The sequence below is a fragment of the Ranitomeya imitator genome, chromosome 1, assembly GCF_032444005.1.
Source record: "Ranitomeya imitator isolate aRanImi1 chromosome 1, aRanImi1.pri, whole genome shotgun sequence".
In the NCBI taxonomy this organism is placed as follows: domain Eukaryota; kingdom Metazoa; phylum Chordata; class Amphibia; order Anura; family Dendrobatidae; genus Ranitomeya; species Ranitomeya imitator.
In genome coordinates, this window is record NC_091282.1 from 219611274 (window position 1) to 219683362 (window position 72089).

The following is a 72089-nucleotide window of genomic DNA, read 5'->3' on the forward strand; positions in this document are numbered from 1 at the left end:
CTTTATTTCGTCGCTGGACTCCTGCTGACATCGCTGGATCGGCGTGTGTGACACCGATCCAGCGATGTCTTCACTGGTAACCAGGGTAAACATCGGGTAACTAAGTGCAGGGCCGCGCTTAGTAACCCGATGTTTACCCTGGTTACCATCCTAAAAGTAAAAAAAAACAAACACTACATACTTACCTACAGCCGTCTGTCCTCCAGCGCTGTGCTCTGCACTCCTCCTGTACTGGCTGTGAGCGTCGGTCAGCCGGAAAGCAGAGCGGTGACGTCACCGCTCTGCTTTCCGGCCGCTGTGCTCACAGCCAGTACAGGAGGAGTGCAGAGCACAGCGCTGGAGGACAGACGGCTGTAGGTAAGTATGTAGTGTTTGTTTTTTTTTACTTTTAGGATGGTAACCAGGGTAAACATCGGGTTACTAAGCGCGGCCCTGCGCTTAGTTACCCGATGTTTACCCTGGTTACCGGCATCGTTGGTCGCTGGAGAGCGGTCTGTGTGACAGCTCTCCAGCGACCAAACAGCGACGCTGCAGCGATCCGGATCGTTGTCGGTATCGCTGCAGCGTCGCTTAATGTGAAGGGGCCTTTACCTTTTGTGTCCTCCCTATTTCTTTACAGATTGTAAGCTTGTGAGCGGAGGCCTCACTCCTGCTGTATCTGTTGAACTATGTGTTACTTTGTAATGTCTTTATTGTTTGTACATGTCCCCGCTTAATTGTAAAGTGGATAATGTTCTAGTCTCATTGCCAGCTGTATACAATTGTGTTCTGTTATTCAGAAAAGCCAGTGCACTTCTGCTGTTCTCTGAGCTGAATACTGCCTGATGGATCAACTTGAATCTGAATCTCTAGTTCCTCGCATTCAGCTTCGCCTCTTAATCTCCACGTCCACCTGATTGCGAGCATGTTTCAACTTTACTTCAAGTGCGCTGAGCTCAATCTCTGTCTTCATCAGCAGCTCTCAGCTTTTTACCAGCTCTTGCTCATTTTTTTTGCCATTTTCTTCAAAAATATTCAAAATTCCTAGCCAGCAGAATGAATTGTGGCACTATCCCCTCGTTCAGACCGTCCACCTGGCGAATTAACTGCTCAAAATGATGGTGCTCCTCTCCACACTAAACTTGAGCGGGATCGTTAGTGTGTAGAGGAGAGCAGTGACCGGGAGCGGCGGACAGGTCATTGGCTAAACGTGTTGCTGCACATGCGCGGTTATTGGGTATAGCCAAGGAGCAGTCAGCCTTGCAATGGCGACTTCAATGTTCAATATTGACCTTGCGCCATCATTTTGTGCACTTGATTCGCCAGGTGAACGGTCTGAACGAGGGGATAGAGCCACAATGCATTCTGCTGGCTAGGAATTTTGAAGATTTCCGAAGTTAATTATAAAGTGTTCCACAATATGTTGGTGCTATCTATCCCCTTCATGACCTTGGGATTTTCCGTTTTTCCGTGTTCGTTTTTCGCTCCCCTCCTTCCCAGAGCCATAACTTTTTTATTTTTCTGTCAATATGGCCATGTGAGGGCTTATTTTTTGCGAAACAATTTGTACTTTTGAACAACATCATTGTTAAGAGCATGTCGTGTACTAGAAAAAGAGAAAAAAAATTCCAAATGCGGTGAAATTGCAAAAAAAGTGCAATCCCACCCTTGTTTTTTGTTTGGCTTTTTTGCTAGGTTCACTAAATGCTAAAACTGACCTGACATTATGATTCTCCAGGTCAGTACGAGTTCATAGACACCTAACATGACTAGGTTATTTTTTATCTAAGTGGTGAAAAAAAATTCCAAACTTTGCTAAAAAAAGAATTGCGCCATTTTCCAATACCAGTAGCGTCTCCATTTTTCATGATCTGGGGTCGGTTGAGGGCATATTTTTTTTGTGCCGAGCTGGCGTTTTTAATAATACAATTTTGGTGCAGATACGTTCTTTTGATCGCCCGTTATTGCATTTTAATGCAATGTTGCGGTGAGAAAAAAAACGTAATTCTGGCGTTTCTAATTTTTGTCTCTCTACGCCATTTAGCGATCATGTTAATCCTTTTTTTATTGATAGATCGGGTGATTCTGAACGCAGCGATACCAAATATGTGTGGGTTTGATTTTTTTTTATTGATTTATTTTGAATTGGGCGAAAGGGAGGTGATTTAAACTTTTATATATTTTTCATTTTTTTCACATTTTTTTTAACTTTTTTTAAACTTTTGCCATGCTTCAATAGCCTCCGTAGGAGGCTAGAAGCTGGCAAAACTCGATCGCCTCTGCTACATAGCAGCGATCATCAGATCGCTGCTATGCAGCAGAAATGCAGGTGTGCTATGAGCGCCGACCACAGGGTGGCGCTCACAGCAACCTGGGATCAGTAACCATAGAGGTCTCAAGGACCTCTATTGTTACCATTCTGATGCATCGCTGACCCCCGATCATGTGACGGGGGCCGGCGATGCGATCATTTCCGGCTGGTTAAATACCGCTGTCAGCGTTTGACAGCGGCATTTAATTAGTTAATAGCGGCGGGTGAATCGCGATTTCATCCGCCGCTATTGCGGGCACATGTCAGCTGTTCAAAACAGCTGACATGTCCCGGCTTTGATGTGGGCTCATCACCGGAGCCCTGCATCAAAGCGCGGTATCTGACCTCGGACGTACTATCCCGTCCGAGGTCAGAAAGGGGATAGAAATATAATTATTATTATTATTTACAAATAAAGCAATTACAATTACTTGGACGGTGTATGATTTTATTACATTCATTTCTTTAAATTACATTTTATACGTTGAATAATTATCAGATTAATGATATTTCCACATATTTGCTGTTAATGTATGAGTGACACTTTGAGATAGATAACATAGACAGTAACACTCTATAACTACAAATTCTAAGTAAAGTAATAGGGCATTGGCGAGTATAGGAAGGGAATTACACTTTCATCTCTTCCGGTGCTATCATCCTTCATTCTAAGCAGCTTTTGCAGAGGATCAGTTATTTACTCCATGGACATGAAAGATCTGTCTCTTTTTATGTCCTAAGAATTAACTACAAAGGCCATAGCTTCTTTCACTAAATCAAGCCAGTAACCTGCATTTTAGGTGATGCTCCAAACTCTGAATTCATAGCGGTAATCCTCTCTGTTTAGTGTTCTCTGCAATGCACAAATATTATTATTTCAATGTACGAACCAAGTTCTTAAAGTGCTTGTTTCTAAATTCCCTGTCAACATAAATCAGCACTGTTAAGCTTCATCCCTATTGTCTGATAATTATTCTTTTGTTATTCTGCAAGAGATAGATTGCATTCACATTCGGTCCTATTGTCTGCATTCTTTTCTATAAATGTAATTATATCAAATTGTTTAATTAAAGGAGTATACACATCTGAAATATTTATCGTAGGCTTGTTCTGATATTTTCAGAACTCTCATATAAGTGAATGGAGCCACTTCTCAACTACTTCTCAGCACCAACATGGAGAATTGAGACCCCATGTTCTTGAGATAGATGTAGGTACCAAAAATGAGACTTCCGTCTATCAGATATTGTATATATGCCAAGTTTGAAATGGGAATAACTTTTTAGGTGGTAAGGCAGCAATTTCCTAGCTGTATCCAGTGTGGACTCCACTTTAGAAATCAACTTAAAGGGAACCTGTCACCCCCGTTTTTTGAGATTGAGCTATAAATACTGTTAAATAGGGCCTGCGCTGTGTGTTCCTATAGTGTATGTAGTGTACCCCGATTCCCCATGTATGCTGAGAAATAACTTACCAAAGTCGCCGTTTTCGCCTGTCAATCAGGCTGGTCAGGTCGGGAGGGCGTGGTGACATCGCTGGTTCTTCCTCAGCTTTACGTTGGTGGCGTAGTGGTGAAGACACAGCGCGCGATCTGCGCTGTCATCCCTTTCGTCGGTGGGGGCGGCCATCTTCCTGGGGCCGCGCGTGCGCAGATCGAGTGCTCTGCTGCACGGGGCTTCAGGAAAATGGCCGCGGGATGCCGCGCGTGCGCATTAGAGATCGCGGCGGCCATTTTCCCAAAGCCGAGATGCAAACTCGGCTTTGGGAAAATGGCCGCCGCGATCTCTAATGCGCACGCGCGGCATCCCGCGGCCATTTTCCTGAAGCCCCGTGCAGCAGAGCACTCGATCTGCGCACGCGCGGCCCCAGGAAGATGGCCGCCCCCACCGACGAAAGGGATGACAGCGCAGATCGCGCGCTGTGTCTTCACCACTACGCCACTACGCCACCAACGTAAAGCTGAGGAAGAACCAGCGATGTCACCACGCCCTCCCGACCTGACCAGCCTGATTGACAGGCGAAAACGGCGACTTTGGTAAGTTATTTCTCAGCATACATGGGGAATCGGGGTACACTACATACACTATAGGAACACACAGCGCAGGCCCTATTTAACAGTATTTATAGCTCAATCTCAAAAAACGGGGGTGACAGGTTCCCTTTAAGGTACCGTCACATTAAGCAACGCTGCAGCGATATAGACAACGATGCCGATCGCTGCAGCTTCGCTGTTTAGGTCGCTAGGAGACGTCAAACACACTTACAGCTGAACGATGCAGGAGCGATCCAGTGACGTACTTATCGTTCTCGCTGGTTGTTCGCTCCATGAAGAAATATTGCTGGCATCGTTGCTTTTGCTGTCAAACATGACGAATCACGCCGACCTGGCGACCAAATAAAGTTCTGGACTTCCAGCTCCGACCAGCGATGGCACAGCGGGATCCTGATCGCTGCTGCGTGTCAAACACAACGAGATCGCTATCCAGGACGCTGCAATGTCACGGATCATTGTCGTTCTCGTTCTAAAGTTGCTCAGTGTGAAGGTACCTTTAAGGTACCGTCACACTGCGCAACTTTTGAATGATAACGATAGCGATCCGTGACGTTGCAGCGTTCTGGATAGCGATCTCGTTATGTTTGACACGCAGCAGCGATCAGGATCCTGCTGTGACATCACTGGTCGGAGCTAGAAGGCCAGAACTTTATTTGGTCGTCAGGTCACCCGGTCATCGCTGGATCGGCGTGTGTGACACCGATCCAGCGATGAGTCCCCGGGTAACCAGGGTAAACATCAGGTTACTAAGCGCAGGGCCGCGCTTAGTAACCTGATGTTTACCCTGGTTACCATTGTAAAAGTAAAAAAAAGAAACACTACATACTTACATTCCGGTGTCTGTCACGTCCCTCGCCCTCAGCTTCCCGCACTGACTGTGAGCGCCGGCCGTAAAGCACAGCGGTGACGTTACAATGGTAACCAGGGTAAACATTGGGTTACTAAGAGCGGCCCTGCGCTTAGTAACCCGATGTTTACCCTGGTTACCTGGGGACTTCGGCATCGTTGGTCGCTGGAGAGCTGTCTGTGTGACAGCTACACAGCGACCACACAAGGAATTTCCAACAATCACGGCCAGGTCGTATCGCTGGTCGTGATCGTTGGAAAGTTGATCAGTGTGAAGGTACCTTTAGTCTCCACTGGTGTTACTACGTCTCACTCTTCTAAGACATCTAACTACTCGCCTGGTGGCTGTACTGTTCACACTCAGATCAAATGTACATCTGTACCCCCTCTGGGTATACTTGCCTATATAATAGATGCATTCTTCACATTAAGTAAAAAAACTGTGTTCAACTTTTGTCAATACTTGCTCTCTTTTAAAGGACCCTTTTTGAACCCTAATCTAATGTAATCCACGTAAAGCATCTGAAATGAGGATTATACAATCATGACCGAAAGTATTGGCACTCTTTAACCCCTTTGAGATGAAGCCCTTTTTCGTTTTTGCATTTCTGTATTTCGCTCCCTTTCTTCCCAGAGCAATACCTTTTTTATTTTTCCATAAAAATGGCCATGTGAGGGCTTGTTTTGGTGGGACGAGTTGTACTTTTGAACAACGCCCCTGGTTTTACCATATCTTGTACTCAAAAAGGAGAAAAAAATTCCAAGTATGGTGAAATTGGAAAAAAAGTGTAATTCCACAATGGTTTTGGGGATTTTTTTTTACCATGTTCACCAAACACTAAAACTGACCTGCCATTATGATTCTCCAGGTCATTACGAGTTCATAAACTATAAACATAAGGATGAATGACCTCGGGGAGATCAAAACATCCAACACCGCGGAGACACCATCACGTGTTTCTCAACGCAGTGATCCAGAACACTGCTCCCATCCCTTATGGGAATATGCAAATGCATGTAGAAAAGCCACGGAGACACCATCACGTGTTTCTCAACGCAAGCAATAAATAGCCAGGTCTTTCACCGGGAAGGAACAACCACGGGAAGAGTAGCATCCAAAAAGGAAAACCACCTATGCCAAAACATGGTATCCATCCACAGACAGCTGTTTCGGAGTATTTGCCCCTCATCAGTGTGGAGTAGGAAACTGGCTATTAGGTTTATAGTCCTTTTACTAGGCACTGCTCCTAATAGCCAGTTTCCTACTCCACACTGATGAGGGGCAAATACCCCGAAACAGCTGTCTGTGGATGGATACCATGTTTTGAGAAACACGTGATGGTGTCTCCGCGGCTTTTCTACATGAATTACGAGTTCATAGACACCAAACATGTCTAGGTTCTTCTTTATTTAAATGGTGAAAAAAATCCAAAGTTTGTTAACCCCTTTGAGACGAAGCCTGTTTTCACTCTAATGACCTTCCAATTTTTACAATTCTGACCACTGTCACTTTATGAGGTAATAACCGTGGAACACTTCAACGAATCCCACTGATTCTGAGACTGTTTTCTTGTGACATATTGTACTTTATGATAGCGTTAAAATTTATTTGATATGACATGTTTATTAGTGAAAAAATTCAGAATTGAGAGTCCTCAGTGGTTGATACCTTTTAATGGCTAACTGAAAAGATGGTAACAAATTGCAAGACTAAAACAAATTCTGAAGAATCACATATTTATGCACAACATAGTTTAGAATTTTTTTTTCTATACTTTTTTTTTCCATACTATGTTGTGCATAAATATGTGATTCTTCAGAATTTGTTTTAGTCTTTGCCTGATGAAGAGACGTATGTAGTTTTCGAAAGCTTGCAATTTGTTACCATCTTTTCAGTTAGCCATTAAAAGGTATCAACCACTGAGGACTCTCAATTCTAAATATTTTTCTATCTACTGGATAACACGGTATCAAGATATATTTCTTACCTGTATGAAAAAATTCAGAAATTTGATGAAAATTTAGAGAATTTCGCAACTTTCAAACTTTTAATTTTTATGCCCTTAAATCAAAGTCATATTGCACAAAATTGCACACAATCAAGGCACCCAGTGCCAGAGGAAGCAAAACAACCCCAAAACATCTTTTCCATACATTAATTGACAGATTTGTGCTTTTAAGGGTATGTGGATCGCCCCCAGACACAGGGCCACAGGTCACTCGGTATCGGTCCTTTCTGTCTCAGTTCTGGGGTTGTCACGGTGGCTGGACCCGGTCTTTGACCCTGCTAAGGGGCGTCCAATAAAAGGTGATAGGAGTCTGTCAAGGTTTTGTGACGCCACCTGTGGTGTTCGGTCAGGATGACCGACGCTGCTTGGGGTCCGCTGAGGTGATGGAATGGCAGCTAGATGGTATACCTTCCCACAGGTCAAGTATGTTTCCAGGGCTTCCCAGTGATGTAGATGGCGATGGTGTGAGGTGCAGACAATAACGAGGACACAAGGTTGCAGTCTCTTTACCTCTTTACTGAAGACTTCAGGATCCGCAATCCAGAGCACGGTTAACAGGGCTTTCTGAGACCGGCCGGTCCGATGGGCACATCCAGAGTTCCCTTTGCAGGTGGAAATCGTTGCCTACCACTAGCGCCTGTGTGTTGTAGTGCTACCCTGCTGAGCATTCGGAATAGTCCTCACAACTTCTGTTCTCGTTCGTTCGTTCTTTCTAGTTCTTTCTAATTCTCTCTCTCTTGTTCCAGATGTTACTAGTTTTTCGTCTCCCAGATATGTTATGGCTAGGACGCACCAGTATGACGGGAAGGCTCAGAGCTCTTCCGGGACTCTAGAGACGCCCCTCTCCACGCGTTGCCCCCTATGTCTTCGTAGGAAATTTAAGTTAGACAGCCAACCTATAATTAACTGTCCTGCGGAGTTCGAAGTAAGGCATAGAGTCAGTTACTTCCGCAGTGTTCCTGCCACCGGCTACGCGCCTCAGTAGGATGTTGCCTCGGTCTCACGGCACGACTCCTACTGGCTCTCCTTTGTGCTTGATCTCGTTTCTCACTGTTCCACAATACCCTTCGCTTCGTATCTCTTCCTTAGGATACCGCCACAGGCGCGGTTCCATAACGTTCTGCTGTGTTTGCTAGGTACCTGCCAGGTTCCCACGCCCGAAAGGGACCCCCTGTGTCTTCTCCCTGCAACACCCCCTGCCACGGGATGTTGCCTGAATCCAACCCAGTCAGCTTCTGACTAACTTCCTACCCAATCCCTTGTTTTACCAGTGTGAGGAGTGGCCCAATAAATAAAGCCTTTTCCTCCCCCTAGTGGCCGGAGTGTGAAGTGTAATGTGTGCTGGTGATACCTTGTCAGTAGAACTCCTTTAGTGCCATCAGACGTACCATCACTCCCCTTAGTGGCAGAGTGTCATACTGCAACGACCAGATCTCTGGGGCGCTGCATATGTTTCCATGGTCCAGATTGGCAGCGCTTTGGACGCAGCTCCGTCCAAAGCGCTGCCGGCTTTTGTACGTGCCGTGATTCAGCATGTGTTCATTGACCCATGTGGAATCACATCCTATACATAGGACAGTGACATTTAGCTTGCGGAGACTGAGCGTCTCCACAAGATAAATAGACATGCTGTGGTCTAGAAAGGTGCACCGCATGTCCGGTTAAGCGGGGAAGCCAGAGGCGTCCCTGCACACATATGTGAAGCCCCAGGGTCCTGGTTATCACAGTGGCATTTCTTTCCTCATGGGGAGAGTGATGTCACGCTTGGAAGCGATGGAATATTCCTTTTAACGGGTAATTAGCACATACAACACCTTTCTGACTCCAGGCCAGAATGGGGAGCTCTACACCCGACTTCTGGGGAGCTGCTCTCTCTGGTCGGGAGGAGTTAGTTGCTAGGCAGCTGCTAGGCAGTTGGTAAGAGTTAGACAGTTGGTACCAGACAGCAGACTGAAGCAGTATGAGGCAGAACGATGGGTGAGAGGCCGTACAACCTGAGGTGCTGTAGCTCCTAGATAGCGAGATACAGAAGGAAGAACAGCATTTAGCTAACGTGCTGGAGAGCAAAGCACAGGAGAGTGACAACAAGGGAGAATAGCAGCGACTGGGCTACCTCCCTGATAGAGTGCAGATACTAGTAACCGGAAGACCAAGGTTGTGTCATACTCTAGCAGGCACAGCAGAAGCCGGGACAGCTAGACTACACGTAACTTGTCTGCCCTAATACCCAGGAGACACAGTGACATCTAGAGCCCGGGCCATGATAGAGACCCTGTAAAAAGGCTCAAGTCACCTGTCATACGGGTTTGTGTCCCACTTCAGTAAAGGACAGAGATAACTGAGAGGACCTTGCTAAAAGCCATAGGCAGTAAGGGACTGTAATACCACCGCGCTAAGAGGAAGGCTTTTAACTCCACCTGGTAAAGCTGGATTCTGAACTCGCTTCCAATCCGACCGAACCCTGCCTGTACCTGTGATTTGGTGCCCTGGACTGTGGCTGCCTGCTACCATCAGTAAGCCAGGAAAAAAGATTGCACAACGGCATCCTTCATTCTTTACTGCACCACTCACCATCTATTCACCGGGAGCCCTGGGGACCTACTTCACCTGTGGGAAGTTATACCATCTGGCTGCCATATCATCACCCGAGGACCCCTTTAAGCAGCATTGGTCATTTCTGACCAAATACCACAGGTGGCGTCACAAACATTTATTATTTTACAAATCCCTTTAAATACTATCCTTTTAACATGGGCACCCAGGGCCACAGATCGGGTCGCCGCTGCCGTGACACATCCCTTTAACCCCTTCATGACCCAGCCTATTTTGACCTTAAAGACCTTGCCGCTTTTTGCAATTCTGACCAGTGTCCCTTTATGAGGTAATAACTCAGGAACGCTTCAACGGATCCTAGCGGTTCTGAGATTGTTTTTTCGTGACATATTGGGCTTGCAAGAAATCTGTAATAAAGAAAAGATAATTTACAAAAATGTAAAGAATACATGTCATACCAACAATAATTAGGACTGGCATTTGTTTAGAATTATTGCGTACCTTAAGGTAACAAGTAGACGTTCCTCGGGTGGAATTGGTCTACGGAGCTGGGTGTCCTGTCTCAGGATGGCTCCTTGGACACGAGCAAGCAAATCCCGGAAAGAGTCTTGCGACATCCTGGTATATTCCGGGAATTTGTCCGGGTTGTCATTGAGCTCGACAAACAGTGTGTGATATGCACCACGGCTCTCCCGCAGTTCTATAATGTGGTGTTGGCAAAAATGCCTACGCAGGGTCCTTCTCCGTCTTTCACGGTTTCGGTGTTGCTCCCAAGCAAACGCACACGCAATAAAAAGCTTGATGCTTTGATCCAGGTTGAAGTAAAAGCTCTCCATGTGAAGATCCATCATGACACGGGATACAGGAGCAAAATCTGAAGATTTCAGCAGTCCTAGGGTCTATATATAGAGATCCCATAATACACGCCCTCTGTAGTCCCATTGGCGGTGTCTGGTTATCTAGATTTTTCTCCTGTAAAATTTGTCACCATGCGCACCAAAAACGCAAACGCATGAAAAACGCATAACAAAGCATGTAAATGCAGCGTTTTAAAGCCGCATGTGTTAAACGCATGCGCTAAAAAAACGCTGCATTTGTACGCGCTTTTATGCGTTTTTCTGGTACTTGCGTTTGCGGATTAAACGCTGCAGATTAAACGCAAGTGTGAAAGTAGCCTAAGATGTAAGATGAAAATATATATATTTTATTTTGCCTAAAATACAAAGGAAATGTGTCTTCATGATTCTCCTGTGAACACCGGCTCTCTATTTTTGCTATCCATAGAAGTGCTATGCTCTGTGAAGCACAGGCGATTAGACTATCGCATCTTCAAGTCTCATAACGTGACTATAGAATTAAGTAAAAAGTGAAAACAAAAAGTTTTAGAAAATATAAAAAAATGAAAAAAACCCACAAAAGTTCAAATCATCCCCATTTCAAAGTAAAACAATAATAATAATTAAAAAAAATACTTATATTTGGTATCACTGATTTTAGAAATGTCCAATCTATCAATATATAAATTAATCCGATAGGCGTAATGAGAAAAAAAAAATCAAAACACCATAATAAAATTTTTTGGTTGTCACAACATTGCAATAAAACGCAGTAACAGGTGCTCAAAACATCAGATCTACCCCAAAATGGTGGCAGTAGAAAACATCTGCTCACCGCGCAAAAAATAAGCCCTGACATAGCTCCAGATCCCGAAAAGTGGAGACGCTGAGGGTCTCGGAAAATGGCAACAAGCACAAAAAGTTTTTTCTTTTCCGAATTTTTCCTCACCACTTAAATGAATAAACGACATGTTTGGTATCTGCGCACTTGTACCGACCTGGAGAAGCACAACGGACGGTCAGTTTTACCATATAATGAACATGGTACATGAAAAACCCAAAACACATCTGTGGGATTGCACTTTTTTACAATTTCACCACACTTGGATTTTTTTTCCCCGGTTTCCAGTACACTATGTGATAAAATTAATGTTGTACATCTCGTCCCGCAAAAAACAAGCCCTCACACGGCCATAATGACGGAAAAATAATAAAAAGTTATGGCTCTGGGAACAATGGGAAGAGAAAACCAAAACATGAACAATCGCCTGGACATGAAAGGGTTGAAAGCCTAGATCCAGATAGCTACATGTGTATCCTGGAGGCACGCAGCCACCTGCGCTGACGTAGCTGCTTGTCTGACGTCACCACGTTGTGTCGTATTAGCCTCCGACAACACCACAGAGTTTGTACAAATGGCGGTGGGCTGCGCAGCAGTCGTAAAGTGGCGCTGGAGCACTACACGTCCCAGTGAGCAGGGCGGTGTGTCCTGGGAGCTGTAGCGCCACAGCGCTGAGGTACCGCCGGGGGAGGCGCTGTTACCGGGCTGGGCCTCTCCTCCTCCGGCGGGGGTGACACTGGGAGGGACAGTGACACTTTCTCCAGGGGAGGCGAGAGCTGTACAGATAACTCCCCCCCCATTCTCGTGGTCCTGTCCACATCCCTGAACATGGCAGAGCAGCCGGCGGCGGTGTGTGCGGCACAAGGGAGCAGTGGCGGCGGGGCCGGGGTGCCGGTGCTCTTCTGCTTCTCCGTGTTTGCCCGGCCCTCCTCTGTGCCGCACGGCTCCGGCTATGAGCTCCTGATCCAGAAGTTCCTCGGGCTGTACGGGGACCAGATAGACATGCACCGCAAGTTCGTAGTGCAGCTGTTCGCGGAGGAGTGGGGCCAGTACATCGACCTGCCCAAGGGCTTCGTGGTCAGCGACCGGTGCAAGGTCCGCCTGGTGCCCCTGCAAATCCAGGTGAGGGCCGGCATGGCGGTGTGTCTGCTACTACTCTCTGGTGTCATCTATAGGGCCGGCAGTGTGTCTGCTATTACTCTCTGGTGTCATCTATGGGGCCGGCAGTGTGTCTGCTACTACTCTCTGGTGTCATCTATGGGGCCGGCAGTGTGTCTGCTACTACTCTCTGGTGTCATCTATGGGGCCGGCAGTGTGTCTGCTACTACTCTCTGGTGTCATCTATGGGGCCGGCAGTGTGTCTGCTACTACTCTCTGGTGTCATCTATAGGGCCGGCAGTGTGTCTGCTACTACTCTCTGGTGTCATCTATAGGGCCGGCAGTGTGTCTGCTATTACTCTCTGGTGTCATCTATGGGGCCGGCAGTGTGTCTGCTACTACTCTCTGGTGTCATCTATGGGGCCGGCAGTGTGTCTGCTATTACTCTCTGGTGTCATCTATGGGGCCGGCAGTGTGTCTGCTACTACTCTCTGGTGTCATCTATGGGGCCGGCAGTGTGTCTGCTACTACTCTCTGGTGTCATCTATGGGGCCGGCAGTGTGTCTGCTACTACTCTCTGGTGTCATCTATGGGGCCGGCAGTGTGTCTGCTACTACTCTCTGGTGTCATCTATAGGGCCGGCAGTGTGTCTGCTATTACTCTCTGGTGTCATCTATGGGGCCGGCAGTGTGTCTGCTACTACTCTCTGGTGTCATCTATGGGGCCGGCAGTGTGTCTGCTACTACTCTCTGGTGTCATCTATGGGGCCGGCAGTGTGTCTGCTACTACTCTCTGGTGTCATCTATGGGGCCGGCAGTGTGTCTGCTACTACTCTCTGGTGTCATCTATAGGGCCGGCAGTGTGTCTGCTATTACTCTCTGGTGTCATCTATGGGGCCGGCAGTGTGTCTGCTACTACTCTCTGGTGTCATCTATGGGGCCGGCAGTGTGTCTGCTACTACTCTCTGGTGTCATCTATGGGGCCGGCAGTGTGTCTGCTACTACTCTCTGGTGTCATCTATGGGGCCGGCAGTGTGTCTGCTATTACTCTCTGGTGTCATCTATGGGGCCGGCAGTGTGTCTGCTACTACTCTCTGGTGTCATCTATGGGGCCGGCAGTGTGTCTGCTACTACTCTCTGGTGTCATCTATGGGGCCGGCAGTGTGTCTGCTACTACTCTCTGGTGTCATCTATGGGGCCGGCAGTGTGTCTGCTACTACTCTCTGGTGTCATCTATAGGGCCGGCAGTGTGTCTGCTATTACTCTCTGGTGTCATCTATGGGGCCGGCAGTGTGTCTGCTACTACTCTCTGGTGTCATCTATGGGGCCGGCAGTGTGTCTGCTACTACTCTCTGGTGTCATCTATGGGGCCGGCAGTGTGTCTGCTACTACTCTCTGGTGTCATCTATGGGGCCGGCAGTGTGTCTGCTACTACTCTCTGGTGTCATCTATAGGGCCGGCAGTGTGTCTGCTATTACTCTCTGGTGTCATCTATGGGGCCGGCAGTGTGTCTGCTACTACTCTCTGGTGTCATCTATGGGGCCGGCAGTGTGTCTGCTACTACTCTCTGGTGTCATCTATGGGGCCGGCAGTGTGTCTGCTACTACTCTCTGGTGTCATCTATGGGGCCGGCAGTGTGTCTGCTACTACTCTCTGGTGTCATCTATAGGGCCGGCAGTGTGTCTGCTATTACTCTCTGGTGTCATCTATGGGGCCGGCAGTGTGTCTGCTACTACTCTCTGGTGTCATCTATGGGGCCGGCAGTGTGTCTGCTACTACTCTCTGGTGTCATCTATGGGGCCGGCAGTGTGTCTGCTACTACTCTCTGGTGTCATCTATGGGGCCGGCAGTGTGTCTGCTACTACTCTCTGGTGTCATCTATAGGGCCGGCAGTGTGTCTGCTATTACTCTCTGGTGTCATCTATGGGGCCGGCAGTGTGTCTGCTACTACTCTCTGGTGTCATCTATGGGGCCGGCAGTGTGTCTGCTACTACTCTCTGGTGTCATCTATGGGGCCGGCAGTGTGTCTGCTACTACTCTCTGGTGTCATCTATGGGGCCGGCAGTGTGTCTGCTACTACTCTCTGGTGTCATCTATAGGGCCGGCAGTGTGTCTGCTATTACTCTCTGGTGTCATCTATGGGGCCGGCAGTGTGTCTGCTACTACTCTCTGGTGTCATCTATAGGGCCGGCAGTGTGTCTGCTACTACTCTCTGGTGTCATCTATGGGGCCGGCAGTGTGTCTGCTACTACTCTCTGGTGTCATCTATGGGGCCGGCAGTGTGTCTGCTACTACTCTCTGGTGTCATCTATGGGGCCGGCAGTGTGTCTGCTACTACTCTCTGGTGTCATCTATGGGGCCGGCAGTGTGTCTGCTATTACTCTCTGGTGTCATCTATGGGGCCGGCATGGCGGTGTGTCTGCTACTACTCTCTGGTGTCATCTATGGGGCCGGCAGTGTGTCTGCTACTACTCTCTGGTGTCATCTATGGGGCCGGCAGTGTGTCTGCTACTACTCTCTGGTGTCATCTATGGGGCCGGCATGGCGGTGTGTCTGCTACTACTCTCTGGTGTCATCTATAGGGCCGGCAGTGTGTCTGCTACTACTCTCTGGTGTCATCTATGGGGCCGGCAGTGTGTCTGCTACTACTCTCTGGTGTCATCTATGGGGCCGGCAGTGTGTCTGCTACTACTCTCTGGTGTCATCTATGGGGCCGGCAGTGTGTCTGCTACTACTCTCTGGTGTCATCTATGGGGCCGGCAGTGTGTCTGCTACTACTCTCTGGTGTCATCTATGGGGCTGGCGGTGTGTCTGCTATTACTCTCTGGTGTCATCTATGGGGCCGGCATGGCGGTGTGTCTGCTACTACTCTCTGGTGTCATCTATGGGGCCGGCAGTGTGTCTGCTACTACTCTCTGGTGTCATCTATGGGGCCGGCAGTGTGTCTGCTACTACTCTCTGGTGTCATCTATGGGGCCGGCATGGCGGTGTGTCTGCTACTACTCTCTGGTGTCATCTATAGGGCCGGCAGTGTGTCTGCTACTACTCTCTGGTGTCATCTATGGGGCCGGCAGTGTGTCTGCTACTACTCTCTGGTGTCATCTATGGGGCCGGCAGTGTGTCTGCTACTACTCTCTGGTGTCATCTATGGGGCCGGCAGTGTGTCTGCTACTACTCTCTGGTGTCATCTATGGGGCCGGCAGTGTGTCTGCTACTACTCTCTGGTGTCATCTATGGGGCCGGCAGTGTGTCTGCTATTACTCTCTGGTGTCCTCTATGGGGCCGGCAGTGTGTCTGCTATTACTCTCTGGTGTCATCTATAGGGCTGGCAGTGTGTCTGCTATTACTCTCTGGTGTCCTCTATGGGGCCGGCAGTGTGTCTGCTACTACTCTCTGGTGTCATCTATGGGGCTGGCAGTGTGTCTGCTATTACTCTCTGGTGTCATCTATGGGGCTGGCAATGTGTCTGCTATTACTCTCTGGTGTCAGCTGTCATCTATGGGGCCGGCAGTGTGTCTGCTATTACTCTCTGGTGTCATCTATGGGGCCGGCAGTGTGTCTGCTATTACTCTCTGGTGTCATCTATGGGGCTGGCAATGTGTCTGCTATTACTCTCTGGTGTCATCTATGGGGCCGGCAGTGTGTCTGCTACTACTCTCTGGTGTCATCTATAGGGCTGGCAGTGTGTCTGCTACTACTCTCTGGTGTCATCTATGGGGCTGGCGGTGTGTCTGCTACTACTCTCTGGTGTCATCTATGGGGCCGGCGGTGTGTCTGCTATTACTCTCTGGTGTCATCTATGGGGCTGGCAATGTGTCTGCTATTACTCTCTGGTGTCATCTATGGGGCCGGCAGTGTGTCTGCTATTACTCTCTGGTGTCATCTATGGGGCTGGCAATGTGTCTGCTATTACTCTCTGGTGTCATCTATGGGGCCGGCAGTGTGTCTGCTACTACTCTCTGGTGTCATCTATAGGGCCGGCAGTGTGTCTGCTATTACTCTCTGGTGTCATCTATGGGGCCGGCAGTGTGTCTGCTACTACTCTCTGGTGTCATCTATAGGGCCGGCAGTGTGTCTGCTACTACTCTCTGGTGTCATCTATGGGGCCGGCAGTGTGTCTGCTACTACTCTCTGGTGTCATCTATGGGGCCGGCAGTGTGTCTGCTACTACTCTCTGGTGTCATCTATGGGGCCGGCAGTGTGTCTGCTACTACTCTCTGGTGTCATCTATGGGGCCGGCAGTGTGTCTGCTACTACTCTCTGGTGTCATCTATGGGGCCGGCAGTGTGTCTGCTATTACTCTCTGGTGTCATCTATGGGGCCGGCATGGCGGTGTGTCTGCTACTACTCTCTGGTGTCATCTATGGGGCCGGCAGTGTGTCTGCTACTACTCTCTGGTGTCATCTATGGGGCCGGCAGTGTGTCTGCTACTACTCTCTGGTGTCATCTATGGGGCCGGCATGGCGGTGTGTCTGCTACTACTCTCTGGTGTCATCTATAGGGCCGGCAGTGTGTCTGCTACTACTCTCTGGTGTCATCTATGGGGCCGGCAGTGTGTCTGCTACTACTCTCTGGTGTCATCTATGGGGCCGGCAGTGTGTCTGCTACTACTCTCTGGTGTCATCTATGGGGCCGGCAGTGTGTCTGCTACTACTCTCTGGTGTCATCTATGGGGCCGGCAGTGTGTCTGCTACTACTCTCTGGTGTCATCTATGGGGCTGGCGGTGTGTCTGCTATTACTCTCTGGTGTCATCTATGGGGCCGGCATGGCGGTGTGTCTGCTACTACTCTCTGGTGTCATCTATGGGGCCGGCAGTGTGTCTGCTACTACTCTCTGGTGTCATCTATGGGGCCGGCAGTGTGTCTGCTACTACTCTCTGGTGTCATCTATGGGGCCGGCATGGCGGTGTGTCTGCTACTACTCTCTGGTGTCATCTATAGGGCCGGCAGTGTGTCTGCTACTACTCTCTGGTGTCATCTATGGGGCCGGCAGTGTGTCTGCTACTACTCTCTGGTGTCATCTATGGGGCCGGCAGTGTGTCTGCTACTACTCTCTGGTGTCATCTATGGGGCCGGCAGTGTGTCTGCTACTACTCTCTGGTGTCATCTATGGGGCCGGCAGTGTGTCTGCTACTACTCTCTGGTGTCATCTATGGGGCCGGCAGTGTGTCTGCTATTACTCTCTGGTGTCCTCTATGGGGCCGGCAGTGTGTCTGCTATTACTCTCTGGTGTCATCTATAGGGCTGGCAGTGTGTCTGCTATTACTCTCTGGTGTCCTCTATGGGGCCGGCAGTGTGTCTGCTACTACTCTCTGGTGTCATCTATGGGGCTGGCAGTGTGTCTGCTATTACTCTCTGGTGTCATCTATGGGGCTGGCAATGTGTCTGCTATTACTCTCTGGTGTCAGCTGTCATCTATGGGGCCGGCAGTGTGTCTGCTATTACTCTCTGGTGTCATCTATGGGGCCGGCAGTGTGTCTGCTATTACTCTCTGGTGTCATCTATGGGGCTGGCAATGTGTCTGCTATTACTCTCTGGTGTCATCTATGGGGCCGGCAGTGTGTCTGCTACTACTCTCTGGTGTCATCTATAGGGCTGGCAGTGTGTCTGCTACTACTCTCTGGTGTCATCTATGGGGCTGGCGGTGTGTCTGCTACTACTCTCTGGTGTCATCTATGGGGCCGGCGGTGTGTCTGCTATTACTCTCTGGTGTCATCTATGGGGCTGGCAATGTGTCTGCTATTACTCTCTGGTGTCATCTATGGGGCCGGCAGTGTGTCTGCTATTACTCTCTGGTGTCATCTATGGGGCCGGCAGTGTGTCTGCTATTACTCTCTGGTGTCATCTATGGGGCTGGCAATGTGTCTGCTATTACTCTCTGGTGTCATCTATGGGGCCGGCAGTGTGTCTGCTACTACTCTCTGGTGTCATCTATAGGGCTGGCAGTGTGTCTGCTACTACTCTCTGGTGTCATCTATGGGGCTGGCGGTGTGTCTGCTACTACTCTCTGGTGTCATCTATGGGGCCGGCAGTGTGTCTGCTATTACTCTCTGGTGTCATCTATGGGGCTGGCAATGTGTCTGCTATTACTCTCTGGTGTCATCTATGGGGCCGGCAGTGTTTCTGCTACTACTCTCTGGTGTCATCTATAGGGCTGGCAGTGTGTCTGCTACTACTCTCTGGTGTCATCTATGGGGCTGGCAGTGTGTCTGCTACTACTCTCTGGTGTCATCTATGGGGCTGGCGGTGTGTCTGCTACTACTCTCTGGTGTCATCTATGGGGCTGGCGGTGTGTCTGCTACTACTCTCTGGTGTCATCTATGGGGCTGGCGGTGTGTCTGCTACTACTCTCTGGTGTCATCTATGGGGCTGGCGGTGTGTCTGCTACTACTCTCTGGTGTCATCTATGGGGCTGGCGGTGTGTCTGCTACTACTCTCTGGTGTCATCTATGGGGCTGGCGGTGTGTCTGCTACTACTCTCTGGTGTCATCTATGGGGCCGGCGGTGTGTCTGCTACTACTCTCTGGTGTCATCTATGGGGCCGGCGGTGTGTCTGCTACTACTCTCTGGTGTCATCTATGGGGCTGGCAGTGTGTCTGCTATTACTCTCTGGTGTCATCTATGGGGCTGGCAATGTGTCTGCTATTACTCTCTGGTGTCAGCTGTCATCTATGGGGCCGGCAGTGTGTCTGCTATTACTCTCTGGTGTCATCTATGGGGCCGGCAGTGTGTCTGCTATTACTCTCTGGTGTCATCTATGGGGCTGGCAATGTGTCTGCTATTACTCTCTGGTGTCATCTATGGGGCCGGCAGTGTGTCTGCTACTACTCTCTGGTGTCATCTATAGGGCTGGCAGTGTGTCTGCTACTACTCTCTGGTGTCATCTATGGGGCCGGCGGTGTGTCTGCTACTACTCTCTGGTGTCATCTATGGGGCCGGCAGTGTGTCTGCTACTACTCTCTGGTGTCATCTATGGGGCTGGCAGTGTGTCTGCTATTACTCTCTGGTGTCATCTATGGGGCTGGCAATGTGTCTGCTATTACTCTCTGGTGTCAGCTGTCATCTATGGGGCCGGCAGTGTGTCTGCTATTACTCTCTGGTGTCATCTATGGGGCCGGCAGTGTGTCTGCTATTACTCTCTGGTGTCATCTATGGGGCTGGCAATGTGTCTGCTATTACTCTCTGGTGTCATCTATGGGGCCGGCAGTGTGTCTGCTACTACTCTCTGGTGTCATCTATAGGGCTGGCAGTGTGTCTGCTACTACTCTCTGGTGTCATCTATGGGGCTGGCGGTGTGTCTGCTACTACTCTCTGGTGTCATCTATGGGGCCGGCAGTGTGTCTGCTATTACTCTCTGGTGTCATCTATGGGGCTGGCAATGTGTCTGCTATTACTCTCTGGTGTCATCTATGGGGCCGGCAGTGTGTCTGCTATTACTCTCTGGTGTCATCTATGGGGCCGGCAGTGTGTCTGCTACTACTCTCTGGTGTCATCTATGGGGCCGGCGGTGTGTCTGCTACTACTCTCTGGTGTCATCTATGGGGCCGGCGGTGTGTCTGCTACTACTCTCTGGTGTCATCTATGGGGCCGGCGGTGTGTCTGCTACTACTCTCTGGTGTCATCTATGGGGCCGGCAGTGTGTCTGCTATTACTCTCTGGTGTCATCTATAGGGCCGGCAGTGTGTCTGCTACTACTCTCTGGTGTCATCTATAGGGCCGGCAGTGTGTCTGCTATTACTCTCTGGTGTCATCTATAGGGCCGGCAGTGTGTCTGCTATTACTCTCTGGTGTCATCTATAGGGCCGGCAGTGTGTCTGCTACTACTCTCTGGTGTCATCTATAGGGCCGGCAGTGTGTCTGCTACTACTCTCTGGTGTCATCTATGGGGCCGGCAGTGTGTCTGCTACTACTCTCTGGTGTCATCTATGGGGCCGGCAGTGTGTCTGCTACTACTCTCTGGTGTCATCTATGGGGCCGGCAGTGTGTCTGCTACTACTCTCTGGTGTCATCTATGGGGCCGGCAGTGTGTCTGCTATTACTCTCTGGTGTCATCTATGGGGCCGGCAGTGTGTCTGCTATTACTCTCTGGTGTCATCTATGGGGCCGGCAGTGTGTCTGCTATTACTCTCTGGTGTCATCTATAGGGCCGGCAGTGTGTCTGCTACTACTCTCTGGTGTCATCTATAGGGCTGGCAGTGTGTCTGCTATTACTCTCTGGTGTCATCTATGGGGCCGGCAGTGTGTCTGCTATTACTCTCTGGTGTCATCTATGGGGCCGGCAGTGTCTGCTACTACTCTCTGGTGTCATCTATGGGGCCGGCAGTGTGTCTGCTATTACTCTCTGGTGTCATCTATGGGGCCGGCAGTGTGTCTGCTATTACTCTCTGGTGTCATCTATGGGGCCGGCAGTGTGTCTGCTATTACTCTCTGGTGTCATCTATAGGGCTGGCAGTGTGTCTGCTATTACTCTCTGGTGTCATCTATGGGGCCGGCAGTGTGTCTGCTATTACTCTCTGGTGTCATCTATGGGGCCGGCAGTGTGTCTGCTACTACTCTCTGGTGTCATCTATAGGGCTGGCAGTGTGTCTGCTATTACTCTCTGGTGTCATCTATGGGGCCGGCAGTGTGTCTGCTATTACTCTCTGGTGTCATCTATGGGGCTGGCAGTGTCTGCTACTACTCTCTGGTGTCATCTATGGGGCCGGCAGTGTGTCTGCTATTACTCTCTGGTGTCATCTATGGGGCCGGCAGTGTGTCTGCTATTACTCTCTGGTGTCATCTATGGGGCTGGCAGTGTGTCTGTTATTACTCTCTGGTGTCATCTATGGGGCCGGCAGTGTGTCTGCTACTACTCTCTGGTGTCATCTATGGGGCCGGCAGTGTGTCTGCTATTACTCTCTGGTGTCATCTATAGGGCCGGCAGTGTGTCTGCTACTACTCTCTGGTGTCATCTATAGGGCTGGCAGTGTGTCTGCTATTACTCTCTGGTGTCATCTATGGGGCCGGCAGTGTGTCTGCTATTACTCTCTGGTGTCATCTATGGGGCTGGCAGTGTCTGCTACTACTCTCTGGTGTCAGCTGTCATCTATGGGGCATGGCAGTGTGTCTGCTATTACTCTCTGGTGTCATCTATGGGGCTGGCGGTGTGTCTGCTATTACTCTCTGGTGTCATCTATGGGGCCGGCAGTGTGTCTGCTATTACTCTCTGGTGTCATCTATGGGGCCGGCAGTGTGTCTGCTATTACTCTCTGGTGTCATCTATGGGGCTGGCAGTGTGTCTGCTATTACTCTCTGGTGTCATCTATGGGGCTGGCAGTGTGTCTGCTATTACTCTCTGGTGTCATCTATGGGGCTGGCAGTGTGTCTGCTATTACTCTCTGGTGTCATCTATGGGGCTGGCAGTGTGTCTGCTATTACTCTCTGGTGTCATCTATAGGGCCGGCAGTGTGTCTGCTATTACTCTCTGGTGTCATCTATGGGGCTGGCAGTGTGTCTGCTACTACTCTCTGGTGTCATCTATGGGGCTGGCAGTGTGTCTGCTATTACTCTCTGGTGTCATCTATGGGGCCGGCAGTGTGTCTGCTATTACTCTCTGGTGTCATCTATGGGGCCGGCAGTGTGTCTGCTATTACTCTCTGGTGTCATCTATGGGGCCGGCAGTGTGTCTGCTATTACTCTCTGGTGTCATCTATGGGGCCGGCAGTGTCTGCTATTACTCTCTGGTGTCATCTATAGGGCTGGCAGTGTGCCTGCTATTACTCTCTGGTGTCATCTATAGGGCTGGCAGTGTGTCTGCTATTACTCTCTGGTGTCATCTATGGGGCTGGCAGTGTGTCTGCTATTACTCTCTGGTGTCATCTATGGGGCCGGCAGTGTGTCTGCTATTACTCTCTGGTGTCATCTATAGGGCTGGCAGTGTGCCTGCTATTACTCTCTGGTGTCATCTATAGGGCTGGCAGTGTGTCTGCTATTACTCTCTGGTGTCATCTATGGGGCTGGCAGTGTGTCTGCTATTACTCTCTGGTGTCATCTATGGGGCTGGCAGTGTGTCTGCTACTACTCTCTGGTGTCATCTATGGGGCTGGCAGTGTGTCTGCTATTACTCTCTGGTGTCATCTATGGGGCTGGCAGTGTGTCTGCTATTACACTCTGGTGTCATCTATGGGGCTGGCAGTGTGTCTGCTACTACTCTCTGGTGTCATCTATAGGGCTGGCAGTGTGTCTGCTATTACACTCTGGTGTCATCTATGGGGCTGGCAGTGTGTCTGCTATTACTCTCTGGTGTCATCTATGGGGCCGGCAGTGTGTCTGCTATTACTCTCTGGTGTCATCTATGGGGCCGGCAGTGTGTCTGCTATTACACTCTGGTGTCATCTATGGGGCTGGCAGTGTGTCTGCTATTACTCTCTGGTGTCATCTATAGGGCTGGCAGTGTGTCTGCTATTACACTCTGGTGTCATCTATGGGGCTGGCAGTGTGTCTGCTATTACTCTCTGGTGTCATCTATGGGGCCGGCAGTGTGTCTGCTATTACTCTCTGGTGTCATCTATGGGGCCGGCAGTGTGTCTGCTATTACTCTCTGGTGTCATCTATGGGGCCGGCAGTGTGTCTGCTACTACTCTCTGGTGTCATCTATGGGGCCGGCAGTGTGTCTGCTATTACTCTCTGGTGTCATCTATGGGGCCGGCAGTGTGTCTGCTACTATCTGGTGTCATCTATGGGGCCGGCAGTGTGTCTGCTATTACTCTCTGGTGTCATCTATGGGGCTGGCAGTGTGTCTGCTATTACTCTCTGGTGTCATCTATGGGGCCGGCAGTGTGTCTATTACTCTCTGGTGTCATCTATGGGGCTGGCAGTGTGTCTATTACTCTCTGGTGTCATCTATGGGGCTGGCAGTGTGTCTGCTATTACTCTCTGGTGTCATCTATGGGGCCGGCAGTGTGTCTGCTATTACTCTCTGGTGTCATCTCATGGGCCGCATTCTTGGGCAGGGAGCTGTATTTTGATTACCGCCAGCTCAGTAATTTCTTCTTGTTCTCTTAGCGCACACGCAGTGTTCACTACTGAAGGGCATGCAATGAAAGATTACGTCCTGACACCAGTGCCAGAGTGAGGATGTACTTTGTGGGCGGAGTTTGTACGGCCCCGGAAGGATGGTAGAAATATCCAAATGGCCCTTGGCAGAAAATAGATTCCCCACCCCTGGTTTACTGGCAGGGCTTTTGTTAGCTCGAAGTTTAATGCTAAGAGCTGATGCAGACGTCCATTGATCTCGGTCCCACCATGCACGGATTGGAGGAGTGCGACGGCTTCAGGTCTATGAGGCTGTCACACTCGGGTTGGGAGATCATGGAATCTGCATAACCCCCTAAGTCATGATTTGCAGTTTTTACAGATGTTGCAAACATTTTTTGCTCAACTGTACTATACCCTGGTGGAGAACAGAACAAAATTTCAGTATTTTTTTTTTCCAGGAGGGGAGATCATTCGAAGAATAATGTGTAACTCTTTACTGTAAAAAGGCATACAAATTCAAAAGGGACAAAGAAAATAGCGCTTGCTCCTAGAATCTTCATCAAACATTGTTCAATCATTTTGAAGATTTAATCCTACCGGCCCAGAAAAAAAACAAGGACTTGCTGTAAATGCTGAATCGATCCTATTGATATATATCACCGGCCGACGTAGCGATCATTTCTGTATTTGGCACCATGTCTGCTAAATGTATGGATATTCAGATGGTCCACACTGCGTGATACACTTGTGTCTTTATGTAAATTTGCCAAATATTTCACATTTCCAGACATCGTTTGTACACACATGATACATTTCTAGATAGATCTGAGGACAGGTGACGGGCACTGGGGGCTTCATCCCTAGAGCCCAACCATAGCTGTGCTCGGGGGTCCGATGATATTCATGGAGAAGCCTCCCGACTCTGGTTTATTACTGACCTGACAATGAGACTTGTATCACAGAAGGCTGAGAACATGCACAATACCCTGTGAATGAACCAGCCTGTGGTGCCAATGATAATGCCCTCCCCGCTGCCCATTGCTGATAACTCTATCATTGTAGCTTTAGACCGAGCCGGAGCGAACTACAGGTAGCACAGCGTCAGGGGATGAAAAGCCCCCAGTAATGATTGCCACGTGTGCAGTCTATTAGCCATGATGTAATAATGGCAACCTGCGCTTGGCATAAAGCCACAAAAAGCAATAATACCACGCCATTATGTGTTTGTGTGCCAGAAATCCGATTGCATTCTAGTCTCAGTGTAGCTTGGCAGGGTCATTAGATACGCTACTAAGTAATCCCACCATGAAGACTAGACGCACGGCATCTATGTGACCCCCAGCGTGGCACACGACCAGTCACCACCTGCTGTCAGGGCAGATATCTTATATTGTGTGCGCTGTTAAATATTTCATGATTTTATCAAGCCTCGATGATCTCAAACGAGACAACATAGAGGAGCAATTGTCCTACACTGCTGCCATACTTCTATTGTAGGTAGTGAGTGGATAAAAAAAAAAACCAATGGACATGTACTATGTGGGGTTAAATGTTCAGGCCAGATTTCTGCAAACCATGTGCTTAACTAGCTGACATTTTGGGTAGTCTATGGGCAGGACTGCTTACTCTGCAGGGAAAAAAAAAAACGCATGCATATGCATCCTATCATTTAGAATGCATTCCGCAATTTTTGTGCACATGTTGCATTTTTTTCCGCAAAAAAAAAAAAACCGCATTCCGGAAAAAGAAGCAACGTGTTCATTACTTTTGCGGATTTCCCATTATATAATGGCATTTGGAGTGTCAGGGAAAAAAACGCAAAAAAAAAAAAGCGCAAAATCCACAAAAAAAAGGTGCAAAAAACGCATGCAGAATTCTTGCGGAAAACCTCAGGTTTATCTCAGGAAAATTCTGCATGCATTCCGGACGTGTGCACATACCCTGAATTGACAAATCAAACCCGCATAATGAGAAATAATATGGCATAACCTAGCCATATCCAATAACATAACACGTGAGTACCCCCCATCTCCCCTTTTTAAAGGGAATATGTCAGCATGATTTTACTATGTAAGTTTGAGAGCAGCATCATTTATGGGCAGAGACCCTGATTCCAGTGATGTTTCACTTACTAGCCTGGGCGTTGATCTTTCAATAAAATCATTGCATTTATCAGTGAGCTGATCATCACTAGAGGACTACTTGTCTCATGCCTCTTAGTCTAACTCCACCCCACCCCTGATTAGCAGCTTTCTGTCTATATGCAGCGTACACAAAAGCTGCCAATCTGTATTGTGGGCAGGGTTATACAGAGCTCTCTCTGCAGCAGAAGAAAGAGTTATAAATCACAACTGCTGCACCAAGTAAACTAAACTGTCACTGGAATCAGGGTCTCTGTCCCTAGAGTATGCTTCACTTACAATAGATTACATAGCAAAAACCTTGTGACAGGTTGTCTTTGAAAGCCAATATACCGGCTGCTATATGCAGTGACCACGTGGCATGAAATCCCATTAAATCTCCTACAGTATATAGATGGTGCTGCACACAATGAATAGGAGTAAAACCTCATTCAGATGTCCATTTTTTTAAAAAATTGTATTCGTATAGGATAATGACCGATTTGTCATTTATGTGTACATAAAAAAATGTTTATAGAACGTGTGTAAAGAATGGTCATCTGAATGAGGCCTTAGCAGCTAACAAAAGTTTAATGCTAAGTTCACACTAGGTGTTTTTTGCAGAGTTTTTAATGCTAATTTTCAGCAGTCTTACAGTACCAGCAAAGTCTGAGATTTCAGCAATCTCATTCACACACATTGTTTTTTTATTTTGTTTTTTCACTAAACTTTAACATGCACAAGATACAAATCTAGCATGCCAAAAACGCAAGGAAAAGCAAGGAAAACCTGCCTTATTTCTGCAGCTTCTTTCCTGCAAAGACATCAGGAATTGCTGCATAACGCCTCAAGTGAACTTACCCCAAGGGGAAATGTTGGCCTATAGTCGTCCGACCCCTCCGATATGGGCCCTCAGTCTACTGTGTATTGGGGTCTCCTGACTCCCTCTGATAAACCATGTCTGACGTGAGAAGGATCCGGTAAATGGTTTTCCAATGGCTTTTGTTTTCCAGGGCACAAGCCAATGCCATACTGCATCTCTCACATAGAGGGCACAGGCAAAGTGCTTGGCTGAGTACTGCAGTGTATAGGGTTACCTGGGCACATAGCTGTACAGGAGCCATCATTCAGCCAACAGCTTCCTAATATGTATGGGGACCAGGCCAGACAGTGCAGCAGTGACCGGGTTAAAAAAAATGACAAGAATGCTTTGACTGCTGGACCCAGAAAAATTGTGGCTGTTGGCCACTATACATGCAGGGATTGAACTCTGACATGTTACTTGAGCACCCGCTCTACTCGGTGCCCACCTGAGCACCCTCGGCAAACTCCAGTAATGAACAAGTGCTCATCACTACTGGGCGCCCTAATCTTCCTGGCTGTATATGGCACTTATGGGAACTGTCAGGCTAATTGTACAGTTTTACGCTGGAGGTTCTGAAAGACCTTGAGAGGAGATATATCTATATCCATCAGAAGGAGAGTTCTTGATGGCCATAATACTGGATGACTCTGGGGATGCATTATATTCCAGTGGGGGCTGCATTATACTCCTGTGGGGGCTGCATTAGGGTATGTGCACACGTTGTGGATTTTGCTGCGAATCCGCAGCGGATTAGCCGCTGCAGATTCACAGCAGTTTTCCCTGAGTTTACAGCACCATGTAAATGTATGGAAAACAAAATCTGCAGTGCACGTGCTGCGGAAAAAAACGCGCGGAAACGCAGCATTGTTTATTCTGTAGCATGTCAATTCTTTGTGCGGATTCCACAGCGGTTTACACCTGCTCCATAATAGGAATCCGCAGGTGAAATCCGCAAAAAAAATCGCTGTAATTCCACAGGAAATCCACAGTGTAGAAAAATCCGCAGAGTAATCCGCAGCATGGGCACATACCCTTATACTCCTATGGGGATACATTATTCTCCTATGGGGATACATTATTCTCCTATGGGGATACATTATACTCCTGTGGGGGCTGCATTATACTCCTGTGGGGGCTGCATTGTACTATATGGGGGACTGTGGAGTGTATTATACTGTTTGGAGAACTATGAGATGTGTATTATACTCCTGTAGGGGCTGCATCATATTCTTATTAGGTCTGCATTATACTCCTATGGGGGCTGCATTATTCTCCTATGGGGATACATTATACTCCTGTGGGGGCTGCATTGTACTATATGGGGGACTGTGGAGTGTATTATACTGTTTGGAGAACTATGAGATGTGTATTATACTCCTGTAGGGGCTGCATCATATTCTTATTAGGTCTGCATTATACTCCTATGGGGGCTGCATTATTCTCCTATGGGGATACATTATACTCCTGTGGGGGCTGCATTGTACTATATGGGGGACTGTGGAGTGTATTATACTGTTTGGAGAACTATGAGATGTGTATTATACTCCTGTAGGGGCTGCATCATATTCTTATTAGGTCTGCGTTATACTCCTATGGAGCTGCATTATTCTCCTATGGGGATACATTATTCTCCTATGGGGATACATTATACTCCTGTGGGGGCTGCATTATACTCCTGTGGGGGCTGCATTGTACTATATGGGGGACTGTGGAGTGTATTATACTGTTTGGAGAACTATGAGATGTGTATTATACTCCTGTAGGGGCTGCATCATATTCTTATTAGGTCTGCATTATACTCCTATGGGGGCTGCATTATTCTCCTATGGGGATACATTATACTCCTGTGGGGGCTGCATTGTACTATATGGGGGACTGTGGAGTGTATTATACTGTTTGGAGAACTATGAGATGTGTATTATACTCCTGTAGGGGCTGCATCATATTCTTATTAGGTCTGCATTATACTCCTATGGGGGCTGCATTATTCTCCTATGGGGATACATTATACTCCTGTGGGGGCTGCATTGTACTATATGGGGGACTGTGGAGTGTATTATACTGTTTGGAGAACTATGAGATGTGTATTATACTCCTGTAGGGGCTGCATCATATTCTTATTAGGTCTGCGTTATACTCCTATGGGGGATGCATTGTACTACAGCTCTGGCAAAAATTAAAAGCACCAAATCAAAACCCTGTCATGGGCAGCCCAATCTCCAGACCAGAACCCCATTGAAAACCTCTGGAATGTAATCAAGAGGATATTGGATAGTCACAAACCATCAATCAAAGAAGAACTGCTTACATTTTTGCACTAGAAGCAGTGGAAATGGTGGAAAGCATGCCAAGCCGCATGAAAGCTGTGATTAAAACTCATGGTTATACCACAAAATATTGATTTCTGAACTCTTCCTGAGTTACAACATTAGTACTGTTGTCTCCTAATGATTATGAACTTGTTTTCTTTGCATTGTTTGAGGTCTGAAAGCACTGTTTTTTTTGTTTTTTTTTTTTTTTTTTTTTGACCAATTTCCTTTGTCAGGAAAAAAAAAACTACAAAATTTGCTTGGAAATTCAAAGACATGTTGTCATAAGTTTATAGATTAACCCCTTCCTGACCTCCGCCGTGCTATTACTGCGGAGGTCGGGTCCCCTGCATTGATGTGGGGTCGGCGATGCATCAGGATGGTAACCATAGAGGTCCTTGAGACCTCTTTGGTTACTGATGCCGGCCTGCTGTGAGCGCCCCCCTGTGGTCGGCGCTCATAGCAAGCCTGCAATTCAGCTACATATCAGCTGGCAAAAGTAAACAAAAAATGTTTTAACCCCTTCATGACCTTGGGATTTTCCGTTTTTTTTTTTGTGTTCGTTTTTCGCTCCCCTCCTTCCCAGAGCCATAATTTTTTTATTTTTCCGTCAATATGGCCATGTGAGGGCTTAGGCTGCGTGTCCACGTTCAGGATGGCCGGCGGTATCGTCGGAGCGGCTTTGCCGCTCTGCGCTAAGCCCCGCCCCCTTTCTGGGACGCGATGATGCCGGATGTGTTCACAGCACACATCCGGGATCATCGCTCTCCACCATAGCGCCCTGTGCTATATCTTGCGGCGACGCTGCGTCGCCGCAAGATATACGGACATGCTGCGATCTGAAAAGACGCGCCGCATGTCTGGAGTCGCAGGGCCGCCGCGTGCGTGTTACCACGCATAGTGGAGACGGGATTTCATTAAATCCCCTCCACTATGCTGTAACATCTGGACGCTGCGTGTCTGACGCTGCGGCTCTATGCAGCGTCAGACATGCAGCGTTTCCTGCACGTGGAAACAGACCCTTATTGTTTTGCAGGACGAGTTGTACTTTTGAACGACATAATTGGTTTTAGCATGTCGTGTACTAGAAAACGGGAAAAAAAATTCGGTGCGGTGAAATTGCAAAAAAAGTGCAATCCCACACTTGTTTTTTGTTTGGCTTTTTTGCTAGGTTCACTAAATGCTAAAACTGACCTGCCATTGTGATTCTCTAGGTCATTACAAGTTCATAGACATCTAACATGTCTAGGTTATTTTTTATCTAAGTTGTGAAAAGGTAAAAAAAAATTCCAAACTTTGCAAAAAAATAATAAAAAATTGCGCCATTTTCGATACCCGTAGCGTCTCCATTTTTCATGATCTGGGGTCGGTTGAGGGCTTATTTTTTTTGCGTGCTGAGCTGGCGTTTTTAATGATAGCATTTTGGTGCAGATACATTCTTTTGATCCCCGTTATTGCATTTTAATGCAATGTCGCGGCGACCAAAAAACGTAATTGTGGCGTTTCGATTTTTTTCTCGCTACACCGTTTAGCGATCAGGTTTATCCTTTTTTTTTATTGATAGATCGGGCGATTCTGAACGAGGCGATACTAAATATGTGTAGGTTTTATTTTTTTATTTTTTTTTTCATTGACTTATTTTGAATGGGGCGAAAGGGGGGTGATTTAAACTTTTATATTTTTTTTTTTTTTTTTTTTTTTTTACTTTTGCCATGCTTCAATAGCCTCCATGGGAGGCTAGAAGCTGGCACAACTCAATCGGCGCTGCTATGCAGCACAAATGCAGGTGTACTATTAGCGCCGACCACAGGGGGGCGCTCACAGCAGGCCGGCATCAGTAACCATAGAGGTCTCAAGTACCTCTATGGTTACCATTCTGACGCATCGCTAACCACCGATCATGTGATGAGGGTCGGCAATGCGCTCATTTCCGGCTGCCCAGCCAGAAGCGCCGGTTTAATGCCGCTGTCAGCGTTTGACAGTGGCATTTAACTAGTTAATAGCCGTGGGTGAATCGCGATTTCACGCGACATGTCCCGGCTTTGATGCAGGCTCACCGCCGGAGCCCTGCATCAAAGTGTGGTATCTGACCTCGGACGTACTATCCCGTCTGAGGTCAGAAAGAGGTCAAAAATATGAAAAAAATAAAAGTTTAAATCACCCCCCTTTCACCTCATTCAAAATAAAACAATAAAAAAAATCAAACCTACACATATTTGGTATCGCCGCATTCAGACTCGCCCGATCTATCAATAAAAAAAAAGGATTAACCTGATCGCTAAATGGCGTAGCAAGAAAAAAAATTGAAACGCCAGAATTACGTTTTTTGCGCCGCTGCGACATTGCATTAATATGTAATAACGGGCGATCAAAAGAACGTATCTGCACCAATATGGTATCATTAAAAACGCCAGCTCGGCACGCAAAAAATAAGCCCTTAACAGACCCCAGATCATGAAAAATGGAGACACTAGGGGTAACGGAAAATTGCACAATTTTTCATTTAATTCTTTTAACAAAGTTTGGAATTTGTTTTCACCACTTAGATAAAAAATAACCTAGTCATGTTTGGTGTCTATGAACTTGTAATGACCTGGAGAATCATAATGGCAGGTTAGTTTTAGCATTTAGTGAATCTAGCAAAAAAGCCAAACAAAAAACAAGTGTGGGATTGCACTTTTTTTGCAGTTTCACCACACTTGGAATTTTTTTCTGATTTCTTGTACACGACATGCTAAAACCAATGATGACGTTGAAAAGTGCAACTCGTCCCGCAAAAAACAAGCCCTCACATGGCCAAATTGACGGAAAAATAAAAAAGTTATGGCTCTGGGAAGGAGGGGAGCGAAAAACGAGAACGCAAGAACGGAAAACGGCAAGGCCGTGAAGGGGTTAACCCCTTCATGACCGGGGGATTTTTCATTTTTCCGTGTTCGTTTTTCACTCCCCTCCTTCCCAGAGCCATAACTTTTTTATTTTTCCGTCAATTTGGCCATGTGAGGGCTTGTTTTTTGCGGGACGAGTTGTACTTTTGAACGACATCATTGGTTTTAGCATGTCGTGTACTAGAAAACGGGAAAAAAATTCCAAGTGCGGTGAAATTGCAAAAAAAGTGCAATCCCACATTGGTTTTTTGTTTGGCTTTTTTGCTAGGTTCACTAAATGCTAAAAATGACCTGCCATTATGATTCTCCAGGTCAGTACGAGTTCATAGACACCAAACATGACTAGGTTATTTTTTATCTAAGTGGTGAAAAAAAAATTCCAAACTTTGCTAAAAAAAAAAAAAATTGCGCCATTTTCCGATACTCGTAGCGTCTCCATTTTTCGTGCTCTGGGGTCGGTTGAGGGCTTATTTTTTGCGTGCCGAGATGACGTTTTTAATGATAGCATTTCGGTGCAGATACGTTCTTTTGATCGCCCGTTATTGCATTTTAATGCAATGTCGCGGCGACCAAAAAAACGTAATTCTGGCGTTTCGAGTTTTTTTCCCGCTACGCTGTTTAGCGATCAGGTTAATACTTTTTTTTATTTGATAGATCGGGCGATTCTGAGCGCGGCGATACCAAATATGCGTAGATTTGATATTTTTTTTATTTTATTTTGATTGGGGCGAAAGGGGGGTGATTTAAACTTTTATGTTTTTTTTATTTTTTTCAAATTTTTTTTAAACTTTTTTTTTTTTTTAACTTTTGCCATGCTTCAATAGCCTCCATGAGAGGTTAGAAGCAGGCACAACTCGATCGGCTCTGCTACATAGCAGCGATCTGCTGATCGCTGCTATGTAGCAGAATTGCACGTGTGCTGTGAGCGCCGACCACAGGGTGGCGCTCACAGCGACGGGCAATCAGTAACCATAGAGGTCTCAAGGACCTCTATGGTTACAATATACAAGCATCGCCGACCCCCGATCATGTGACGGGGGTCGACGATGACGTCATTTCCGGCCGCCCGGCCGGAAGCGGTAGTTAAATGCCGCTGTCTGCGTTTGACAGCGGCATTTAACTAGTTAATAGGTGCGGGCAGATCGCAATTCTGCCCGCGCCTATTACGGGCACATGTCAGCTGTTCAAAACAGCTGACATGTCCCGGCTTTGGTGCGGGCTCACCGCAGAGCCCTGCATCAAAGCAGGGGAGCCGGCATTGGACGGTATAGTACGTCCGATGCCGGTAAGGGGTTAAAAGAACAATTTTACATTTTACTCAATTTTTGCCAGAGCTGTATATTGTATGCTCCATAATTTTGGAGAAATAATGTCCACATAAAAAAAACATTTTTTTTTTCTCAGATTATGGAGCATACAATATACAGTTATGGCAAAAATTAAGAGACCACTGCAAAATGTTCAGTTTGTCTGATTTTTCTCTTTATAGGTATATTTTTGAGTAAAATGTAAATTCTTCTTCTATTCTATAAACTACTGACAACATGTCTCCGAAGTTCTAAGCAATACATTTTGTATTTATTTTCTGAAAATAAGAAATGGTCAAAATAACAATAAGTTCATAATCGTTTAGAAACAACAATACTAATGTTTTGACTCAGAAAGAGTTCAGAAATCAATATTTTATGTAATAACCATGATTTTTAATCGCAGCTTTCATGCGTCTTGGCATGCTTTCCACCAGTCTTTCACACTGCTTTTGGGTGACCTTATGCCACTCCTGGTACAAAAATGTAAGCAGTTCTTTGTTTGATGGCTTGTGACTATCCATCTTCCTCTTGATTACCGTAAATACTCAAGTATAAGCCAAGAATTTCAGCCCTTTTTTTTTTTTTTTTTTTTTTTTTTTTTTTTTTTTTTTTTTAAGGCTGAAATAGCCCCTCTCGGCTTATACTCGAGTCATTCCCAGGGGTCGGCAGGGGAGGGGGAGCGGGGGCTGTCTAATCATACTCACTTGCTCCTGCGGGCGGTCCCTGGTTGTCCGGGTGCCGGCAGCTTTTTCATGTATTGAGCAGTCACAATCATGGTACCGCTCTTTACAGTGATGAATATAGACCCGACTCCACTGCCATAGGGGTAGAGCCGCATATTCATTACTGTAATGAGCGGTACCATGTGACCGCTCAATACAGGAAGAAGCTGCCGGAGAACCAGTGACGTGCAGGGACCGCGCCGGGAGCAGGTGAGTATAACGGGGGCATTTTGCTATATTCACCTGTCCACGTTTCACCGCTGGGCGCAGCTGTTTCTTCCGCGTCCTCTGCAGTGACTCTCAGGTCAGAGGGCGCGATGACGCGATTAGTGCGCGCGCCACCCTCTGCCTGAACTTCAGTGCAGAGGACGGGGTAGACACAGCTGCACCCAGCGGTGGAACGCGGACAGGGGAATATAGCAAGTGCCGGGGGCCTGAGCGACGAGAGGTGAGTGTGATTTTTTTTTTTTTTTTTAATCGCAGCAACAGCATGGATATTCAAAACACTTAACCTACTGATGTCTCATTTAATTTTACTTTACTTTTATTAGTATCTATTTTTATTTTTGACATTTACCGTTAGCTGCTGCATTTCCCACCCTAGGCTTATACTCTAGTCATTAAGTTTTCCCAGTTTTTTGGGGCAAAATTAGGGGTCTCTGCTTATACTCGGGTCAGCTTATACTCGAGTATATACGGTACATTCCAGAGGTTTTCAATGGGGTTCAGGTCTGGAGATTGGGCTACCCATGAAAGAGATTTGATGTGGTGGTCTTTCATCCACAATTTGATTGATCTAGCTTTGTGGCATGGAGCATTGTCCTGCTGGAGAAACCAGTCCTCAGAGTTGGGGCATATTGCCTGAGCAGATTAACTGTTTTTCCAGGATAACCTTGTATGTGGCTTGATTCATATGTCCTTCGCAAAGATTAACCTGCCACATTCCAGCCAATAGTATACACAATCAATGATGGTTTCAAGAGCTATGTCATCTGCTGGTGTAGGTCCACTGTGTTTTATCAAGACCAAAGTCAGCGAAGTCATCTACCAGGAAATTTTAGAGCACTTCACGCTTCCCTCTGCCGACAAGCTTTTTGGAGATGGAAATTTCATTCTCCAACAGGACGTGGCACCTGTCCACACTGCCAAAAGTACCAATACCTGCTTTAAAAACAACAGTATCACTGTGCTTGATTGGCAGCAAACTCGTCTGACCTTAACTACATAGAGAATCTATGGGATATTGTCAAGAGGAAGATGAGACACCAGACCCAACAATGCAGATGAGCTGAAGGCTGCTATCAAAGCAACCTGGGCTTCCATAACACCTCAGCAGTGCCACAGACTGATCGCCTCCATACCACGCCGCGTTGATGCAGTAATTGATGCAAAAGGAGCCCTGACCAAGTATATAGAGTGCATTTACTGAACATGCATTTCAGTAGGCCAACATTTTATTTTTTTTTTTAAATCATTTTTTCAAACTGCTGTTATAAAGTATTCTAATTTACTGAGATAATGACTTTTGGGTTTTCATTGGCTGTAAGCCGTAATCAACATTAACAGAAATAATCTCTTGAAATAGATCACTCTGTTTGTAATGACTCTATATAATGAGTTTCACTTTTTGTATTGAAGAACTGAAATAAATTAACCTGATAGGAAAAAAGAAACAGAGAACCTCTTTAATCAAATGTACTATTTTGTAGATCTCTAATATCTAAATGAAGATGAACCATTTTGTGTAAATACAATTGTTGTATATTTTGATTTGATTTTTCCTTCCTCTTGCAGCTGACAACTCTTGGGAACCTTACTCCTGCCAGTACGGTGTTTTTCTGTTGTGACATGCAAGAGCGGTTCAGACCAGCAATCAAGTACTTTGGAGACATTATAAGTGTAGGGCAGAGATTGGTAAGTTTTGTGTTTCCATGCTATAGAAGTGAAGAAAAAAAAAAATCGTGAATGATCTAATAATATGAATTAAATTTACGATTTACAGCTATAACAGACTCTACACGTTAAAGCACATATTGCCATGAACATGGGCGGACATGCCGCCGGTTCAACCGATGCGGCTGCTCCGGGGGCCCCTGCAGCGCTGCTATTAATGAGGGCAATCTGGCCAGTTTATCCGGCTCCGGGATTCCCTGGCCAGATTGCCTTCATGTGCGGCGAGCAATCCCTGCAGCTCCGCTGCCATCTTCTCTTGCAGGCAAGGAATGGATCTGTCCTGATTCCTGCACGCGCTTCCTGTCTCACACAGCAGCGGCTGAATGGCATCATCATTCAGCACCGCGGCTGTGCGAGACAGGCCGCTGCCGGTGATTGTGCAGCTTCAGGGTACCATGTGTGTGCACGTGCAGAGGTGAATGGTGCTGTGTGTACAGAGGTGAATGGTGGAGTGTGTGTGTGTGTGTACAGAGGTGAATGGTGGAGTGTGTGTGTGTGTGTGTATACAGATGTGAATGGTGGTGTGTGTGTATGTGGAGGAGAGGGCAATGATGGGGCAGAAGGCAATGATTGGCTTGACAGAGGGCAATGATGGGGGGTGATGGGGCAGAAGGCAATGATTGAGTTGACAGAGGGGGTGATGGGGGAGAAAGCAATGATGGGGTGGTGGGGAGGAGGAAATGATGGAGTTGGTGGAATGGGTAACGATGGGGGGGGGGAAAGACGATGATGGCAGTAGAAAGGACAATGCTGGGGGAGGAGGAAATGATGGAGGTCATGGAATGGGTAATAATGGGTTGGTGGGGAGAAAGCAATGATGGAGGTTGGCAAGAGGGCAATTATGGTGGTGGGTGCGAGGGTAATAATGGGATGAGGGGGGAGGAGGACAATGAGGGGTGTGGGGGATTGGGGTGGGAGGAAGGGGGATTTATAATGGATTTAGGAACAGGGCAGGTGGAGGAAGACGTTATTATCGATTATTATGTCTAACACTGTCCCTTAGTATAAAGTGTACTCACTTATGTATAGCACAGTCCCTTTAGTGTATAGTGTACTCACTTATTATGTATAACACCATCCTTAGTTACATAGTTTCCTCTTTTATGTATAACACCGTGCCTTATTACATACCATCCTCTCTAGTTATATATGGTGCTGTCCCTTATTATATAGTTTCCTCTGCTGTTATGTACAGTGCTGTCTCTTGCATAGTGTATTCTTATTTTTGTTCTTCACTGAACCCTCTTTTATTACATAGTCCCCTCTCTTGTTAGATGTAAAATGACTACTGATGGAGGAGCCGGTGACCAGTCCATCAGCTCCTCCTTTAGCAAGGCAGGGACGGTATGTAATAAAAAACAGGGCTCTACAAAATCCAATATGTAAGGGACGGCAATATACATAATAAAGGAGACTATGTAATATATATGGACCCGTTGAAGCGATTATTCGCGAAACAGCCATCGTCTGTCTCGTCTCTGCACCCTATCGAACCCGCATTTATATTGGTATATAGCAGTGGTCCCCAACTCCAGGCCTCGAGGGCCGCCAACCGTGCAGGTTTTCAGGATTTCCTTAGTATTGCACAGGGGTTGGAATCATCACCTGTACAGATGATCACATTACCACCGATGCAATACTAAAGAAATCCTGAAAACCTGCACTGTTGGCGGCCCTCGAGGCCTGGAGTTGGGGACCACTGGTATATAGTCTCCATCCTGGTATGTGCTGCTACCATCTTGCGCCCTCATCCTGTTTTGTGCGCCATCCTGTCATGTGCTACTCTCTTCCTGAGCCGTCATCCTATCGTGTTCCCATCCTGCGCCCCCATCCTGTCATGTGTTGCTCCCTTCCTGCGTCCCGTTCTGTCATGTGCTGCTCCCATCCATATGCCCTCTATGCTGCTCCATAAAGGTTGATGGCCCCATAAGATGCTCCATAGTAAAGTATGCTGATGCGACTGGGCGCCAAGTGCCGGGGGCCTGAGCAGGCGGGGACACTGGCGCGTTATGGGGATCAGGTGCCAGTCGCCGCTGGCTCAGGCCCCCGGCCCTTGCTATATTCACCTTTCCCCGTTCCACCGCTGCAGGCTGCTCCGTCTTCTGGGTCCTCTGGCTGTGACTGTTCAGGCAGAGGGCGGCGCGCACTATTCACGTCATTGCACCCTCTGACCTGAATGTCACAGCCAGAGGACGTGGAAGACAGAGCGGCGCTTAACGGTGGAAAGGGGAATATAGCATACTCGCCCTCCTGGCACGTCCTTGGCTCTCCGTCAGAGATCACGGTATGCGTTCAGTACTTATGCATACCGCGATCTCCTGGGCTGCGTCGCCGGTAAAAGTCATGAGCGGGATCGTGACTCAGAAATCGGCGCCTGCGCAGTCCGCGCTTTCCGGAGCCATTTTCTTGAAGACACACTGCACAATGGCGTCGGAAAGCGCGGACTGCGCAGGCGCCGATTCCAGGAGCTGGGAGACATTCATGCGGCGGAATCGGGGTGTTATCGTGATGCCGAAATCGGTACCAGAGCAGTAGGTGCTTTCCGGCGCCATTTTTCTTTAACGGACACTATGGCTATAATGTAATGCTGAGAACAGATACCACTGATACATATCTTAGACGCAAGTACCGGGATAACATCCCATAAAAATTAGGACATTAGCACAGTATCCAGGACACTCCGAAACTACTAATCCTACAAAAATCCATGGAGTAAGAAGTCCCATATACACATGTAAAAAAATCAATAATTTTATTAATAATCACACAGAGAAGGTAACTACAGACTAACAACACAAAATCCAGAAATGATGCTTGTACAGGGGACACAGACAACTGTAATAACACCATGGGCATGTAGAGCGATTAACCTCATACTATGGGAGGTGGAGCCGCATATTCATGACTGTAATCGGCGGCCCCACGTGACCGCTCATACAGGAGAAGGTGCGGCCAGGACAGGAAGCAGCGAGGGAGCTGGGTGAGTATTTTAATCACAGCGGGGGGGAGGGGAGCACAGGGGGTGGGGACCTGGATCTGGATTTTACACACTATTATTCATATCTTCTCTACAGCAAACGCTGCTGCAGGGAAGATATGAATGGGGCTTCAGCATGATGCAGGGGACAGCGCTAAACTTTAGCGCTGTCTCCGGCACGGTGCGTGTGGTACCCAGTGGGCACATGGGCGGCACACGTGTGCCGCCCATGTGCCACACTGATGTGTCCCAGAAACGCATCGGCACACGGACACAGATAATTCCGGTACCGATTTTTCCGGTACCAGAATTATCTGGACGTGTGGGACTGCCCTTAGATAGCATATGCTAGGTAGGGAAGAGAGCAATAATAAGAGGATAGGTTTACTGCAGTAGATTTGCAGAATAGACTATATGTAAACCACTTAGGTTAGCATGCTAAGTGCTTCATGCAACTATCTGAAAACATGATAAACCTGATGTGTTGGATGTAATATCATGTTCCCTATTATGGCAATATATGTTTTAATGTGTGGAGCCTCTTTCTGTTATAATATCAATTAAAAGTTCCATTTTACTAGGGTCTTTAGTTAGGGGCTTCTTCTTTTTGCCTATGGCAATGTTAAAATAGTATTAGAAGTCTATGCTGATCCTTAAACAGTATTTTTATTGTTGATATAGCTGTAAGAATGAAAGTCCTGCAGGAGCACCCAGAACTATGGATGGGAAATGTAGTGTTCTGCTGTGAAGTCTACATTTGTTCAGCACCACAAGTTTTAATTTTTTTTTTTTTTTTTATATAGTGGATGAGAATAGGAAGAATAAACTTCCTGCATGAGATAATGTAGCTGTTGGGTGAGGGGAGGGTTTATTACCGTATCTGCCTTCCCCATCACTGTATACACCGTTCTAAACAAACACTCCGTATACAGCATACTAAGCACTGACTGTGCTTCCACATCCAGACTCATTGATTGCTTGTAGGGAGAGAAGAATAGTTGCTGTGCCCTGGGAGACAGTCAGCTCTGCTATGCAGGCAGGGGGTGGAATTCTCCCTGTTACTGGGGCTAATTTACCAGCCCCAGTTTCAGGGGAAATTGAAATAAAAATAATTTTAAATTGCTTCCCTACTCAACGTGGCTGGTTATCAAAAATACAGGGGAACCCACGACATTTTTCTCATTTATTTATAGCACAGTCGGCGGCTGATGAATACTCCCATCAGCCGTCGCCTGCTCTCATATCAGTTGAATATAACTCTCATCATTCTTACCTGCTCGCACTGAGAATGATGCGAGCGGACTTAAGCACCTGACACTGGGGAACAGCGCTAACAATACCGCTGCTTTCCTGGTGCGAGTACATGTGGTACTGATGACACAAGGATGTCATCAGTCTGCACGTGTGAGGGACGTTTTGCGGCCCGTGCTGCCGATTTAATTAAAAAAAAAAAAAAAAAAAATGGACATGTCAACGTATTTTACCCACAGACACATGGTCCATGGAAACACTGACATATGCACAGACCCATTCACTTGAATTTTCACCACACCTACAAGACACACTGACGTCTAAGAGGCCTTTGAGCCTGTTCGCTTAGCTCAGAAGCTGGATTTTTGGATCCAAACAACTTCACTCCCCCTGCGCTTCCCTTGCTGCAGAGGCAAAGCTGCTTCTGGTAGCAGTGTTGGAGGGCTCACAGTTCGGACCATGCCAGTGGCCCTGTCAATTTTTAGGAGCACAATGCCATCCTTGCAGCCAGGAAGCTTGGAGGCAGAAGAGTGGTGAAGCCATAACATAGGAGAACCCTTTTAAAGGACACCTGACATAATTAATGCTATTAATTTGTAGATATGGAAGTTATTATCCAGGCTAGTAGCATTATGAAGGTGTGGCACCCGGTAGAAAATATACTCTCTATTAGTGATCGAGTATACTCGTTACTCAAGATTTCCCGAGCACGCTCAGGTGTCCTCAGAGTACTTTTTAGTGATCGGATATTTAGTTTTCATCACCGCAGCTGAATGATTTACATCTGTTAGCCAGCATAAGTACATGTTGGGGTTGTCTGGTTGCTAGGGAATCCCCACATGTAATCAAGCTGGCTAACAGATGTAAATCATTCAGCTGCGGCAATGAAAACTAAATCTCCGAGTAATTACAAATACTCGGAGGATACACGAGCGTGCTCGAGAAATCTCGAGTAACGAGTATACTCGCTCATCACTACTCTCTATTCCTCCTAGGAGCCGACTGCTTTCAGTCATGCAGACGTGCCAGCGTGGCTACAGCCATCACTCACTATAGACATTTGTTTTGTGCACATTGTAAGGGTACTTTCACACTAGCGTTTTTTGTAAATCCGTCACAATGCGTCGTTTTGCAGAAAAAACGCATCCTGCAAAAGTGCTTGCAGGATGCGTTTTTTTCCCCATAGACTTCTATTGGCGACGCATTTGCGACGGATTTGCACACTTCGCATCCGTCTTGCGACGAATGCGTCGTGCTTTGGCGGACCGTCGGGAAAAAAAAACCCTACATGTAACGTTTTTTTCTCCCGACAGACCGCTTTTTCCGACCGCGCATGCGCGGCCGGAACTCCGCCCCCACCTCCCCGCACCTTACAATGGGGCAGCGGATGCGCCGGAAAAATGCATCCGCTGCACCCATTGTGCAAAGTGTTAAACGCTAGCGTCGGAATCTCTCCCCGACGCATTGCGACGGGGAGATTCCGACGCTAGTGTGAAAGAAGCCTAACATTGTATTACTGCTGCAACACCCTATTCTTCCACAGCTGAACTGAACATGGATCATCATAGGGTGCTATTCCTTGGTTATTTTAATGGGCCACAAAAATTAAAGAAGTACGCCTCCATTTTTTTTTTCTTTATTACATATGTACTGTGATTATTATGCTCACCTACCATCTGTCTCCGGTGTGCAGCGCCATTCTCCTTTTCTTAGACGTCACCACTCTGCAGACTCTGTCACCCCCCGCTATGCTTGACCTGAAAGTGTCTTTTACAGTGTAAGTCTATAGAGCATCAGAGCGAGGTTTCATAGACTTTCATTGTAAAAGACTTTTGGCTCATGCATCGAGCAGAGGGTGAGTTGGAGAGCCACAGGTGTAGTGACATCTCTCAGAAGTGACATAGAGCGGCGCTGGATCCCGTAGAGAGCAGTGGTAGTGCGTACATTGCTATTACATATATGTGGGAGTGCTTCTTTAATAATTTTTGTATGTTATTAGGCTTTTACAAATCTAAGGATTGCCATAAACTCATCAGAGCAATTAATTGAATGCAGTCATAATGACAAATAACAGTATATATTTCATAGATCTTTACGTTTCAAATTCCTAGCTACAAGGTGCACGGATCCTAGGAATACCAGTGATCGTCACAGAACAATATCCTAAAGGACTTGGGAGCACCGTCCAAGAACTTGACCTGACAGGAGTGAAGCTTGTGGTCCCAAAGACAAAATTTTCTATGGTTTTACCAGAAGTAGAGGCAGCGTTAGCAGAAATTCCTGGAGTTCGGAGCGTTGTACTATTTGGCGTTGAGGTCAGTATGGCTTTGTCTGTTGTGGTTTTAGCTGCATTTTCCAGTCTCTCCTCCTGTAATATTTGGAGAAGACGAGTGTTAGAAGGTCTCGTCTTGATCCTGACTTCTCACTGAAACATACGGACAGGGCTCACGGCTCTAGTGAACAATTTCACAGGACCCTAAGAATCCGTAGAGTTTCTTAAGAGAAGAGGGAAATATCTGGGTGGCTAACATTTGTCTGTGAGGTCGCGGCGCGTCTTTCCAGACCGAGTCTACGCAAGATACATTTCATCCATCCAAAGTATTGGGGAGCGGTGATTCCACACGGTTCAGTGTGCACATGCGGAATCACCTGCGTTCAATAGCCAGCAGCGCTTTGGAGGTAGCGGACATGTGCTGCATCCCAAGGGCTGCCTGATACTGCCCGTGGGGACGTAGCCTAAAATGTTTGAGTATATTATATGAAATATCAATTTCAATCTTTCTCGAAAAAAACCCTATACGGAGTACAAAATCAGTTGAGGTCCTAGCAGTTTGACTCAAAGCAATCAGTAGGTTCTCACCTATCCCATGGATAGGTGGTGGTGTTATAACTTGGAACAACTCCTTTTAAGCACTGTCTTGTTTTGGGCCTACTGCAAGGGCTCTATCTTTTTATTTTTGCTAAATTAAAGCATTTTTTTTATGGAAAAATGTTCTGGAAATGGCTTTATCATTTTTCTGTTCTCTGTGTGAGGGACGAGGGAGACTCCATTTTGGATTAATTAATTGAGGCCCAATAGATTGTACAGAGATCTCACTTCCCACTCCTGAAGTGGCCCCCACCTTTGGGATAAGTACACAATTCCCCAAAAAACAGAACTTTTGTCAAATGGTGAGAGAATTGGAGGCCACGTCTTACTGAAGGCAAGGAGGAGCAGAGCTGGGACCCCTTGCTGTTTTTTTTGTGCAAGGCGGCCCACATCAAGGGAAAGCTCTAGACACTTAGGCACCAACATCTAGAGATGAATTATTAGAGTACCGTGCATCTCAGGGTTAAGTCCAATATACCACCAAAACCGTGGGAGCCTTCCTCACACACCCCAGTGTCTCATAATTCTCCAGCTGTCCCGGATAGCAAGCTATGTCTCTCCAGAACCACTTAGCTGACCCAAGTTTGGACTCTCTGTATCGCTCCAGCCCCAACGAACCCGTTAAGACATCAGTCATCCAAGTTGGACCTCTCGCTAGGAAGTTATGACCCATCCTAGATATTGGGAATTACTTCAGCTAGGAGATCAAAGGAGGAGAGTTCACTCCAACCCAGACGGGTGATGGCGAATATGGGAGAGGGCGAGCTAGGGGTTAAAAGCTAGCTGCACACCTTTAGCCTTTGTTATTGTCACATCATGCATGGAGACGGACCAGAAACTAAGAAGGTGCCTGTGGATACACAAGTCATAAGAAACGGTAACGTAATATATATATATATATCTCCAATCCGTCACTGCCAGGATCCCCCAATAATACCAGAATGGTATGCTGCCACCAGTTCCTTGTTAGATATAAGCCCGGTCTGTTAACAAGCTTATATCGGGTCATACACCAAACCCAGATAGCATATAAATACTAGCCGGACTATATATATATATATATATCAGTCATGGTCAAAAGTATTGAAACCCCTGCAATTCTGTCAGATAATACTCATTTTCTTCCTAAAAATGATTGCAAACACAAATTATTTGTTATTATCTTCACTTAATTTGTCTTAAATGAGAAAACACAAAAGATAATGAAGCAAAAAGCAAAACATTGATCATTTCACACAAAACTCCAGAAATGGGCCAGACAAAAGTATTGGCACCCTCATCCTAATACTTGATTGCACAACCTTTAGCCAAAATAACTGCGACCAACCGCTTCTGGTAACCATCAATGAGTTTCTTACAATGCTCTGCTGGAATTTTAGACCATTCTTCTTTGGCAAACTGCTCCAGGTCCCTGATATTTGAAGGGTGCCTTCTCCAAACTGCCATTCTTAGATCTCTCCACAGGTGTTGTATGGGATTCAGGTCTGGACTCATTGCTGGCCACCCTAGAAGTCTCCAGTGCTTTCTCTCAAACCATTTTCTAGTGCTTTTTAAGTGTTTTGGGGACATTGGCCTGCTGGAAGACCCGTGACCTCTGAGGGAGACCCAGCTTTCTCACACTGGGCCCTACATTATGCTGCAAAATTTGTTGGTAGTCTTCAGACTTCATAATGCCATGCACACGGTCAAGCAGTCCAGTGCCAGAGGCAGCAAAGCAACCCCAAAACATCAGGGAACCTCCGCCATGTTTGATTGTAGGGACCGTGTTCTTTTCTTTGAATGCCTCTTTTTTTCTCCTGTAAACTCTATGTTGATGCCTTTGCCCAAAAAGGTCTACTTTTGTCTCATTTGACCAGAGAACATTCTTCCAAAACATTTTAGGCTTTTTCAGGTAAGTTTTGGCAAACTCCAGCCTTGCTTTTTTATGTCTCTGGGTAAGAAGTGGGGTCTTACTGGGTCTCCTACCATACAGTCCCTTTTCATTCAGACGCCGACGGATAGTACAGGTTGACACTGTTGTACCCTCGGACTGCAGGGCAGCTTGAACTTGTTTGGATGTTAGTCGAGGTTCTTTATCCACCATCCACACAATCTTGCGTTGAAATCTCTTGTCAATTTTTCTTTTCCGTCCACATCTAGGGAAGTAAGCCAAAGTGCCATGGGCTTTAAACTTCTTGATGATACTGCGCACGGTAGACAGGAACATTCAGGTCTTTGGAGATGGACTTGTAGCCTTGAGATTGCTCATGCTTCCTCACAATTTGGTTTCTCAAGTCCTCAGACAGTTCTTTGGTCTTCTTTCTTTTCTCCATGCTCAATGTGGTACACACAAGGACACAGGACAGAGGTTGAGTCAACTTTAATCCATGTCAACTGGCTGCAAGTGTGATTTAGTTATTGCCAACACCTGTTAGGTGCCACAGGTAAGTTACAGGTGCTGTAATTACACAAATTAGAGAAGCATCACATGATTTTTCGAACAGTGCCAATACTTTTGTCCACCCCCTTTTTTATGTTTGGTGTGGAATTATATCAAATTTGGCTTTAGGACAATTCTTTTTGTGTTTTTTCATTTAAGACAAATTAAATGAAGATAATACTACCAAATTTGTGTTTGCAATCATTTTCAGGAAGAAAATGAGTATTATCTGACAGAATTGCAGGGGTGTCAATACTTTTGGCCATGACTGTATATATCTATATACATAATTGTCTAAGGTAACGTTCACACTAGCGTTTCCCGTTTTGCGTCGTGTTTGCGTCGGGCGACGCAGCGGCGACGCATGCGTCATGCGCCCCTATATTTAACATGGGGGACGCATGCGTTTTTTTTGTTGCGTTGTGCGACGCATGCGTCTTTTTTGCTGCAAGCGTCGGACCAAGAAAACGCAACAAGTTGCATTTTTCTTGCGTCCGAATTTCGGCAAAAAACGACGCATGCGTCGCAAAACGCAGCGTTTTTGCGTGCGTTTTGCCGCGTTTTTGCGTGCGTTGCGTCGCCGACGCAGCGGCGCACAACGCTAGTGTGAACGTAGCCTAAGGGGTACTTCCGTCTGTCTGTCCTTCTGTCACGGTTATTCGTTCGCTGATTGCGCTCGGCAGCTGCCTGTCATGGCTGCCGTGACCAATCAGCGACGGCCAGTCCGATTAGTTCCTCCCCTACTCCCCTGCACTCACTGCCCGGCGCCCGCTCCGTAATCCCGCTCAGAGAGGGTTAATGGCAGCGGTAATGGCCCGCAGTGTAACGGACTCCGTTGCCACTGCTATTAACCCTGTGTGTCCCCAAACTATTTACTATTGATGCTGCCTATGCAGCATCAATAGTAAAAATATGCATGTTAAAAATAATTTAAAAAAAACCCCTGCTATACTCACCCTCCGCCGCCTTTCTCGCTCCTCGCCACGCTCCCAGGACTGCTCCATTGCAAACGGCAGCTTGCAGTGAGGTCCCGTCCCAGGGCTGGTGTGCGGCAAGGACCTGCCGTGACGTCCGGTCATGTGACCGCGACGTCATCATAGGTCCTGCTCACACCAGCCCTGGGACTTGCAATGGAACTCGGCTTCAGGAAAATGGCTGCCGCGATCTCCTTCTGCGCTCGCGCGGCATCCCGTGGCCATTTTCCTGAAGCCCCGAACCTCCGGAAGATGGCCGCCGCCAGCGATAATCCGTGGACAGTGCTACAACGTTCCTGCGGAAGGTGAGTATGTGTTTATTTTTTATTTTTTCACCTGGCTGGGCAATATACTACATAGCTGGCCAATATGCTACATAGCTGGGCAATATACTACATGGGCTGTGCAATATGCTACGTGGCTCTGTGCTGTAGGCAATCTACTATGTGGCTGGGCAATCTACTACATGGACATGCATATTCTAGAATACCCGATGCGTTGGAATCGGGCAACCATCTAGTATATATATATATATATATATATATATATATATATATATATATATATATATATATATATATATATATATATATATATATATATATATATATATATAATTAGTTCGTTCGTTCCTGGCAAAAATTAAGAGTCCACCACATCAATACCCTGTCGTGGGCAGCCCATTCTCCAGCTCTGAACCCCATTGAAGACCTCTGGAATGTAATCAGGAAGATGGATAGTCACAAGCCATCAAACAAAGAACTGCTTAAATTTTGCACCAGGAGCAGTGTGAAAGACTGGTGGAAAGCATGCCAAGACACATGAAAGCTGTGACTACAAATCATGATTATTCCACAAAATACTGATTTCCAAACTCTTCCTAAGTTAAAACATTAGTATATTTGTTATAAATGATTGTGAACTTGTTTTCTTTGCATTATTTGAGGTCTAAAATCACTGTTCATGTTGTCAGAAGTTTATAGAATAAAAGAACCATTTACATTTTACTCAAATATACCTACAAAGAGAAAAAATCAGACAAACGGAACATTTTGCAATGGCCCCTTAATTTTTGCCAGAGCTGTATATTCCCAGCCTGGGACTGGTGATATTTATACCGCCCTCACTGCAGAGTGCACTGATAACAAGTACGTGACAGGGCAGCTTCTCCAGCAACAATTTATTTTTGGTGCAGTTCCCTGACTGACCTGAGGGTAAGGGGGTGCCAGTGAGCTGTGTAAGCTCCGTCACAGATTACCTGTCGGGGGAACATTCCTATGTATCCCCTGGCTCTCCTCTTGTGTGTGTTTTCCTCACAGTAGGAATGAATGTGAATTATGACCATTTCTCCACTGATAGCAGCGTGTTTCGGGCACCGTTAGCAAGATAAATGTGGATTCTATTGATAGGGCCCACATCTACTATATATTTTTGTCCTATCCAGTGGACATGTCATAAATGTACAAGTTGAAATGATCACTTAACTGTTTCTCTTATCCCTCTAGACTAGAAGTTGTGATCCTTTGAATTGTTTGACGCTTTAAACATTATATTATTGCAGTGTGGAATTGATAGGCAAACTATTGGGCAACATCTTTGGCAGACCTGGGGTCATAGATAGGCTCCTGATGCCACGGTAGAGCAAGTGGCCACCCATAATATTGTGGGTTGCTGATGGCAGACAGAAAGGGCTCCCTCCTTCCCTCTGTCAAACTCCTTAGATGATGACGTTATTGGCTTTGACTGATAATTCCTTTCTGGATACATACATACATATACACCGTATAAGCCGAGATTTTCAGCCCAAATTTTTGGGCTGAAAGTGCCCCTCTCGGCTTATACTCGAGTCAAGGTGGGTGGCAGGGCCGGCGGGTGAGGAGGTGAGGGCGCTGAGGTATACTTACCTAGTCCCAGCGATCCTGACACTCCCCCTGCCATCCCACGGGTCTTCTGTGCTGCAGCTCTTCCCCTCTTCAGCGGTCACGTGGGACCGCTCATTAGAGAAATGAATAGGTGGCTCCACCTCCCATAGGGGTGGAGCCGCCTATTCATTTCTCTAATCAGCGGTAACGGTGACCGCTGATAGAGAAAGAGGCTGCGGCACCCGGAGACCGTGGGACAGGCAGAGGGAGCCGGACGTCGGGACCAGGTAAGTATGTCATATTTACCTGTCCCCGTTCCAGCCGCCGGGCGTCGCTCCATCTTCCCGGCGTCTGCGCTCTGACTGTGCAGGTCAGAGGGCGCGATGACGCATATAGTGTGCGCGGCGCCCTCTGCCTGATCAGTCAGTGCGGAGACGCCGGGACCGGACGCCGGAACGAGACGCCGGGAGCTGCAATCAAGAGAGGCGAGTATGGCTTTTTTTTTTATTTTTTATTGCAGCAGCGGCACAAATTTATGTGGAGCATCTCTGGGGCAGTGTGAACGGTGCAGAGCACTACATGGGGCACTACTATGGACAATATGAACGGTGCAGAGCACTATATGGGGCACTACTATGGACAATATGAACGGTGCAGAGCACTATATGGGGCACTACTATGGGACAATATGAACGGTGCAGAGCACTACATGGGGCACTACTATGGGACAATATGAACGGTGCAGAGCACTATATGGGGCACTACTATGGGACAATATGAACGGTGCAGAGCACTATATGGAGCACTACTATGGGACAATATGAACGGTGCAGAGCACTGTATGGGGCACAGATATGGGGCAGTATGAACGGTGCACAGCACTATATGGGGCACTACTATGGGACAATATGAACGGTGCACTGCACTATATGGGGCACTACTATGGGACAATATGAACGGTGCACAGCACTATATGGGGCACTACTATGGGACAATATGAACGGTGCAGAGCACTATATGGGGCACTACTATGGGACAATATGAACGGTGCAGAGCACTGTATGGGGCACAGATATGGGGCAGTATGAACGGTGCACAGCACTATATGGGGCACTACTATGGGACAATATGAACGGTGCAGAGCACTATATGGGGCACTACTATGGGACAATATGAACGGTGCAGAGCACTGTATGGGGCACAGATATGGGGCAGTATGAACGGTGCAGAGCATATAGGGCACAGATATGGGGCAGTATGAACGGTGCAGAGCATATAGGGCACAGATATGGGGCAGTATGAACGGTGCAGAGCATATAGGGCACAGATATGGGGCAATATGAACGGTGCAGAGCACTATATGGCAGAGCTATGGGGAAATATGAACGGTGCAGAGCACTATATGGCACAGCTATGGGGCAATAATGAACGGTGCAGAGCACTATATGGCACAGCTATGGGGCAATAATGAACGGTGCAGAGCACTATATGGCACAGCTATGGGGAAATAATGATCTATTTTTATTTTTGAAATTCACCGGTAAATGCTGCATTTCCACCCTAGGCTTATACTCGAGTCAATAGGTTTTCCCAGTTTTTTGTGGCAAAATTAGGGGGGTCGGCTTATAGTCGGGTCGGCTTATACTCGAGTATATACGGTATATATATATATTTTTTTTTTCTTTATAGCGGGGTTTAGGTTTATTTTGTTTCTATCTTAGGTTTTATCTTCATGTTAATAGCGCTATAAAGGGGTTTAGCCGCCATACTGACAGTGCGGCACCTGAGAGCTTTCAGTCATGCAGGCGTGCCTCTGCATCTATAGTTATCGCTCACAGCACTGAGTGGCAGCTGTAAGCACGCCCCCCCGGCTGTTAGCACGCCCCCCCGGCTGTAAACATGCCCCGACTGACTGACAGCCGACTGTACTAATGCACTGAAATGAAAGGTCAAGTCAACCTGTTATTAGATTCATTCTAAAAATGGGCTCCATGAAATAGTCACAGGTTTCCTGATCCAGGTTTTGCGTTGCTGCTGTGTTTCAGAAAGTAATTTTTTTCAAAAGTGCGGGGCTGGTCCCCTCTGGCTTCTCTTTGCTAAGCATGATTGACAGGTCTCTCTGTATACAAAATTAGGGAGAGACTTGTCAATCAAACCAATCTGGAGGGAAGTCACCAGCAGCATTTCAGTTCAAGATGTAATTCATAAGAAATCTAGTATCTATTTCACACTGTCATAGTTGGGCCAATGGAATTCTGCTGACATTCTGGTAGTTCTGTATTAAAGGGAACATAAGTGCAGTGGCTGTTATTCTCCTGTATATCTACTGCATTGTCAAAGTCTTAGTTTGATCATACATTTGGGCCTTCTGCACAACAGGCTGAGACTCTCCTCCCACGTGGCTACATTTATATTACTAGATGGTAGCCCGATTCTAACGCATCGGGTATTCTAGAATATGTATGTAGTTTATTTATGAAGATTTTAGAATAATACATTGAAAACACAGGATTCGGCCAACCGCGACCAATCAGCGAAGCGTGGTTCAAATCCCGCGCAAATTCGCGGCCGCACTGCGCCTGTCGCTGATTGTTCGCGGCCGGCCACGTAGTATATACCACAGCCCGCGTAGAGTATAGCACAGCCTGCATAGAGTATAGCAATGTGGGCATCCTATCCCTGTAAAAAAAAATAAAAAATTAAAAAATAGTTATATACTCACCTTCCGGCGCCCTGATGCTCCTCGCGCGCTCCGGTCTTAAGAGTGCATTGCGGTCTCGCGAGATGATGACGTAGCGGTCTCTCGAGACTGCTACGTCATCATCTCGCGAGACCGCAATGCATGGAGTAGTCACTGGAGCGTCGTGAGGATCGGGAAAGGCCTGTTCTGGATCCGGGGTGCCGACAGACGGTGAGTATATAACTATTTTTTTTATTTTTTTTTTTAGGCAGCATCAATAATAAAAAGTTGGTCACACAGGGTTAATAGCAGCGTTAACGGAGTGCGTTAAGCCGCGGCATAACGCGGTCCGTTAACGCTGCCTTTAACCCTGTGTGAGCGCTGACTGGAGGGGATTATGGAGCGGGCACTGACTGCGGGGAGGAAGGAGCGGCCATTTTGCCGCCGGACTGTGCTCGTCGCTGATTGGTCGTGGCAAAAACAATCAGCGACTTGGGATTTCCGTGACAGACAGAAGGACAGACAGAAAGACGGAAGTGACCCTCAGACAATTATATAGTAGATTCTTAGTATATTAGTAATGAAATAAGTGAAATATTGAAAGCCAGCAGAATGGACCTCATATATTGCCAATAAGCATCTCATGTTACGTGGCATGAAAACCCCACCCATAAAGGACATATTAGAGATGCCCATCACTTTAATTGGATTGTATCATAACTAGCCCATGAACAAGTCGTGTTTGTTTTTGTGTTTTTTTTTTTTTTGTTTGTTTGTTTTTTAAACCTGTAAAGAAAAGTAATGACTTTTAATAACACAAATTGCATCATTTGGTAATGTAAAAGCTTTGTGTTTTTCAGACTCACGTCTGCATTCAGCAAACTGCGCTGGACTTAATTGGCCGAGGAGTGGAAGTTCACATTGTGGCAGATGCTTCTTCGTCAAGAAGCATGATGGATCGAATGTTTGCCTTAGAGGTAATCAAGCTCTGTGCTCAGTGTTCTTTGCATTCGCTCAGTTTTTAGTTCTTCTTGATGTTCTGGATGTTAATCCTTTAATGGAAACTTTATTTTGGGGTTGGAGCAGACTTGATAATGAGTTCTCTTATATTTTTGTGAAGCATTTTGCTCATGAGATTGTGGATTGTTTTTATATCCCTTGTATCTGATGTTTCTCAGTGTAATTTACCATATGAGTCAATGCACGTTGAGAAAGGTATAGCTAGAAAGTTTTCTTGAAGAAAAAAATGGCTGATTATCGAACGTTCTAAATTGAATACTAGATTACTAAACAGTCACTGTGCTGCCGGGCTGTTCGTTCTCCTGCAGCTCTAGCTATCTGTGAGTTATGAGAGCTTGAACAGATGGGTCGTGGAACAGCTTGAAAATATGAAGTGCTACATATTGAAAATACCCCAATTCATAAAAACAATGCCGGTCTTAATGAGGGAATGTGTTGGAATCAAACCTTTCTGATTCATTAAGAGGTGGACGCCTCTTAATGAATCATGGGAGTTTGACAAGTGACATTCGCCTTACCACAAGTTTTATTCCAGTCAAAGACTGGAGTAAGATTTCTGGAGTAAAGTACATGCCCTCTTCCATCCCCGTTTCCTCCCATTTTAGCAGAGCTGCGAGAAACTGCCCTGAAAACACCAAAAGTCACAATATTTGTTTCAGAATTTTGACTTTTCCTAATTCTGCAATAATTTCATTGATGAACTGGGGCCTATATATTTACTGTTTTAGCCTCATCGCCACTCATGCAGATCTGCACATGCGCGCCACTCACTCCGGCAGCGTCACTGTGTGAGCGCCGGCCAGGGCCGTAGTCATGGCCCCCACAGATGTCTGCTTTAGCGCGCCCTGGCCACCCACACCATATACATATACACATACACACTCACTCGTACACACTCACACTTTCACTCATTCTGTCTCACTTGGCTGGTTCTCAGGGTCCTCCCTGAGTCGCAGAGAAACTTCTTCCTTCACTTTAGTACATAGAGACAGTCCAGTTCCAACTTTAAATGAACAACTTGACTTTATTCCATACGCAGCACGTCCAGATCAGTTACAGCTTTGACATGGGATTCCACACAGTACACATCCTTCACTCTGCCTGTGTTCCTCATGTCTCCGGTCATGCTCCCGGATAGTTTAGGAGTTCACCTGTCCTTTTCGCTCCAGACCTAAGGGCATCTGCCCATGTAGAAAGCTGCCACAACTTGGATCAACCTGCGTTTCTATTCTGCGGTGACTTCTGCTGTAGCCTTCTCCTGTAGCTTCTGGCCACTATAGACTCTGGATGGCTGGGCTCCTAGCATCACAACATTGCAGGGTCACTATGCTGTCCCAGGGCTCTAAAGCCCTTCCGGACTGTTTGGGCTTCCTGGCCCTACTGCTCACAATCAGGAAATGTTCCTAGCTTACCCACAGTGGGCCCTCCTGTCTTAACTATGTATCCTAAGGTACCCCATCTAGTGTCCTAATTGAGGTACTGCACTTTCCCAAGGAGACAGAATACATTCCACAGCACATGAGTAAAAACAGTATAGACAGAGTAACACATTGAGAACCGGGATGAGTAATAATAACATCCCTGTAACCCCCTTACAACTGTGCTTCTGAAGCCAGGTGTACACTTCCCGGCTCCAGAGGTGCACTGCGCATGACCAGAAGCTCAGAAGATGGCTTCCGTTCGTGCACAGTGCGCGCCTCTGAAGCCGGGATGCGTACATCCAGCTTCAGTGACGCTGCCCGAGTTAGCGGCGCGTGTATGCAGATTTGCATGAATTGGTGATGACGCCGCTTGTGCATATTAAGTTATCACGCCCATCTGGGAGTGATGATATGGAAAGAGGGCTGACAAGTCTGGGGCAACTAATTCCCCATCGACTAGTCGAAGCCCTCAATAGCCTAGGAAAAGCTGAGTTTATAAATCTATTTTAAAGCATTTATTTAACTCAATTATGTTATACAGGGCTGGTTAGGGAGGGAGTTTAATCACACATTGCTGAATGCTGCTAGATTAAAGGGAACCTGTCAGGTCCCTGTGACCTCCAAACATCAGGATTTTTATTCCATTTTTTTTTTTTTTTAATGAATTTCAATCTTTTCATGAATACGTCTCATGTCATCCATCCAGATAGCTTTCTCCACACATGTCCCATAGGGCTTTATTAAAATCAAAAGTAGGTTATAGCTGGTGGTCTGTCACTAAAATGGCCCTGATTGAGCTGAAGTTTTGTCGTATTTGTTGCTTCTTTCTGCGTATAACTGTCATATTGTGGAGACATTTCCGAATAATTCTGCATTTTCCTTGAGACGTCAGTGAGCTGTGAGCTGATCAGGTTTGTTACCCGATGTATCCAGCAAAAAAAGGGTGAAAGTGGGTGGAAACATTGAGCAGCGGATGACCCAGCTAAATTGTGTTAAGACCTTGCCGTCTGTGCCCCCAGCTAGTCTCTGAAAAGTCACTAAATCGTCCTGGCATAAGTGCGAATTGAGTTCTCTGAATAAACACGCTGTGCTGACATTTACAGCTTTGAACAGCAGTCACTGCGGGCAAAATCCATGCATCAATAGCTGTGCCCTATGAAATCATTACACAAAATGGCATCATTATACTCCTGTAACTAGCGGAGGGTTAGAGGTAAGCACCGCTGTGTTCCCTGCAGAGACAAAGCCTCAAAAAATCACTAGTTATTTACAGAGAATACAGTGACTAATTTATATTATATGTGGTACAGGATTTTTTTGAAGAAAATGTTTATTTCACTTTTAACCCCACTCACCACTGAGTAATTTTTACCGTTTGAGAACCACAAATTTATTTCCATCTCATAATTCTGGATTTCAAAATATTAATTTTTGTAGTGCCTTTTTTTTTCTGCAAGAGCTGCACTTTCTGTACTTTAAAAAGGGTTAGCCGTCCACTACTTTTAAAGGTAACTAATGAATCAAGGGAGGAGTAAGAAATTAAAAAAATGGTAGTACGACCCTCACCGGTTTCCTGAGATCAACATCCTTTGGGTTATGTTGCATGACTGCGGCAGCCTTCACATTCCATCCGAACAGGAAGAAATATCTCTTCTTGAATTCTTACTCCACTGTCACGACTGCTGCAGGGAGAGCTGCACACAGCAGCGAGGGAGGTGAGCAACACGCCGAGAACTAACCAGGTAACAACTAGAACCTGAACCGACAGAGTAGGAGGTGGTCGGGGCGGAGTCAGACGCCGGGGTGCAGAGAAGAGAGAAACACAGGAGAGTAGTCAAACAAGCCAAGACCTGAACCAGGAGATCACAAAGTACCTAAGGGGTGAGACAGGGGATTGTCAGAAATCCAGAAGAACAAACAGAGTAAGGCATGGAGAGCAATTGCAAACCGGGCACACACTCCAGGGGTCAGGCACACAGACTAGAACCGAAAGTATAACTGACAGCGAATCCTAGTGTGGAGTGAGTATAAATACCCCTCCCAGATCAAAGGGGGAGGCCAGCAAAATTAACTCTGAGAGAACAGGACATTAACCATGTCCTAACCATGACATCCACTTTGGTCCAATTTAGGGTTAACATTTATAGTAGGGGACTACCGCTTTAACATTTTGCAATACATGTATATTACAAGTCCATCCAGGGAACCTTGGTCAGGATTTTTGTCTTTCCAATAAATGAGACTTAAAGGGGTTCTACACTAATATAACACTGATGGTCCACTCTAGACTATGGATTGGCCCTCAAAGATGAATTGTTTAAGAAGCCAGAAACCACCAGTGACAGGGTTGGGGAGCTTTGCATGCACTACCCCTCTGCCTTTTACAGAGGCACCATACAGGGAAGCAGTGTTGAATGCTGCAACATGGGCCCATTCTTCAAAGAAATGCTACAAACCAATCATTCTGTCGATCGGCAGGAGTTGCAGAGGGTGGACTATTACTCCATTCTAATCCGTGTTCCTGTTACTCCCATTGGCAAAATATTAGTAGCAGTTTTTTTGTTTTTTTTAATTTCACACAATAGAAATAAGATTAGCTTTTTCTTGGTATAGGTAAACCCTATATAGTGTAATATACTCAACATGATCAAAATATGTTGAGGATATTTAACAATATTCCGTTTAATGTGGCATTTGTCAGCGATAAAATGTTGTTTGTTCAGGCCACACGTTCACCCATTCAGTATTTGGTCAGTATCTTCCATCAGTATTTATAACCAAAACCAGGAGTGGGTGATAAATACAGAGGTGGTGACGTGTTTCCATTTAACTTTTCCTCTGATTTTTCTACACTTGGTTTAGGATTACAAATACTGAACGTGTGAACGTGGCTGCTCTGTTTGAAGTACTCTTTTAATACTATGTCTAACCATCTGAAAGACTCCTCTCATCCGAAAACAGAGATAGACGCATATGTTTTGTCTTTCTGTAGGAACAAGAACACACTTCCATGCTTTTGTATGGCAGTCCAATAATTCAGACCATAATAGTATTTGCCAAATCAAAGGAATTTTATACGTCCGGTGGATATAGTCTACACACCCCTGCTAACATGGCAAAGTTTTATTACTATGTAAAAGAAAATCATGCCAAAAATTGAAAAATTTAAGTGAAATCTTTAGGTTGGGAAAAGAAGGATACTTTGCTGAAGTACTGTTTGAATTTGTCAGCAATCAGTCTTTTTAAATTGGAGACTATCATCATGGCACATCTAGAATCTTTTTGCCCACTCTTCCTTGCAGTACTGCTCCAAATCTGTCAGATTGCAAGGGCATCTCCTATGTACAGCGCCCTCTTCAGGCCAGCCCACAGTTTTCAGTTGGATTCAGGTCTGGGCATTGGCCATTTTGAAATGTTGAACTTCTTCCCACATGCTTTTAGCAGAGTCGATGTAGTGTTTGGCAGAACACAGCAGGGCTTGGATGTTTTTTCTTTGTAAGAAAAAGCGTCCGTGTTTCTACCCTAACCCACGAGCCACACATCTGAAGAATATGCGAGATTGTCGTCACATGCAGTACACAGCTAGTTCAAGCAGCTCTTTATGGCCACATTCACTCTTTAAGTATTTGTAAGCCAAAACCAGGAGTGGGTGATAAATACAGAAGTGGTGCATATGTTTCTATTATACTTTCCCTCTGATTTCTTCCACTCCTGGTTTTGGCTTACACATAGTGATGTAAAATACATGTGAACGTGGCCTTAATGTTGTTGTAGGCCTTTTTTCATCCTTCCAGACCAATTTTCTTGTCTTTTTCTACAGTTTTTGAGGAACATTGCATTCTAGGTAACGGCACTCTTGTACCAAATTTAAGCCATTTCTTGATGACCGTCTTCAGTGTCCCTTGGTATATCTAATGCCTGGAATTTTTTTTTTTGTTCCTTTTCTCCTGACTGATAACAGTCTACAACACAGCAAAGGGATCTTATTGTTATCTGTTTTATGGACTGTGGCTTTTGCTGTGATATTCAAGTAAGAAAAGGTCATGAAAATCCTACCGTACTTGAACAGAAACTTTGTTTTATTCAGAATCGCTAAATGATGGTGGCTCAGTCCTGACTACTATTTAACATGAGCTTAAATGGGACTGGCGAATTTTGAACACTACTGCATCCCCAAATATATACGCCAAGTTTTTCAGCCCTTTTTTTTTTTTTTTTTTTTTGTTCTGAAAACTTCCACCTATAGATTAGTCATTGTACTAGAAAGATGGCGGGGGAGGGGAGCAGCGGGTCACAGAGGCAGGAGGCTGCGGCTAAAGCCTGTGCCCGCTGCTAAAAAGAAATGAATATTCATCTCGCTGGCAGTGAATATTCATTTCTCTTATAACGCGCGCAGTTACAGCCGCAGCCGCCAGCTTCCAGCAGCGGCCGGGCTCTCAAGGGTGCCCGCTCATTAAGGGAATGATTATTCACCTCTCTCCACTTCCCATAGACGTGGAGTGAATATTCATTACCTTAATGAGCGGGGACACGTGATCGCTCAGCCTGAAGAGCTGCTGGCACCAGAACGAGATGAAGAGAGCGTGCTCAGGGAAGGGGAGTAGTTTTTTTTTTTTTTTTTTGGCATGCATGCAAGGACGGGGAGCCATGCATGTCTGACTTATACTCACGTCAATAAGTTTTCCCCGTTTTTCGCGGCAAAATTAAATGCCTCGGCTTATACATGAGTATATACGGTAAGCGGGTGTTCACAATTATACAAGTGCATTATTTTAGTTTGGTTATTTTAATTTCCCCCTTCTTAATGGATTTGTACAGATTATGGGTTAAATTTTAGGTGGAAAAAGTTAGGAATTGATTTTTCTTAGTATGATTTTTTTTTTTTTTCCATAACAAAATACACACGTTATACACACTGACCAGGCGCTGTGAGTTGTTTGTTTGATATTTTTTGTTTTTAAAGATACATTAGATCATAGTTTAAGTATTTTCTTTCATGATTGTACTTTTCTTTTGCAGCGTCTTGCAAGGAACGGGATTATAATTACCACAAGTGAGGCCGTACTTTTACAGTTGGTGGCTGATAAGGACCATCCTAAATTCAAAGAAATCCAAAATCTGATTAAAGCAAGTGCTCCCGAGTCCGGACTCCTTTCTAAAGTCTAACTGCAAAATGGATGACGCTTCTAATTGGATTCCATTTACTCGTGGTCTTATCCAGTACAAAGCAATTGCAGATCTGCACGAGTATTCCTTGCAGTGAACTGACATCTCCAATACATTCATGGATTCATTTGTAAACTAAATGATTGTCTGCGTGTCAAATGAAGTGAATACTGTAACTTGTGTAGCTGTTTATGGATATTGCTTCCGTAATAAATGGGTTCCTTGTGGTAGATCAGGACCAGGACTGTGCAGTCTTGGTCTTTATTATTTAACACAAGAGGCAGGGCTCTGCGATTGCTTGTCATTGTAAATCTGGTTTACATTTCTAAACGTTTGATGGTTGTTAAACGTATATGGTATGTAGAAATGCCAGTCACTTGTTGCATTGCATCTTCCACAGACTAGAAGGAAACAGATTATGCCATATGTCTACTTTAACCCTATTTCTATACATTTTTACCCAGTCTCAAGTCTATATTAAAAGGCTTATTTAGCCCTTACTGGAATTCCTACTAAAGCTTTTGGGATCCAAGTCAATGATTTCTCTGTAATCATCCAAATTCTCGTAGCAATAATTTGCAGTCTTCCAGGTAATAGTTTCTATGTTGCTATTTTGCACTATGAGATTAAAGCTGTCAACAAGTTAAAACTGGTCTGTCTGAATCAGGCCTTATTCACGTCACTTTTCTTTCATGTTATGTCCATTTAAAGAAAAATCAGAGCATGTCCTTCTCTAATCCATTTTCGCTGATCAGAATTTGCCATGCAAGTCTATGAATCACTGATGGAAGAAGAAGCTGTTTGTGGGCTTTGTTGTTTTTTATTTTTTTCAGACACAAAAACATACCAAGTTTGGGTTTAAAAAGTCTAAAGGTACCTTCACACATAACGATTTCGTTAACGATATCGTTGCTTTTTGTGACGTAGCAAAGATATCGTTACCGAAATCGTTATGCGTGACAGCGACCAACGATCAGGCCCCTGCTGGGAGATCGTTGGTCGCTGGGGAATGATCAGGACTTTATTTGGTCGCTGATCACCCGCTGACATCGCTGAATCGGCGTGTGTGACGCCGATCCAGCGATGTGTTCACTGGTAACCAGGGTAAACATCGGGTTACTAAGCGCAGGGCCGCGTTTAGTAACCCGATGTTTACCCTGGTTACCATTGTAAAAGTTAAAAAAAACAAACACTACATAGTCCCATTCCGGTGTCTGTCCCTCGCCGTTAGCTTCCCTGCACTGTGTCAGCGCCGGCCGGCCGTAAAGCAGAGCACAGCAGTGACGTCACCGCTGTGCTTTAAGGCCGGCGCTCATAGTCAGTGTGGGAAGCTGAAGGCGGGGGACAGACACCGGAATGTAAGTATGTACTGTTTGTTTTTTTTAACTTTTACAATGGTAACCAGGGTAAACATCGGGTTACTAAGCGCGGCCCTGCGCTTAGTAACCCGATGTTTACCCTGGTTACCAGGGGACTTCGGCATCGTTGGTCGCTGGAGAGCTGTCTGTGTGACAGCTCTCCAGCGACCACACAACGATGAAACAGCGACGCTGCAGCGATCGGCATTGTTGCCTATATCGCTGCAGCGTCGCTTAATGTGACGGTACCTTTAGGGGCAGGGAGAGCACTATCCTTATGAATGCACCAGACACCTAACCACCACTCTAAGGCTATGTGCAATTTCTGCGGCAATTACGCAACTCACTGCCGCGGGTAAAACGCATGTGGAATTGGCATGCATATTCGCACTAAACACAAGCGTTTTGCAAGCGTAATTAACTTGCAGAATGCTAGCGTTTTCCAAGCAATCTGTAGCATTGCTTGGAAAAATAATTGACAGGTTGGTCACACTTGTCAAGCATAGTGTTTGACAAGTGTGACCCACTTTTTACTATTGATGCTGCCTACGCAGCATCAATTGTAAAAAGATATAATGTTAAAAATAATAAAAAAATGTGTGCTATTCTCACCTTCCGGCAGCCTTCCCGATCCTCGCGATGCTCCCGGCAACTCCCGTTCCCAGTGATGCCTCGCGACAATGACCCCAGATGATGTAACATCTCGTGAGACCGCTACGTCATCACAGGTCATTGTCGCAAGGCATCACTGGGAACGGGAGCTGCCAGGAGCATCGCTAAGGCCTAGGCTGGATCCGGGGGGCCGCCAGAAGGTGAGTATATAACTTTTTTATTCCCAGGGCCTGGAGGAGAGTCTCCTCTCCTCCACACCCGGGTACCGTCCGCACATGATCCGCTTACTTTGCGCTTGGTGGGCATAGCCCCATGTGGGAAGTAAGCGGATCAATGCATTCCGCACAAAGAATGAGCATGCTGCGTATTTTTCCGCAATGCGATGCCATCGCCAAAAAATACGCAGCCTTAGCACAACATTGCAGAATCCCTTTGAATTCAGTGGGTTATGTATACATTTTCACTGCGAAAAAACGCATATAATCCGCAACGTGTGCACGTAGCCTAAGGGGCACGGGAAGCACTATCCTTATGAATGCACCAGACTCCTAACCTATTTGTCTAGTGTGTTTTTTCAGCTCTCCAAGTAACCATATGGCAGATCTACTATCAGCAAGACCCTACAGCTGTAATATCCAGCCCTGACATAGGACAGAATATTAAGGTAATACATGCAGGCTAAAAGAAATATGAGATAAGATACTGTAACACTGAGCGAGACTCTAGATTTTAGTAGCCTGTCTACTGCCAGGAAACTAAAAGAAAAGTTCAGCTGGTCAATCAAAGCTTTCAAAAAAGAATTGGGCTATGTTTCCACGGTCAAGAAACATAGCGCTTTGGACGCAGCGGATACCCCACTCCGCCCAAAGCGCCGCCCCCCCTTTGTACGCACGGTGATTCCGCCTGTGTTCATTGAGCACATGTGGAATCACCGCATCCTATCCATAGAGTGTGGTATTTATCTAGCGGAGACTAAGCTTCCCCGCAAGATAAATAGAGCTGCTGCGGTCTATAAAGACGTGTCGCATGTCCGGATACGCAGGGCCGCCAGATGCGTCCGTGCGCACATAGTGGAGATGGGATTTCATAAAATCCCCTCCACTATGCTGTAACATCTGGACTCTGCAGTTTGGACGCTGCGTCCAATCCGCAGCAAATCCTGAAGGAATTCGCCACGTGGAAACATACCCTTAGAATTTCTAGATATATTGAATATTTGGCTCATGGGATTTGCACAGAACTGCCACAAGATAACAGAAATGTATAGTGCAAGCAGGCTGTGCATGTTCAGTATATATAACGTATACTGATAGGAAAATGATTTAATGTAGAGATGGGAAGAGTCAAACTTCCACTAATGTATTTCTAAATTAATTTTTATAAGGGGGCCAGCTGAAGGGTTTGGCATGTTATACATGCTTGTGTTTTTATGCTATGAAACTGTACCATCGCTATACCTACTCGCTTTATTCTCAAGGCCTCCTGCTGCCTGTGTGAATATGGCTTTCTAGGCTTAAACGCTTGAGTTTGGCGGGGGACAATGAAACACTATTATCCGTTCCGTGTCTGTACTCCGACATGAGATGCAGCAGATTTTGTGGCCTGCTCTGGTCACGCTCTGAATGTATTCAGCACCTGTGCAGAAGTGAACAGAGCCGGTGGACAGCTGGGAAATGGGGTCACATAGGCGTTGTACCTGACATCTGCCATCTTCACTTCTTTGGATGCGGAGAATGCTGCAGTCATTGTTTACACAGACAATAAGGGGTGCTTGTAAGCATGAAGAATCTTCTAGCATTGCTCATGGCAGATTGACTTTTTTTTTTCTTTTATCATTTTCTATGATCGTATCCATTTATCTTGCTGGATGTCCTTTTGTTCTTTTCCCTTTAATTTCCCTGGAGTGTAATGTATTTATTTTTTTCAAAAAAAACACCAAAGTAAAGTAACTAGCTCCAACCTTATTTGTGCTTAAAATCAAACTTGAAGCTTCACTATTACTAATTTAAAATTAAATACTAAAAAAAAGGTCAATTTAATCTGTTATTTAGAGAAAATATGTGGCAGCAGTTATGTCTGTGCTCCAGTACTGATTTATTCACTGGGTTTGAAAAGTACCTATGGGAATTACAGGATGTGGATACAAGCTGTTGGTCCAGATGTAGTAGAAAATTCTCGAATATGAGCTATATGCTCCAAAACTGCACACTTTATTAAAATGGTTATAGCATCTGCCTTTCTCCAGTATAGTAAAAGTAATGCAGAATGTGTAATATTTATATTTTATAATGATCCGTATGTGCTTGGACTGAAAATCAAAAAATATCCTCCTACTGAAGATTTTCCATATTCGACTCTCAGGGCTCGAATTAAAAGGTATGTTACAAATTTGAAGAAGTTTTCTGAGATTTTTGATTGATTGGAATATCTTTCACTGCAGCCGCTTCTCTTGCCCCTTTTCTTTTGCTAATCGGTTGTGGTCAGAGACCGACTAGTCATACCTTGATGGCCATACTAATTGGGTACCATTGATGGAATGCAGATTCACCTGCTGGGAATACATCAAATTCAGTATTTGTTGCTGTGGTCCAACAATTTGTAAGTTTTGGACTCTAGATTATAATTTTAGAGTAAACATTTAACATGAATCTCCTAGGTGTGTTTCAGTTTCCTCCCACACTCCAAAGACATAATGATAGGAAATTCAGATTGTGAACCCCAATGGGGCCAGTGATGACTAGTCTGTGAAGTTGCTGTACAGAATGTAAGCAAGAATTATTATAGAGAATGTGTCGGTCAATGGATATTGGTATAGTTACATTACAATTCCAAAATTTGAATGCCAAAAAAATTCCTCTATGAATGAAACAGGGCATATCAAAGGGAGCAATATTAAGCCAAAAGAAATGGAGAGAGACCAAGTAAAGAGTCAATATATAATACCTTATTAAATACAAAAGTACAATTAATATACCGTATATGCTTCTCAGTAAATTAGAATATCATCAAATGTTAATTTATTTCAGTTCTTCAATGCAAAAAGTGAAACTCCTATATTTTATAGTCGCTACAAACAGTGATCAATTTCAAGCGTTTACTTCTGTTAATGTTGATGATTATGGCTTACAGCCAGTGAAAACCCAAAAGTCATTATCTCAGTAAATTAGAATAATAAGCAAAAAAACACCTGCAAAGGCTTCCTAAGTGTTTAAAAAGGTCCCTTTGGGCTCTATTTGTTCTTTCGGGTTAATATTGCTCCCTGGGAGATGCCTTGTTTTATTTACATATAATTTTTTGGGGTATTGAAAATAATTGTGATTGTGATTAATATGTCAATTTAGAAGTGACTCTAAATAAGGTGCCTCTATGCAGTACTTCAGTTGGAATACACCTATATAAAGTGCAGATCTTTCTAGATTGTACAATATCGTATGTGAATGTTTCCATTTTTGGCTAATCCTTGTTGAATAAAATGTGACTTTTTTTCCAGCTTTGTTCTACCGTAGAATTTTTTGCGTGCCTATCGGGCTTAGATTGATATGGGTTACTGTGCTTTAGAGAATCAGATACATCCTGCTATAATCTCATTCTTTTCTGTCTGTCACGTAATTCTCCATCTGGAAGACATCAATCTGGGGTGGGGTTTGCTTTGTTAATGAAATGTTAGATTAACACAGAAATTCTCTTTAATGCTTAGAATGTCGAATTATATAGCAGGTGGAGAGAAATAGAAACCAGATGGCAGAACAGTGTGATTTACATTATTTTAGAATCTTTTTTTTTTTTCCTTTATTCATAGCAGTAGTGGTAGATTGGGTTTTAAAAATTCAGTCATAAGAAATTAATTACGCACGCTTTCAAATCTTTTTTTTTTTTTTTTTTTTTTTTTTGTATCAAGACATAATTTTATAAAAATAAATTTGATATTGAGTCCAAAGATACAAACTCATATGAACTGCAACACTTGACAAATTAGACCATGTTGTTTTTTTTTTTTAACAAAAAACTAGGTCAAAATGCAGAAGTGTGTGAAAAATTAAGTACTCTCTTACTGCATCCATAGGAGTTAAGTGTATGTAGTCTCCAGATGTTGGCAATCTAATGCCCTTCATCAGTTGTTCATCAGAAAGATTGACCATGTCAATAAAAGCAGAAGTTTTGGGACTTTGCTGGTATTGTACATTTAGGCATGTGTGAGGAGGAAGAAAGACATCAGCAATGATCTTAAGGGGAGCAATTGTTGCTTCTGTCAATCTGGGAATTGTTATAAGGTTATTTCCAAACAGTTTATCGTTTTATCATTCTACAGTGAGGAAAGTTATTCACTAGTGGAAAACCTAGATCTTTCAAAAGTGTGGAATCTGCAGATAGCGAGGAGTGTTCTTGTGGTCAGACACGAGAGCAGTAGTGATGAGCAAGCGTGCTCTGATAAGGTGTTATCCTAGCATCTTCGAATGCTAAGAGTATCTTCAGCGTGCTCGATTACTATGTTCGACAAGTTGTGACTGCATGTATCGCGGCTATTTGACAGTAGCAACACATGCAGGAATTGCCAGTTTGCCTGCAGCCACGGTGTCAAACATAGTACTCGAGCACACCGTTTGCCTGCAGCCACGGTGTATCGAACATAGTACTCGAGCACTCCCATGCAGCCAAGCTTCACAGACTTCACAGGAGGAAAAGCATCTGCACCGATTTCCCTGTGTTTTTTTTGTTTGTTTTTTTCGGGTTGATTAGGGGCCAGACAAAGTAGGGTCCGAGTAGAATCCCGATCCTAGTCACGAGACGTTAACACCTCGGGGGTGTAGGTGTTCCTGATGAGACTCAGGTACCTGAGGTGCACATGGACTGTACTGTGCTGTCAGGGCAGTAAAGAGGAGGGTGACTCTCGGGTCGAGGAGCAGGAGTACAGAGAGCATGACTATGAAGTTGTAGATCCAACTTGGTGTGAGCCCAGAGCCATGCAGCTGAGTAGCTCAGCAGAGGAGGTGGAGGAGGAAGGCGAGGAGGTTACATTGCAGCTTGCAACAACGACAAACACTGCATCCTCAGCCACATCTTTGGTTACAGCAAAAGTGGCGAGTCTGCAGGGGTGGCAAGGGTTGCCTAGCCTGGGCCTTTTTTCAGACTGCAAAGGATGACCCAACTCACGTTATGTCAACTTTGCAAAAAAATGACTCGGTAGAGGCAAAAATTGCAGTAATTTGACTACCGCATGCATGAACCAGCACCTGCTCGATCAACATGTTAGTCTGGGAATATCACTTCTCAAAAAATGCAGACTGGCAGGCCTCGCCAACCAGAGGCCGTCCCATCAACTGCTTCTGTTGCTTCTTCCTCCTCTGTCACCAAGGCAAGTGTTCTCACACAGGTCTCCTGTCCCTGAACCTCCACTTGTTTACCCCCTACAGTCACGGTGAGTGAGGGCCTCTCAGCTGTTACAGAAGTGGAGACGATTGCCGTTTTTGTTTCTCCAAGCACACCACATCTTTCTCAATCAACCATAACATCTCTTCCTGCACAGCACTTAGTCCATCAGTTTGTTGTGTTCACCCTACTCCACCCTCTCTCAGCACAGTAGCCAGCCCTTGGTCCCGCAGTTGTGGTCATGTAAAATAATGTTTCCTCCTACACATGCCAGAGCTTGAACGCCACCATTTCGAATCTGTTGGCCACAGAAATGCCTTTCCGCCTAGTTGATTCAGAGGGTTTCCGAAAGCTTATGACCATTGCAGTTCCCAAGTACCAGTTCCTCAGTTGCCAATTCTTTTCTAAAAAAGCTGTGCCTGCTTTACACCAGAATGCTGCAGATAACATCACCCATTCCTTGAAAAAAATCTGCCAGTGTATTGACACCTGGACAACATGGGCAGGGGTGTTACATCTTGCTGACTGGGTACTGGGTGACTGGTGTATGTGGGGGCGATCGGGCAAGGGGCTGCTCCTCAATTCTTGGCATCCCCGAGGCTTGCAGGACAAAATCTCTGTACCTAACGCTTCCTTCACTGCTTATGCCTCCTCACCTTTAGGAACTCCACCTGCACCGTCAACCTGTCCCTTAATGAAACATGTGTTTCAACGATGCAGAGAGAATTCCCTCCACCTCCGTACTGCGCAGCCATGGCTCACTGCAGTCAGGCAGTGTTAAAATTGAATATGGCTTGGAGATTGCAGTCACATAGCTCAAGAGTTGTAGACAGCTATAGTGGCCGAGTTTGAGCAATGGCTGTCTCCACTGAACCTGGAACTAGAGAAGGCTGTGTGCGATAATGATGCAAACCTGGTGGCATCCCTATGTTGGGGCAGCCTCACATACGTGCCTTGCATGGCTTACGTCCTCAACCTGTTGGTACAGCAATTTCTCCACCACTATCCAAGCTGAGATGGGCTACTGCAAAAAGCATGATTGCTGTGTACTCACGCCATTTGCACCCTGAAGGTCATTGACTTGCATCGCTACAGAGGTCTTTCAGCCTACCGATTAACCATTTGAGGTGCAATGTGCCGACACAGCGGAATTCCACTCTTCATATGTTTAAAAGACTGTGGCAGCAGAGATGAACCCTGGTGCTATATGTCCTTTTGCATAGCCAAGGTCCTAGGCCATCGTAGTATAGACATAGTGCATATCACACTTGAGGTGTAAGCACAGATGAAGGGCCTCTGCACCCTTCTGTACAGTTTTGAAATGGCTACTAAGATGGTTAGCGCTGACAATGTCATCATTAAAATAAGTATTCCGGTCATCTACATGCTGGTGCACACTTTGAATAGTCTGCAGGAGAAGGTGTTTGTCCCAGAGGTAGAGGTCAGTTTGGGACTGTAATGGCACAGGCGGGTGCCATAGGAGGGTGGATTACAGCTATCAAGGGGGCTCATGGTACCAGACAAACTATTAGGGAAGTTGCAAGAGACAAGGAACAAATGGAAGAGGTGATTGGCACACAACAGTCAGTAAATGAAGAGGATAATTATTCCCTCTCTGATGTTCATTGCTGGCGGGGGGGACAGAGAAAGCAAGCTTGAGTGTTTCCCCGCCACCAACACACCGAGGACTTGAATTCCATGGAAGTACCCAACAAATGAGGGCCTTCTTGCTGCACTATCTGCAACATGATATCTGTATTGTTAAGATTAGAAATAGTGCTGACTACTGAGTTGCCACTCTGTTAAATCCACCTAACAAGAGTAAATTTTGCCAGATGACCACTCTCTCCACCCACCTACAGGAAAGGGACGCACACATGCTGAACTATCAAAACATGCTTGTAGACAATCTTAAGATTGGTGTTCCACTCCAGAAAGCAGTGAGACAGACAGTGTGCATTGCAGTTATAGCCTTCCAACCCTAGGAAAGGCAAGCAAATTTCTGAGTTATTTCACACATTTTTTACACCAGCTCGTGCATTAGCAGAACAGAGTACAAGACTGACTCCTTGGGAACAACAGGAGAGGATGGTGCAGGAGTATCTCATACTCAATATCAATGCTATGAGAAGTTATTTGAACCCTTTTCCATTTTGGTCTTCAAAAATGGAAGGGTGGCCTGAGCTTGCCTGTCTTGTCTTGGAGGTTTTGTCATGCGCAGCAGCCAGTGTTCTCTCAGAACCTGTCTTCAACACTGCTGGTGGTGTCCTGACGGATAAGTGCATCCGGCTGTCCCCTGAAAGTGTAGATCACCTATATTTCATCAAAATGAATAAGTCATGGATCTCTAATGACTTTTGCACCCTAGTCGCAGACTGGGCCAACTAGGCAATGGTGTAGTTTTTAGTGTGCTGCATTGATCTCGTGTTATTGCAGTCTGTGACTTTTGTCATGGCTTCTGTGCCTGCTGTTGCTACAACTGCTGAAGTTCCAACACATTTTTTTGAAATGTGGAGACTCCAAGTTGGGTCTCCATCTGGTGGGTGCCTGTAATGAAAGGGATGGCACAACTCCATTATACTATTTCCACTCTAGGGAAATTGATGCCACTTAACTGGTGTGTGACAATAATGTTTTGAAATGTGGAGACTCCAAGTTTTGTCTCCATCTGGTGGGTTGCATGTAGTGGAAGGGGTCTGAGAGGCCCAATATACTATTTCTACTTTGGGGAAATAGATGCCACTTTACTGGTGTATGCCACAAACTTTTCGAAATGTTTGGACTCCAAGTTGGGTCTCCATCATGTGTGTTGCCTGTAGCAGTAGGACTCTCATACCGCCAGGCTTGCATTTAGTTTGTCAGCTACCTATGTTACGATGCTTAAATGTTTCTAACAATAGTAGTCTATGAAGCTGATATTTGTGCCACTTGAGTGTGACTGTGCAAAAAAGCTGTTTGATCTGTTGCATGAGGTATTAGGGCTCCCAGCAAAGCATGCTTACACCGGTTCGTCATCCACCTCGTCTTAATTGAAACTTAAATTCAAAGCTCTAAATGCTGGCCCAGACCCTGATACCCCATACATGGCGCATGGCTGACTGCTGCTGCTGTCATGTAATTTCTACTTTGAGTCAATTGCTGCCACTTTTCCCGTTGAATACCCCTAATTTTGGGAAATGTTTGGACTCCTAGTTGGGTCTCCATCATTGTTTTGCCTGAATTTGGCAGGCCTCTCCGAGCACTAGGCCTACACCAGTCACTTCTCCACCTGTTACTGATCAATATTTCAGCTAGAAATGCTGGTCCAAACCATGTCCCATGCATCAATGTTGCACAATTATACTATTTGTACTCTGTCAATTGATGATACTTTTCCTGGTGTCTGCCCCTAATCTGAGCTGTTTGAAGCTTTTTGGCCCCCCTTAAGGTGGTCTCTATGTTTGGTTTAGCTTCCCACTGAATTGAATGTGTTCGGGTATGTTCGGCGAACATCGGGACACTTGCCGAATCGAGCCTTGAAAGGTTCACTCATCTTTAATCCTAAACACATGTCAACAATCCACAACAGACTGCTTCAAAAGGCACAAAATGAAGATTTTACAATGACCCTCATAGTCCCCTGATCTGAATATCATTGAAAATCTGTGGCTAGACCTCAAAATATCATTCATCTAAGACGACCCCCAAAGAAGCCATCGCGAAACGCCCGTTGGGGCTACGTGTGGCGTGTCTTAAGGAGGGACTAATGGGTAAGAGCATCATAACATTTATGAAATGGATAGTAGTGTGGCACTATATTGGCACATGGCACTTTTTTCATCCTGTTTATTGTGGAGTTGCACTGTTATTAAATCATGCCAGTTAAATAGTGTACCTGTTTACTGCAGCACTAGCACTTTTATATATGTAATGTTGTAATGAATGCTGTACCCCCCTCAGTACATATATATATTTTTTCCCTTCCCCATGATGGCACAGTTACGTGAGAGATGGCTCCCGCCCCCAGGAACAGGAAACCTGCAGCAGAGATAAAAAAGGGGGCGGCACCTCTCTCCTCAGTTTGGTTTCCTGTTCCTGCGGGTGGAAGCCTGCGGTATCGCTATACCTCCGCAGGGATCCCCCTCTGTTGATTTCTGGTCTGGAGACCATGTCCGCGGCGTGGGGCAGCTTGGTGCGGTGACGTGCACCTGTCATTCCAGTCTCGGGCTGCCATATATCGCGCCTCATCCTGCAGCTGAACTCCCCTGCAACCGCTCTTGGCCAGAGGCTGAGCCGGGGTAGGAGGCATGTCCATGACGATGCTGGCTCCGAATGGGACAACTTCTGGGTTACTCAGGAAGTGATGTCACACGCCGAGGGAGAGCGGTGTGCTGACACTTCCGGGGGAAGTTGATTCAGAGGCGCACACACTGCTCTCACCTCATAATATTTAAAGGGGCAGTGTGCAAGACAGCGGCGGCAACAGCCTCTAAAGCAATACGGCGGACCCCATGGTGGAATCGCCTATGCCAGTGGAAGGCAACCCACAAGCTACCGTTGTACTAAAGCTCTGGTGGGTGAGTGCCTTTGTAAGGCAAAACATGTTGGTAATAGTGTCTTTCTGTGTCATGTTATTCAGGGAAAGAAAGTCAGTCTAAACAGAAAAAAAAGTATGTGCACTGTGTAATAAAGCCCCCCTAGAGCATATGAGAAATGGATTTGTCGCTCATGAATAGACAAAACTGTGGCCGATGAGTCACCATCTTTACTCCAAAGCATAAAGTCCATTATTAGGGATGAGGTAAAAATCACGGTAAAAGAGCAAATGAAACCGCATATTTCACATAGCTCTGGAAATATACCTCCTACGCCTGCCCAAATCTACACCATAGAGTCTGAGGGTGAACCAGGGGAATTGGTGCCGGCTGAAGACTCGGATTTAAAATGAAGAGTGTGGTGACCCGTATGTGCTATCTGAAGACATTGGGAAGTTACTTAAACTTAGCAGATCTACTTTGGGGGTTGAAACGCTCAGAGAGCAGCAATCAATCCAGGATTCCATGTTTAGTAATCTGGAGGGGAGAAAAGTCATAGTTACTCACCGATAACGGTGTTTCTCGGAGCCCATGACAGCACTACGGAGAGAGGGGATCCGCCCTTCAGGGACAGGAAATCTACAGATAAAAGGGCGGTACCTCTCCCTCGCATCAGTTGGTTTACAGCGCATCGGAGGACCTCCAGGTTAGTTACAACAGAGAAAAACATAACATTTCTTATTAGAGGAACCCCGTGCCTATATTATATTATATTATATAAATTATATGTAAATAAAGGTGCTCACCGCACTCGTGATGGGAGGGAATAAGCGGGTGCTGTCATGGGCTCCGAGAAACACCATTATCGGTGAGTAACTATGACTTTCTCGGTCTCCCATGACAGCACTACGGAGAGAATTGCAGAGACTAATCTTAGGGAGGGACCACTGCCTCGAGGACCCTTCGCCCGAAGGTCAAGTCAGACACAGAGGCTAGATTTAATCTATAGTGTCTAAAAAAGGTTGATGGTGATGACCAGGTGGCCGCTTTGCAGATTTGCTCAATTGATATCTCTGACCTCTCAGCCCATGAGGTAGCTACTGCTCTTGTGGAATGCGCTTTTATGCCATCCGGGATCGTATCCCCCGTGGATGAATACGCCAAGGCTATTGCCTCCTTTATCCACCTTGCCAAGGTACCTTTGGATGCCCAGAATCCTTTTCTGGGACCCTGAAAACAGACAAACAAAGAGCCTTCCTTCGTATACTCCCTGGTGGAATCTAAGTATTGGACTAGACATCTTCTGACATCTAAATTATGGAAGTTTTGGTCTTTCTCATTTTTGGGGTTTGGGCAAAAGGACGGCAGGGATACTTCTTGTGACCTATGAAATTTTGATGCCACTTTTGGCATAGGCTGGGTCGGGTCTAAGAGTGACTCTATCATCCAATATTTTTGTAAAAGGTGGGTTAGAGGACAGGACTTGAATGTCACTTATTCTGCATGCAGATGTTAAAGCTACTAGAAGAATAGTCTTAAGAGATAGTGTTTTATGGAAATTGTATCTATGGGTTCAAATGGAGGACCCGTTAGCGCAGAGAGGACTAAATTTAGGTCCCACGAGGGCATTTTTTGAGTAATTAAAGGTTTTGATCTTCTTACCGCCTTAATAAATCTTATTACCTATGGATTGGCCGCAATATTTTGATTATAGAGTGCTCCCAGAGTTGCGATCTGTACCTTAAGAGTACTGACCGCCAACCCCTGTTCCAGACCTTTCTGTAGGAACTCAAGTATTTTATCAATTGAAGGCCCATCCTGGACTTTTACCTTGGAGACAGATAAGAATTTCCTCCACGTTTTCCCATATATTTTAGTAGTAATAGGTTTTCTA

General features: G+C 45.9%; 1 protein-coding gene across 1 annotated transcript; it reads left to right on the plus strand.

The window, feature by feature from the left end:
- The first annotated feature begins 11971 nt into the window (after positions 1-11971).
- ISOC1 (isochorismatase domain containing 1) lies at positions 11972-58588 on the plus strand. Its single transcript, XM_069754030.1, has 5 exons — positions 11972-12550; positions 35547-35666; positions 42045-42248; positions 51598-51714; positions 58198-58588. Exons 1-5 carry the CDS (start codon positions 12257-12259, stop codon positions 58342-58344), a joined length of 882 nt encoding a protein of 293 aa, XP_069610131.1. The 5' UTR covers positions 11972-12256; the 3' UTR covers positions 58345-58588.
- The last annotated feature ends 13501 nt before the right edge of the window (positions 58589-72089 follow it).

Excerpts from the sequence above, each read along its gene's own strand:
- ISOC1 (XM_069754030.1), top strand. The coding sequence starts at position 12,257 with ATGGCAGAGCAGCCGGCGGCGGTGTGTGCGGCACAAGGGAGCAGTGGC. Across the intron at positions 42,249-51,597 it reads TTGTACTATTTGGCGTTGAG|ACTCACGTCTGCATTCAGCA; the intron begins GTCAGTATGGCT and ends TGTGTTTTTCAG. Across the intron at positions 51,715-58,197 it reads ATCGAATGTTTGCCTTAGAG|CGTCTTGCAAGGAACGGGAT; the intron begins GTAATCAAGCTC and ends TTTCTTTTGCAG.